This window comes from Triticum urartu, chromosome 7A, assembly GCF_056163025.1.
Source record: "Triticum urartu cultivar PI428250 chromosome 7A, HENAU_Tu73, whole genome shotgun sequence".
Classification (NCBI taxonomy): domain Eukaryota; kingdom Viridiplantae; phylum Streptophyta; class Magnoliopsida; order Poales; family Poaceae; genus Triticum; species Triticum urartu.
This window is the reverse complement of record NC_141879.1, coordinates 749,972,288-750,044,376: the sequence shown is the minus strand read 5'-3', so window position 1 is coordinate 750,044,376 and position 72,089 is coordinate 749,972,288. Positions and strand designations below refer to the sequence as shown.

Genomic DNA, 72,089 nt, shown 5'->3' with positions numbered 1-72,089 from the left:
GCTTCTTGCTCCAAAACGGATCATCACCTTGCGTCAACAGATATGGGTATCAAGTAACTAAGCAGATGTAATATTATCAGAGTTAATGAAAGGAAAAATTCAGACTTACAGCTGGCGGTTTGTTGGTGGCGCAGAAAGGAAGCAGGCCGGTTCGGGCGCAGACGTATTCCGGTTCATTCAAAATTTTCTTTACAGCTTCTGTGACTTCTTCGTCAGTAAGCTGGATGTTCATGTGCCGCAGTGGGTCGTTAACGCTGCCCGTATATTCACACATCAAACCGGAGCGTTGGCTGAGAGGCAGTACGCTCCAGGATATCCAGCAACGAGCGAGATCAACCCCTGTTAAACCGTTGGCCATAAAGGCTCTGAGCTTGGACAGTTGGGGAGCATATTTACTTCTCTCTTTGGCAGTCAACCTCTGTGGAAAAGGGTGCATGTTGCTAAGCCGCTCCGGACGAAAACCAGGCAAGGGATTTTCATTAGCAGGGGAGGTATCCTTGTAATAGAACCATGTGTGATTCCATTCTTGGGGATGGCTGTGCAGTTTTGCGTGAGGATAAGTGACCTCTTTCCGCTTCTGAATCGCCATGCCACCCAATTCCATATTGGAACCATCAGTAAATTCTGTGCGGCGGTTTAGATGGAAACAATCTCGGAATAACTCGACTGTAGGCTCCTCTTGAAAGAACACCTCACAGAGCACATGGAAATGGCATATGTTGGTGACAGAATTGGGGCCAGTATCTTGCGGACGAAGTTGGAAGTTGGCTAAGACGTCCCGGTAGAATTTTGAACCGGGTGGATTAAAACCTCGGGCTAAGTGATCCGCAAAAACTACAACCTCTCCTTCTCGAGGTGTGGGAGGACATTCTTTGCCTGGGACTCTCCAGTGGATGGTATTCTTACTGCTTAAGGTGCCAGTTAAGACTAAATTGTTCAGCTGCGTTTCTGTGACATGAGAAGGAGCCCAGTTGCACTCATATACTTGTTTGGCCATGGTGGAATCTACAAAATAAGCGATTCCGGTTCAAGATTGTGTTGGGTACAAAATATACATTGAGATGATCAATGCTAAACTGAGGATAACTATATTCAAGCTGAAGCTCTGTGAAGCGATGGATTATGGCTAAAGGATACTGGCGGTTCAATAAGGGGACTAATGGTATATACCGGTTTATTAACTTTTCCGGTTCATTAACTTTTCCTATGGTAAGTTAAACCGCCTGATCTAAATATTGAAAGCACGGGAGGTTGCAAGATGGCTAAGTATGCAGAAACAGGTTTCATAAAAGTTCTGTTACAACAATGGATCTGAGGCAGCTTCAGAAAAACAGGAAAAATATTCAAAAAGCTTAAAGCAGAGTGGAAGTGAATCAATGGGCAGATAAACAGATGAGATCCACGGACTTGAACGCAAGACTATAGGTGGATGCGAAAAGCTAAGTGGTATTCAGTACGAGGTTTTACAGATCTTTACAGAGGTTAACGCATGAACAGGAGCAATCGATGAACATCACAAGAACAGCGAACCCTAGAACATATCTAGGTTAAGAAAAACAGAGGGCTTACTAGAGCTGAGGAGGATGCGGAAGGTCACCGCAGTTCTCTGGTACGTTCAGGTCGATGCAGCGGCCAAGGTCGAGGCTGGAGGCGACGGCGGCGGCGGAGCTCCGAAGCTGACGACGCGAGGAAGACGAAGATGAGAAGGCACGAAGAAGAAAAAGGAAATGACCCTTCGGTCCTATTTATAAGACAAGGGACATGTGTCAGGCGCGACAAACCAGGGGCCACGGAACGGAGTTGTCGCCTCGATTCTCGCAACCTTATTAAAATGAAGAGGTATTATGGATACTTTCTTTATGACAGATGACGTCACCCCGGTTTAACAGCAATTAGAGAAGATGACGTCAAGCCGGTTCAGCAATTACAAGAAGATGTTGAAGATGAAGATTTCTACTAAGGATTGACATGAACTCATTCAAATCAATCTGGGGCCTAATGTTGGGGATATTACTACTGAACGTAAACCGGCCTACCTGGGCCGGGTTAACTTCATCAGTAGTTCAAGAGTGTTAAAGCCCAAGAAGCTAGATAAGGGCCCAAGGCCATAGTCGGTTCAACACTTGTAGCTGTAAACCGGCTTGTATGTAAACTTTTATTGTAAGTTAGGAATAAGGAGAGACCAACCCGGATACGAGTATGAACCGGAGATTGGGACTCTGTGAACCGATGGGCGTCACCCGTGTATATAAGGGGACAACCCGACAGCGGTTCAAAGACGGACAACCACAACTCGAGACTTAGGCGAAGCTTGTTTGCTCCCTAGTCATGGAAACCCCATCAATTCCATCACAACTAGACGTAGGCTTTTACCTTCATCGAAGGGGCCGAACTAGTATAAACCCTCTGTTTCCCTGTGTCCGCTTTAACCCCTTTGAGTTAACCCGTTGCGATGGCTCCATGACTAAGACCTTTTCCTAGGACATCTGCCGTGACAAAACCACGACACATATCGAGGTTCTTGAGTGTGTGCAGGCACCCATGGATTGCGACGAGCAACTTGATGTAGTGGATCTTACGGAGGACGCCGACGGACCCAAGCCTACGCAGCGGGTTGGGGGACGTTTCTGGATTCTTGCTGATGAAGATGAAGACGATGATGATCCACCGGAAACGACGGTTCGGCCACCAACTACGCTTGGTGTGGCTACATCTACCTCGGTGCCTAAACCTTTGGTGAGTAGTAATAAATCATTTTCGTTCGGTACTCCGGTTCCTTCGCAGAAGTCGAAAGTGAAACCATGGAGTGGACCTTTGCCGAAGGAGGGGCCGCCGGCTATCACTTTGTCTGATTTTTTTCGTCCCGAGTGCTGGACGAGAGTGACTCGGAGAAAGAAGAAAGGCAGTCGTATGGTGTCACAACGATCGCCGGCGGTGGCCGCTGCGTGTGACATTCGGGTGCCCAGATCTGAGCGTTTGAATGCTCCTTTGGGCACAGGTGGGCCGCCTGAGATTGCTCGCGATGCGGGCCTGGCTAGTACTGGGCTAGAGGCCCAGGGGGCTGGCCAGGTTTGCGTAGCAATGGGTGTGGGCGACGTGCATGAGGAGGCCTCGGACCGATCGCCCCTGCATGCACGATCTCCCTCCCCCTCTCTCTTCGTTGCCGCTAGGGTTCGCCGTCGCGGGAGGATTGGCTTCCTTGCGCCGTTCCTCCCCAGCAATCGCCGGCGTTGGCCGGCACCCGTCACCTAGTTCTCGTCCGGCGGAAATGCCGCCCAAGCCACCTCCGCCGCGGGCTGCGCCGGTGGTGAGGAACCCGACCGGGGCCGCGGGGGGGCTCCGCTCCTCCGGCTGCGACTGCTGCCGCGCCGGGCCCCGCTCGTGCGGCGCCTCCGCCACGGGTCGTTCCGCCGCTGCCTCAGGGAGCGCCTCCTCCGCCTCCGGCTAGGGTGGCCTAGCCGCCTAAGGCCACGCCTCCTCCGCCTTCCCAGCCTAGGGCTGCGCCACCGCCGCCGCCAAGGGCCGAGCCGTGGCCGAGGCAGATGGCGGGTGGACGCGGTGGCACTGGCCATGGCACGAACGGCCGTGGGGCGGGGGCGTCGGCGGGGGATGATCATAATCCTCCGCGTGGTCAGTGGGGCGATGATGGGTATGATGCTTATGGTTCTGGGCTGCATCGGGGCTCTTCGTCTACCGGAGGTGGCCGTGGTTATGCTTGGGTGGACGACGGCAATGCCAACCGGGGTTTCCAAGGACCGCCTGGCAACTTTGTGGAGGGTGCGGTCGGCCCTAATAACCGCTCTTTCCGGGGTCGTTTCCGTGGAGGGCAGGGCGGGAACAGGCGTTACTATCAGCCAAGGCATCCGAAGACTACGATTGAGACGGAGGTGGCTGACGGTTGATCGACTCTACCGCAGGTGGCGGTGGAGACGGTTCAAGCCCTGGCCGAAGTCACGTTGCCGGAGCCCATGCAGACTGGTGATTCTGCTTCTGAGCATGGTACAGACAAATCTGAGGCTGACAAGTTGTCCAAGTGGGCGGCAAAGAAGAAGAAGCTTACTTGTTTTCGCTGTGGTGACACGGGACACTTTATGGCTGAGTACACTGCGGAATTATGTGACCTGTGCCGGAAACCTAAGCATACCGCTGCCGAGTGTCCTCTTATGCTTGGTCCTAAGCCTACTGTTTAGATTTACGGGGTCTGCTGCTCGGAGTTGATGTTCTTCGAGTCTCCCAGTGTGGCACCTTTGGCACCAGCGGTAGAGACCACTTTCCCAGGGGTGGTGAAGGTAGTTCATGGACCGTTGACCGAGGCGCAAATTATTCAGCAGCTGCGGGAACTCGCTCCGGGTAATTTTTAGTGGTCGTTGCTCAAGCTAAATGATACGTCTTACAAAGTTGATTTTCCGTCTAAGGAGGATCAGTTGCGAATCCTCAAGTTCGGTATGAGCAGGGTCACAGGCACTAGTTTTGTGTTGCAGTTTGATGAGTGGAAAAAGAAGGAGCCGCAGGGCACGCCGTTGAGGCAGATTTGGGTTCGTTTCTCCGGGGCACCATCTGATCCCCTGGATAGCTTCTTGGTGACGTGGAGTTTGGGGTCTTTGATCGGCAAGACTGAACAGGTGGATATGCCACTCGGGCCAACGGGGTGGCACGTTTACTTGTCAGTGTTGCTAATATTGAGTTCTTGCCGAACGTGGTGCCTTGGACGCACGATGGTGTTATGTATCAGCTGGACATTCTGTATGAGGATCCTAATTTGTTCGATGAGTTTGAGGATGATAATCCTATGGACACGACTGAGGGAGGAGGTGCCCCGGGGAACCAGGATGATTCTGCTATGGGTGACGAAGACGGGGCCAAGGGTCCGGTCGGTCCATCTGATTCTACTGATATTGCTCCTGCTCGGTCATCTGGTGTGGCTCCGACGTCCACCTTGCAGCCTGGGTCCTTGGGACCGTTCTCTGCTCCGCCTCGGCTTCGCGGTGTCTATCCGGGTTCCGTGGTTCCCGTGGCTCCTCTTTGTGCGCCGGTGGTTCTTGAGTTGGAAGATACCGAGGGGCAGGTGGCCCTTCCCACGTCTCCTACCTCGCTGATGACTACCGTGGATGGTGTTGCGCTTGCGTCTATGGCTGGAGGTGACGGGCAGGAGGCCCGGTCCCCTGTGATGCCGACGCCGACGGCGCCCACGAAGGACTCGGCGCTCTTCCCCACGTCGCCGCGCGCGGGAGGAGGGGTGGCCGTGCAGGAGGCCGCCGTCACTCTTTGCCCCGTTGTGGTGGGCGGGTCAGGTGACGCGCCCGTCTCACCGGCTTCCTCTCCGGAGCACCGTGCAAGGGTCTCCCCGGCCCCTGCTGCCGGCGGGTCGCCCGTGGATAGGCCGCGGGAGTCGTCGTCGTGCTGCTCTCCTGCCCCGGTGGCTACGGCCCGGGGTGCCGCTGTTGGGGGATGGGTAGGAGGCCTTTCCCCTAGCAGAGCTTCATGCGAGGAGGTCATCGCCTTTGGCGGTATCCCGGACCCTGTGTCCCATGGGAGGCGGGTCAGCGGGAGGCTGCAGGAGCAGCCGGACGTTGATGACATGTAGTTGAGGTGTGCTTTGAGAGCTGCCAAGTTGCGCGGCGTCGAGACCTCCACTGGTATGTTAGTTAATAAGTCGAATTCCATTTTGCATTTTACTGATGTTGAAACTATTCATAATGCAAATCAAATAGGAGTTTCACTTGGTAATAATGATATTGAGGTATCTAGGTCGGTTAATGACATTCTTGATTTGGAAGCTGATCGTGCGGTAGATATAATCCGTCACATTGCTATTGTTAAACCTATGAACGACTCGGAGATAGATGCGCTTGGGGTTAGGGTTCTTGATGGCTTGTGTGCCGATCTTGACCCTGCATTACCCGAGAGGGAGGAGGACACCATTCCTGAGGTGTCTCTTCATGTAGATGAGCCCGAGGCGATAGAAGCAGAGAATGACTGTGCTGATCAGGCTGATGGTCACCTTAAGCCAAAACGGACATGGAAACGGAAGGTTTATCCCGTCTCGGCAATGTGTAGGAGTGCTAGGATCCGCACTGCAAAAAAATTTCATGATGAAATATGAGAGGCATTTTCTAGAATAGCAGAGGTCTTAGAGACTTGGCTAAAAGAAGATTTCTAGCGGAGGCTTCTCTTGAACATCATTTGGATTTTATTGCATTGTCTGAGACTGGAAGAAGCAACTTCACTTCACAATTTCTTGCCACTTTGTCCGGGGGGTAGATTTTGGTTGGCATTGCCTCCCCCCTCGAGGAAGATTCGGTGGGGTTTTACTTGGGGTTAAGTGCAAAACGTTGGAAGTTCGGAGTGTAGTTTTGGGGGATTTTGCCGTCAAGTTTCGAGTTCGAACTAAGGCAGATGGGTTTGATTGGCTTTGGTGGCGGTGTACGGAGCTGCGCAACCAGAGCTCAAGCCAGACTTTTTGGCGGATCTGGTTCGTATTTGTGGTAACGAACAGCTCCCCCTCTTAGTGGGGGGGGGGGGGGGATTTCAACATTATCCGTAGGAAGGAGGAGAAGAATAATGAAAATTTTGACGGCCGATGGTCGTTTATGTTCAACACTATTATCGAAAGTTTGGATCTCAGAGAGATAGAGCTTTCGGGTAGGAAATTCACTTGGGCTAATTCGTTACCGGTCCCGACGTTTGAGAAACTTGACCATGTCCTAGCAAGTGTCGAATGGGAACAGAAGTTTCCTTTGGTAACCGTGCAGGCATTGACAAGAGGTGTCTCTGATCATACACCGTTATTAGTTGATTCAGGAGTTCAAACTTTTGTGGGCAACAAGAACATTTTCTCGTTTGAACTTGCCTGGTTTGAAAGAGAAGGTTTCCTCGAATTTTTAGCTCGGGAGTGGGCTAAAGACTCAGGAGGAAGGACGCCTATCGAGCAATGGCAATGCAAGATTCGTCATCTCCGAAGGTTCCTTCGAGGATGGGCTAAGCACACGCATGGTATTTATAAGGCGGAGAAGGAGAGACTTCTTCTACTTATTCAAAACCTTGAAGTTAAAGCTGAAACTTCTATCTTGGATTCCAGTGAGTTGGAAACAAAGATAGAGGCGGAGATGCGACTTAAACAGCTTCTTCGCGAGGAGGAATTGAAGTGGGCGTTGCGAGCTAAGGTTCGCAAGATAGTACAAGGCGAGGACAATACTCAACTCTTTCATATGATTGCTAATGGGAAGCATCGTAAAAAGAGAATTTTCCAGCTAGAACAAGACGAAGGGACGATAGTTGGTCAAGACAATCTGAAAGTCTACATTACCAATTATTATAAGTAGTTGTTTGGTCCCCCGGAAGAGAATTTTGTGTCCTTAGATGAGTCTAGGGTTGAGGATGTTCCTCAACTTGAGACTGCCGAGAATGAGCTCCTGACTGCTCCTTTCTCTGAGAAAGAGGTGTTTGAAGCCATTGCACAAATGGAGAATAATAAGGCTCCAGGACCGGATGGGTTTCCTGCGGAGTTCTACAAAAAGTGCTGGCATTTTATTAAGGGAGATTTGATGCCCATGTTCCAGGAGTTTTTTGAGGGCCAGCTTCAGTTGTTTAAGCTGAATTTTGGAACGATAACTCTTCTTCTTAAGAAGATAGACGCTGTTCGCATTGAGCAGTTCAGACCTATATGTCTGCTTAATGTGAGTTTCAAAATTTTCACCAAGGTCAGGACGAACAGACTTACGCAGATTGCGCACTCTGTGGTTCATCCGTCCCAGACTGCTTTCATGCCTTATAGAAACATCCTTGAAGGGGTTGTTGTCTTGCATGAAATGCTCCATGAAATCCACTCAAAAAAACTTGATGGCGTAGTTTTTAAAGTGGATTTTGAAAAAGCATATGATAAAGTTAAATGGCCTTTCCTTCAACAAGCTTTGCGTATGAAAGGTTTTGATCCGGCCTGGAGAAACCAGATTGATTCCTTTACGCAAAAAGGGAGAGTAGGGATTAAAGTGAATGACGACATAGGTCACTATTTCCAAACGCACAAGGGGCTAAGGCAAGGAGACCCGATGTCACCGATCCTGTTTAACATAGTGGCTGATATGCTCACTATTTTAATAGGTCGGGCAAAGGATGCAGGGCAGGTAGGTGGCCTGGTCCCACATCTAGTTGACGGAGGGATTTTTATTCTTCAGTATGCTGATGATACTATCATCTTTATGGAGCACGACTTGGCGAAAGCAAGAAACATGAAGCTGTTGTTATGCTTATTTGAACAATTATCTGACCTCAAAATTAACTTCCACAAGAGCGAATTGTTTTTCTTCGGAAGAGCAAAGGATGACCAGGACACGTATAAACAATTGTTCGGATGTGAATTGGGCTCCTTACCGTTTACGTACTTAGGTATACCCATTCATCATCGTAAGCTGACTAACATTGAGTGGAAATGCATCGAGGATCACTTTGAAAAGAAACTGAGCTGTTGGAAAGGGAAGCTCATGTCATACGGAGGACGATTGATTCTGATTAACTCGGTCCTTACCAGTATGCCTATGTTTCTCTTATCCTTTTTCCAGGTTCCGGTGGGAGTCAGGAAAAGGTTAGATTTCTACCGATCTCGATTCTTTTGGCAGAATGATGAGCTCAAATGAAAGTATAGGCTCGCTAAGTGGGATATAATCTGTAGGCCGAAGGACCAAGGGGGTCTAGGTATTGAAAATTTGGAAGTCAAAAACATATGTCTCCTTAGCAAGTGGCTATTTAAACTGTCATCTGAGACGGAAGCTACTTGGGCACAGATTTTGCGTAATAAGTATCCTTATGCTAAAACCTTGGCCCAGGTAAATGTGAGGCCTTCCGACTCACCTTTTTGGAAGGGTTTGATGAGAGTCAAACAACTTTTTTTCAACAAGTCAAAATTTATTGTTGGGAATGGTGCCACTACGAGGTTTTGGGAGGATACGTGGCTTGGGGAGACTCCCCTTGCACTTCAATATCCTACTTTGTACAACATTGTGCGACGTAGAGAAGCCTACGTTGCAACTGTTTTACAATCCACTCCCCTCAATATTAGTTTTCGGAGGACGCTAATTGGAAATCGTTGGGAGGCCTGGCTCCACCTTGTTAGACGTTTAATGGAGGTCCGGCTGTTCCAGCAACCAGATCAGCTGTATTGGAAACTTACTAAGAACGGTGTGTTCTCGGTTAAATCTATGTATCTGGATGTCATTAACTCTAGCGTTGTCCCTTCCTCGATTCACGTTTGGAGAGTAAAGGTTCCCTTACGAATCAAAGTGTTTATGTGGTTTGTGCATAAACAAGTCATTTTGACTAAGGATAACCTGGCAAAACGCAACTGGATGGGCTCTTCTAGGTGTAGCTTTTGCGATCATAACAAAAACATCAAACACCTCTTTCTCGATTGTCCGTTGGCTAAGATTCTGTGGCGGTCGATTCATATTGCGTTTAATATTAATCAGCCCACCTCTATCAACATGTTATTTGGAACATGGCTTGATGGGGTTGATTCCGATACTGCAAGACACATTCGTATTGGCGTTTGTGCTTTACTTTGGGCAGTATGGAACTGCAGAAATGATTTAGTATTTAACAGATCAACAAACATTCACTTCTTGCAGGTTATCTTCAGGGCCACGGCGTTCATCCGTATGTGGTCGCTACTCACTCCGATGGAGGCCAGGGAGCGTTTGGTTATTGCGTCTACCCGATGGGAGATGGTAGCGCGGGATATTTTCAACCGGTTTGGATGGCGGTCATGTAATAGGATAGGCATGTAGTGCTCCTATTGTGTTTGTCAGCCGGTTGTGGCTTTGGGTTTTAGCTCTTTCGAGCTTTTTGTTTATTTTCGCACCTCGATACTTGGCGACTTTGTTACTGAATTTTATTTTTAATAATATGAGCCGTATGCATCTTTCTGATGCAGAGGCTGGGATAAACCCCCTTTTTGAAAAAAAACGAGGTGCTTGTCGATGTCAGCTGAACCTAAGGCGTCCATGTACATTGTATATTCAGAATGGAGCCTTCAAAAATATCCATGCATGCATGTACACGCCATTAAACTGTATCCCTGCCATAAAAATATACTTGCATCCGTGTACACTATATATTCATAAATAAAAACTAATTATTTGAAACCAATTACATGACTTACGGAATACAGAACTAATATTCAGTTACAAATGCATTTGTAGCATGCATGTCCTGCGTGCTTGGCTAGCTAGTCAGAAAAACAATTTCAGGGTTTGTAGGTGATATGATAGGTCGATCACAATCAACATGGAGCTCTCCTTATCCATATCCATCCCCTTCGTCTTTAAATCAATAACTACCAGCACACCACAGTGATTTTTCTTTTGTATCCGCAACGGCATCACTTGCCGCTCCTTTTTCCTGAGTCATCGAATGCAACGACTACATCAGTGCCAACGCCGAGAAGGATGTTTGGGCACACTAAACATATTTCGTTCTCAATGTCGATTACATTTTCGAGAGACCAACCGCTACCATCAGTATCTGGTTGGACCGTGGGGAGTTGTAGCCACGTGGATAACTTGAACCCCTTTATGGTGAGCAGTTTCGATAGGTTCCCATCCAGTGTCGTTATCAAGTGAACCGGACTTGCTTTGTGGTTGGTTGGCCGAAGCTTCATCTGCGCCGACATCCCAGTCCTCACGTCATAGATGACGATTTGGAAACCAAGATACGTTAGCCAGTGGAGGACGCCGCCATGGAGGATGGCAGGGTCACCGTACAATTTGACGGACCACCATGGGATGTCATGGTGTCTTGCCTGAGTAGTAACAAGCTCCCATGTACTAGAGGAGGATGTGGTGACGTGTACTTTGATGTTGCCTCCGTAGCTATTGACAAAGAGCAACATGAAGGTGTCGTCCATGCCATCCACGGTGGTGAGTAAGACATACTTCTGTGAGGTATGCCTCCTACTTTGGAAACTTGGCGGTTTTGATAGGAAGGTGCGGTGGTCGGTCATGGGATTGTACACACAAAGGTCAGAATTGTGCTTGGACTCGGGTTGCATAAAGATGTATTGGCGGCTGAACAGGTCCCACACTAGGAGGGGTCTACGGTGGAGGATTGCGGCGAGACGTCACTGGCCGGTACTCGAGAAGGAGGTTGGCGGCACGGCGTGACAGTAAGGGCGAGAGGTGGTCGCATAAGGATGCGGCAGCGGTAGTAGGTGGGTGCACGAGGGTGAGACGCTTCCTTAGGAGAGAATCCTAATTTGTTTTACTTAATGAAAATACTACAATAAGGTTTGTCCGGCTCCGGCGAGGGAGGGGCGATGACAGCGGCACATCTTCGACTCGATTCAGTGCTTGTAGTCGTCGCTAGGTGGTCTACGGATATACATATAATTTTCATTATTTTTAGTGTTCACTATACTATCATGATTTAAGGTGAATAGATCGGAAATTTTTCTTTTAATGTTCACCTAGCTATCTAGAACGTGCTTGCCAAACGCACTAAATTACTCCCAAACTAGGCCTAAACGGACACTGGTCGAGCACATAACTGGTCTACCCAAACTAAGCCAATCGTCTCTCTAAAAAAGTGAGCCATGACTTATAAATTAGAGTGAATTCCACTTTTTACCCCATATTTGTACATTTGTGACACTAATTACCCCGTCGAGTGAAAATTCGTCTAGAATACCCCTTTTGAAAGCTTTGGACCCTTGTTTTCTGATGCGTGTCCATCAGGTAAGGTGTGAGGTGATGCTCCGGATCCAAAAATATGTGGGCGGCCACAAGGAATGGAACAGATAGACAAGAGAAGCTTGGACAAGATCGCCAATGATGCCCTCCGATTCTTACAGATTTTTTTACGAATCAATGACGCAACATGCCGATCCTATCGACCATAAACAAAGAAAATGTAAAACTGGGGTAAAACCGTGTTAAAAGTCTCCAAAATCTGATATTTCGATAAAATTTCCGCTAAATGGGGTAATATGTGTCACAAATGTACAACTACAAGATAAAAAGTGGAATTCACTCTATAAATTACGCGCCTCGTCCATCGACTCGTCTACACTATTCACATCTTCAGCACCACACCCAAAGCTCTGTAGCTTTTCGCCAACACCACCACATCCAATGCTCTGAAGCTTTTCGCCACCATGGTGCGCGTGTTCGTGTGCGTGGAGGGCGATGCCATGGGGGCGATGAATCAGTTGATGTTCTTTTAGGGTCTCTAGGTTGACAGTTTTCACAGAAAATGATATTGTCAGGGATGACCTTAGGCCATGAAAAAAGTTGTGCCAGCATACTTAAATAAATTATAAAAAATGATTCGTAGACATAAAACCAACATGGACAGGGGGCAAACGCCCCCCCGCCCCCCACCCTCGGCCGTACTTTACATGGATATGGGATATGTTGATATTGTTGAATATATGGTTTGTACATGTCTATTGTATGGTCTGGTTCACCTCTTAGTTTTTGTATAGTTGAGGTAGAGGCCCACCTTGTACTCCATATATACGTGCGCTATGCACCGATCAATACATCGAGTAGCATTACCTAAATAATCGTTTCCAACATGGTATCATACCTAGGATCCTAAAACCCTAACTACAAGCCGCCGCCGCGATCCCATCGCCGCCGCCGCTACCCGCCGCCGCCGCCACTTCGGGCCGCCCCCGCGGCCGCGCCTCCCCGCCGCCGCGCCGCCGCCCCCCGTGTGCCGCCGCCGCCTCACGCTTCCGCCCGCAACCCCGTCGCGCCGCCACCTGCCGCGCCGCCTTCCGCTAGCCGCCGCGCCGCCACACACGCCGCCGCCTCCCCTCTGACCATGGCCTCCCCCGGTTCCTCCGGTACCACCCGCAGCCGCCGCACCAACCCCTTCGAAGGCCCCGATCCTGTCGTAATCCGCGATCTCAACATCCTTGCTCGGGTTCCGGTCGTTCTCGATCATCTCACCTCCACCTACTATGCCTGGAAGACGTACTTCTCCCTTGTGTTCCGTGAGTACAATCTCCGGGATCACATCGATGGCTCCGTGGACTCCCGCTTCATGGAGGACGACGAGGAGTGGACGTCCATCGACGCTACCCTCATCCGCTGGTTCTACACCACCATCTCGAAGGACCTCTTTCACACGGTGGTTTCCGCCGAGGATGACGCTCACGCCGTTTGGACTAAACTCAACGGCCTCTTCACCGACAACGCGCTCCAACGCAAGGTTTTTTTGCACGGTGAGTTTTTTGGGTGCCAGCAGCTTGACTCGTCGGTGGACGATTATTGCATGCGCCTCAAGAAGCTTGTCGACGAGCTCCGTGACCTCGGCGAGAAGGTCTCCGATGAGCTTCTCCTCAGCACTCTCATCGCCGGCCTGAACGAGGACTTTGGGAACGCCACCTCCAACATCCCCCTCATCACCAACCCGATCTTCCCCAAGATCGTCGCGTACCTAAAGCTGGAGGAGAGAAGGATGCGGATGTCGCGCACCTGGGCCACCCACACGGCTCTCACCGCCGGGACCCGTGGCGGTGCGCCGCCCACCGCTCCGGCTCCCCCGCCACGGCCCGCCCATGCGCCGCCGCCACCCGGGTTCCCCTACCCCGTGGCGCCCCAGGCCCCTCCGCCGCCCCCCGCCGAGCAGCAGCAGCGCCGGGGCGGGCGTCGCGGCCGAGGAGGCCGCAATCAGCACCAGCAGCCGGCTACACAGGGCGGGGCGCCGCGCCCGCCGCAGCACCAGCTCCCGCCGGCGCCCTGGCAGGCCGGCCAGAACCCCTGGACGGGGGTGGTACACGCATACTCCATGCCTATTCCGCGTGCCCCCGTCCCCGGTACGTGTCTTTGGCGCCCGTTCAGCCCCTCATCAGGCTATGTACGCGGCCCCTCAGGCATATCCGCCGGCGCCGCTCTACGGCCCCTCGGCGGCCTATGGCCTGCCCTCGGCCGGTGGGTTCACGGCGCCGCCACCGTAGCCTCTGCCGTCGGCCCCGGCCCTCCCGCCGGCGCCCTGGGACCCCGCGCTGTTAGCGGCCCTCCACACCGCCCCCATGCCACAGCAGTACACTGGCGGTGGCGACTGGTACATGGACACCGGAGCCATGGCTCACATGGCCGCCAACCCCGGTAACCTTCTTACCGCTCATCCCGTTCGCACTGCTGCTCGCATTACCGTGGGCGACGGCTCTTCCATGCCCATCACTCATGTCGGCCATGCTGCTTTTCCTTCTAACTCCCTTCCATTATATCTTTCTAATGTTCTTGTTTCCCCTAACATCATTAAAAATCTAGTTTATGTTCGTTCTCTAACACGTGAAAATCCTGTCACCGTTGAATTTGACATGTTTGGCTTTTCTGTTAAGGATGCCCGTACCCGGATGGTGCTCCACCGATGTGACAGCCCCGACGAGCTCTACCCGGTCCACTCATCCACATCCTCCGTCGCTGCACCCATGGCGCTCTCCGCCGGAGTGGACCTTTGGCACGCCCGTCTCGGTCATCCCAGCACCGCCACCCTTCGTCATATTCTTCGTAGTTTTTCATTCACGTGTAATAAGATCGACGATCACACTTGTCATGCTTGTCGTCTCGGCAAACATACTCGTTTACCCTTTAGCACTTCCTCGCATGTTGCTTCATACCCATTTGAGTTGATTCATAGTGATGTTTGGACATCTCCTGTTGCTAGTAACACGGGCTATCTTTATTATCTTGTTATTCTTGATGATTTTTCGCAATATGTGTGGACCTTCCCGTTGCGGCGAAAGTCGGATTCTGTTGCCACTCTCACCGCTTTCTACTCCTATGTCGCCACGCAGTTTAGTCGTCCCATTCATGCGTTGCAAACAGACAACGGGAAGGAGTTTGATAATCTTGCGATCCGCAACCTTCTCGCCACACACGGCACGATTTTTCGTCTCACTTGCCCGTACACTTCGCAACAAAATGGCCGCGCGGAGCGCGTGCTTCGCACTCTTAATGACTGCGTTCGCACCCTCCTCTTTCACGCCAACGTGCCACCACGTTTCTGGCCTGACGCGCTCGCCACAGCATCACTACTCCTCAACATCCGTCCCTGTCGCACTCGCGGGAACTTTGCTCCTCATCATCTCTTGTTCGGCACGCCACCCTCCTACACCGAGCTTCGCATCTTCGGTTGCTTATGCTACCCTAGCATCGCTTCCACTACTCCTCATAAGCTCGCACCACGGTCCGTGGCCTGCATTTTTCTCGGCTATCCCCCCAACGCCAAAGGCTACCGCTGCTATGGTCCTATCTCCCATCGGGTCATCACTTCCCGACACGTTTACTTTGATGAGATGGTTTTTCCGTTTCAGCAGGTACCTTCGGATGTTGCGGCCTTGCCCGCTCCTGGCGACGGCCGCTCGAGTGCTTCTCTCGGGCCACCTCCTGGCTTTGAGGGTGCCCCCCGTGCCCCGGGTCGAGTTCCTCCCCGGCTGGCTCCATTAGGGGCTGCACCCCTCCCGGCGCCCGCGACACCCCTCGCGCCGTCCTCGGCGCGGGACTCCTCGGCGCTCCCCGCGCCCTCGCCGGCCGCCTCGCCCGTGACGCCCTCGCCGGCGGCCTCGCCAGCGGCCTCGCCCGCGGCCTCGCCCGCGACTTCAGCGGCGGCGGGCTCTTCTTCGTCATCGCCCGTCGCCCCGGACTTGCTGCCTCGCCCGATGACTCGCTCTCGGGCCGGTACCTTCCGCCCGAGTACGCGGTACACCAGCGATGAGTATCTTCTCGCTGCTTCCGCCTCTGAGCCGTCCCCTCTCCCATCGTCAGCTCGAGCCGCCCTTCGGGACCCTCATTGGCTCGCTGCGATGCAGGAAGAGTTCGATGCGCTCCAACGGAACCGCACTTGGCAGCTTGTCCCTCGACCGCCTCGTGCCAACATCATCACGGGGAAGTGGGTCTTTTGGCATAAGACTCACCCAGACGGGACTCTCGAGCGCTACAAAGCTCGCTGGGTGGTTCGAGGCTTCCGGCAACGTGCGGGTGTGGACTTCACCGACACCTTTGCTCCGGTTGTTAAACCGGGCACGATCCGCACCGTGCTTCAGCTGGCCGTCTCTCGAGCTTGGCCTGTGCATCAGTTGGACGTCTCCAACGCCTTCTTGCACGGCCACCTCGCCGAGCAGGTGTTCTGTGAGCAGCCCACCGGCTTCGTCGACGCCACACAGCCGGATCATGTGTGCTTGCTCTCCCGTTCGCTTTACGGGTTGAAGCAGGCGCCTCGGGCCTGGTACCAGCGCATCACTGGCTTTCTGCAGACGCTCGGATTTACGTCGACCCGCTCCGATGCGTCCCTCTTCGTGTATCATCACGGGGTTGACACTGCCTACTTGTTGCTCTATGTCGACGACATCATCCTGACGGCATCCACTGTCGCACTTCTCCAGCGGCTTACTGCTCGTCTTCGCGATGAGTTTGCCCTGAAGGATTTGGGGCCCCTTCACTACTTCCTCGGCATTTAGGTGGTTCGACGGCCAGATGGGTTCTTTCTGCACCAGCAGCATTACGCCCATGAGCTTCTCGATCGTACCGGCATGCTTAATTGCAAGCCTGCTCCCACGCCTGTTGACACCAAGGCCAAGGTTTCAGCTCTGGAGGGCTCTCCCGCATCCGACGCGGCCTTCTATCGCTCCATTGTGGGTGCCTTGCAGTACCTCACTCTGACGCGCCCCGACTTGCAGTATGCTGTTCAGCAAGTCTGCCTTCACATGCATGCTCCGCGTGATTCTCACTGGACCTTGGTGAAGCGTATCCTCCGTTACATACGCGGCACCCTTTCCATGGGACTTACACTGACGGCCTCCGCCTCCACCGACTTCATCGCCTACTCTGATGCAGACTGGGCTGGCTGCCCGGACACACGGCGCTCCACTTCGGGGTACTGTGTCTACCTTGGGTCGTCCCTGATCTCTCGGTCTTCCAAGCGACAGCCCACAGTCTCTCGCTCGAGTGCCGAGGCAGAGTATCGGGCAGTGGCTAATGCCGTTGCTGAATGCTCTTGGCTTCATCAGCTGCTCCAGGAGTTGCTTTGTGATGTTCACAAGGCCACGCTCGTCTACTGTGACAACGTCTCCGCCGTGTACCTCTCCGCCAACCCGGTCCATCATCGACGAACGAAGCACATTGAGCTCGACATACACTTCGTTCGCGAGCAGGTGGCCCTTGGGCGCATCCGGGTCCTCCACGTCCCGACGGCGCAACAGTTTGCCGATGTTATGACAAAAGGACTGCCTACTTCTGTTTTCGAGGAGTTCAGGTCCAGTCTTTGCGTCTCCGGCGACGCTTCGACTGCGGGGGGTGTTGAATATATGGTTTGTACATGTCTATTGTATGGTCTGGCCCACCTCCTAGTCTTTGTATAGTTGAGGTAGAGGCCCACCTTGTACTCCATATATACGTGCGCTATGCACCGATCAATACATCGAGTAGCATTACCCAAATAATCGTTTCCAACAGATATCAATAATCTTCCTGATGAGGACTCGGAAGTACCGCCACTCCAAGGAGATAGTGTTCCAGCCAGACTTCACATCGTCGGCATGAACAAACCTGCTCATGAATGAACTATCATTCTTTTTTGCGATATGGGTAGAAGTGTAAGGGTTCAAAAGTACTAATGTAGTATTAATCAATGATGAAATAATTGGGTTCAATTGCTAGTGAATTCTATCGTAAGGTGTTTGCTATTTGTATTTGTGTGCTATGTATTTATCCTCATAAAAAATATGCTGCTCTCTCGCCGTGTCAAAATATCATGTTGATCACAAGATCCGTATAATTATTTAATTAGGTTTTACTAGGTTCTAGGGCTCTATAACATAAATTTTCCAAGTCCGGCAGGCAGCTTAGAACACATGAGGGTGCAGTTGGTCTCCTAAAAATAAAATTTTACCATAACCGCATACGTCACATAACCTGAACAGTCCAAACCAGAGACTCCTTCTCGAAACAACTAAAGCCACTCGAGACGATTCGGGGACGTCTAGGGGAGACAATTCCACCCGAATGCTCAGCCTCGACGTACAGTGCTTAAGGGACTTTTCTACATGGATAGACCTTGATCCATCCGCACGCTCCTTAGCCATCCCAAGCCTATGGACTCATACTTCTCAAAAGTACTTGTGCGGACAGCTTGGAAACTCCAAAGGAATTCGGGATCTTTTTGAACGAGGGTTTCAAAAAAATCAGTGGTTATGGTCTTTAACTTCAACATATATAGTTATAATCATTTATGTTCATGCATCTTCTTCTATAAAATGCCTTATGTTTCTATATAAAATAATAGAAGGCCAATTCGTGTTGTTGATGTATGATCCGGTTTGAAAGTCTGAACTCTGAACCTAGGTGTTTGATCACTGACTAGTCTGAACAAACTTTGTGTGTGTAGCTCAGCTTCTGTTCTCTGCATGCATTTCCTTCCTTCGTTGGATCCGGGTAGGTGAATGCCAAATCAGTCAGTCGATCGTCTCAATCCACAAAACACTATACTACACGTACCACTGTCATCTCTCCAACTCTGCTCTTCTACACGTACCACATACAAACCATCATCTACAACTGAATCTGAATCATGCCCAAACACCTACCGTAACAACAAACTCTGCTCTACGCATGGAGGCCAAAGAGTCTCTTCTCATGGAGGTTGCTGGAAGAGACTCAAGGATTTATAAACCACAGATAGTCTTCACACATCCTTCCAATTTTTTTCTTCAGATTCTTCATGTTACTGCAAGTGAACTAGGGTAGAAATCACAAATACTCTGTTTCATCCCCATGCAGCTACAGTATTGCTCGTTTTACCGACACAACACAATCTTACTGTCAATAATACAAGACATGACAACTAAAAATAAAGAAGAAAAACTTGTGGACTAAACATCGAATTCATGTTATGGCATCAGTTCGGGTTTTGGCTCCATTGCCATGAAGGTCTTGCACTGCACTCATGCATGCAATTCGATGTAAGGAAAGCAACATGTAAAGAAATTCAATCAGAATGAAGACAGAACCCCTTAATGCATCCAAGAAAAAACTGAATCTGCTATAGCCTACAGTATTATCGTGTTTCCATATGGTTTTTGGTCATCTGTCATATAGAAGAGAGGAGTGATGATGATTATCCATGTCTCAGGACCAAATTCATCAACAGAACAAGCCAAACATTGATTGTTCATCAAGGAAGGGAACCCTCTCTGACAGCAAGTCAAGTCTTTCCACGGGCAGCGAGTAAACTAGTCTACTACTACTAGTATTGCATACGGGCAGCAAACATCTACCAACACAGCCCACCTTTGCTGGAAGGAGAAGTCTCAGACCCATTTCTTTCTTACTCTGGAAACAGAGGATTAAGAGAGAGAAATACAAACTCTCCCCTTGCTGTTCCCCTTACAATGATAGTTCCTGATGATATGATAGCCGTCATTCTCCTCCTGCGCCTTTCGCCGCACTCCTCTTCCACCGCCACCCCCACCCCCACCTTTTGCAACTGTCAATCTCCGCCTCCCTCTGCACCCAGGATTTGGTGGTACTCGTCCACCTCTTCTCCATCTCCCATGCCCCTCCACCTTGTTTCAACAGGGCCCGTACCCAACAGTAAGCCGCAAGACTTCAGGCAAGCCGGACGAGCAGCATTCCATTGTTGTGAAGCAAACGCTGATCATTTCGCCACTGCCTTCCATCTTATATGTGCTGGCAAAGAGAAGCAACCCACAAAAAAAAAACGTAGTTAAGCACTTGTCACCGTTCTTGCAGGGGAATATGCAGAATGAACCAAACGCTGGAGAACGGTACAGTACAACCATACATGCAAAGGTAAAAATGATTGGCCTGGTTGAAGTTTTTTCATTGCACTGACTTTCGATCAAGGAGCCACCAGTGTCGTGGGCTGAAGAATGAAGATGTGTTTGGTTCACTACAACCAAGGAAAAAAAATAGGAGGAGGAATAAGTCAATAATAACTATATAACATGGCGTGGGACTTCATAGATACACCAAAATTTAATAAGGATACTCAAGAAGTCGGTAACGTACAACTTGAAAACCCTTTTTTTGTGTGGGAGTTACAGTAGCAGAAACCGGCTGGCTCACATTCGATCCGCTGCTTCAAATGAGATTGATCAACAAAACTGTAGTCACATCATAATTTGCAGTAATTAGCTCCACTGACAGTATGGATCTGACTGCAGTAGGGAAAATGGCAATAAGAGTTAGGCACTCACAAATCAGACACTAGTTAGGCAAGATTCACATGTAAGCAACTAGCAGCAACTAAATTCTTGTCACAGCAAGCATCCTGATCAAGTGTTGGCTGATCAGATCAAAATTGCACTAATTTTGTCACAGATACGAATGCAAACAAAATAATAATAATTACAGTCAGTCTACAGATTAACAAAACTAATGCTGACAAAATGGAGATCCTCTGAAAACCTTAAGAGAGACTGCCCTGGATTGTGGAACAGAAGTATTTTCCAACTCTGTTTACTAGACTGATGAAAGAACAATGGCAAGCTTAACAGAGGTAATTTGTGTGTAATATTTTCCCAAGATGCAGAGGTCAACAAATTTCTATGAAATATAAAGCCAAGATGCAGATGTCAACATAATAAGATTATTTTGATTATTCCTAATAGGTTCTGAAATATGCACACAGCTTATTACCTCCACTATAGCTTCAACCATTCAGTATTTCAACTACTGTGTGTAGTTCCAGAGTTATACCACATGCCACGGCCATCAAGCAAAGGAAGAATCTTTGTTCGGTCTGAAACTTTGAAAACACAAGTCCATTCACATTCTTACTTTTGTGCAGAAACGCGAACAATTACAGAACCACCTTCCATATAGATGCAAAGGGCGAACATACTAGACAAACCTTTCAGTGATAGCCCGACATCTGAATATATGAAGTTAGATCCAACAGGTAGTACCATTCTTGTCTGGCGGAACAGATGATATACCAACTAAAATAATATCGTAATTGAAGTAAGTTTCTGAGAGTACATGTTATTTGAAATAGGAATGCCTAAAAAGAGTGAACAGCTGAAAAATGTTATACCTTTCTTTTGATCCTCAAACCTGAACTTTCTAGGTACACCACCAAGTCTTTGTGAGTAACAACCATATGAAAACGCTAAGTACCAGGAACCATGGCAGAGCAAATATGAATGCTAGAACACCTGGCATCGAGAGTAATGTAGCAGTGGGTGAGAAATTGGCAAACCTTAATACCAGTAGCGAAGCACAGAAGTCTCGCTTATTATGTGGTGATATTCTGAACCTCACACCCAAAGTTGCCAGGTACACCCTCCAAGTCTTGACGAGTGATGCCGGCCAAAATTTAAATGCAAATTACAAACAAGCCTATGAGAACAAGGATAAGAACACCTGCACAACAAGTCAAGCAAAATGTTGAACGCCAGAAAACCTAGTAATGATAGCATGTAGCAGTGATGAAAAAATTGCAAACCTTGTATCAATAGCAGAACACTGAAGGCTCACTTATTCTCCAATTATTCCGTGGTAATATATTGATCCCGACAGTCAATTGAGTAGTGTACACGAAGTCCCGATGAGTGATGGCTACCGAAATTTAAATGCAAAGTATGTAGAAGCCTACGAGTACAAACATAAGAATACCTGCACAGAAATAGAAACAAATGGTGAATACATGAAAGGTTTTATGATTTTCGTCCAGGAAATAAAACAAAGAAACTCCCATAAGGCATTAACTGAAAAAGTATAGTGATTCTATCAACTTGGATGTACGAAGACAAGGCACATGGAGAATCAATTGTTTCATAGGAGAGCCATTTTCACTGCTCTGGGAAGAAAAATGGCAATCCGATATATAGTACAAGTGGAAGTTGTTATAACTGGTATATGGTAGATCAGGAGTTAAGATCCAGTTAGATGTACATACCAGATTTGTGTACAGGAAGGTAGAAGGTTTCTGTTAATATAAATAATGCAGCATCGAAGTCTAAGTCATTTCTGAATTATGCTGTGGTAATATTTTGATTCTCACACCGGAACCACTTAGTAGACCATCGAATCTTTGAAGAGTAATGAAAATCCAAATGTACATGCAAAGCACGTAGAACACCTGCACAGAAAACCAAAAGAATTGGTGAATACATGACCAATTTCACGATTTTTGTCCAGGAAGAAAAACAAAGAAACTTCATAAAGCACTAACTGATAATCAGACCAGTTTTCTGAACATGTGAGAGAGAAGACAAGGGGAGTGGAGAAAAACAGGAGCAATGTTTTAAGTTAGATGTACTTACCAGATTTATGTACAAGAAGCTGGCCACAAGACCTTCATCTATGTGACAAGTGTACAAGGCTAGAAGAATGTACACGGGAACTCCAAGGCAGAGACCTGCACAGCAGATGAAAACAAGCAGTAATTAGACTATGTTGCACGGAAAAAATATCAAGGGTAATTGTGGGATCTGGGAAGCAATGGGGACAAACAAGGATGTAGCTTTTGTTACCTTTTATAAGTCTTGCAGTTGCAGGATTATTTTTGGGAAGGTTCCCACTAACTCCTCACACTGCTGTTTTAGCTCCGCGCTGCCACAATTCCAGACATTTAATTTTTGAAGTGATTTAGGGAGGCCATCCTCTGGTAGCGACCGGATAACCGGGCATGAGTAGACCGATAATTCCTTGAGGTTGGTGAGCTTTTGCAGCCCTGCAGGGAGGCTCTGAAGCTTGCTCAAGTTGCAAAACTTTAGTTTCTGGAGGGAGACGAGCAGGTGAAGGGCACCCTCTTGTTCCTTAGTAAAGCACTCCATCTCTTGGTTGCCAGAGAAGCACAGGATGCTGAGGGAGGAAGACAGGAGGTTGCAGATGGGCACAGATAAGAGTCTCATGGCATCATCCGTATAGAGCTCCTGCAGTTTGCATCCATTCATGGGCGAAACAAGCTGCTGCAGTTCCTGCTCTTTTCCTCTATTCCGGAGCTGCTGCTGTTGCAACTCCTGTTCACATCCAGCAAAGAATCCAGGGCTGCCAACAATGTTTAAATCTATGAGCTGTCCCCCGGCAGTAAGGAGAGGCCCCATGGTCCCCGTGCCTTCCACACCCTGAACACCAAGGTGTCGCAGAGAGGATGGAAAAGGGCAGCAGGATGAAGAACTCTTTGCGGATAGTATCTTTGGGCAGACTGAAATTTGTAGATTGTGGAGGGACCGCAGGGCCTGGAGCCCTCCTCCTGCTCCTCCTCTGGCCGGAAGAAAACTTGAAGGGGAGTCCACCAGGACCAGCTCTGGACAACTGTGGATGCCCAACACCTGCAGTGAGTCAGAGAGATGGGCAGGCAAGAGTAGCAGCCCAGAATCATCTTCATCTTTCTCATCCACCTCCGTAGCTGCTGCTGCTGATGTTGTTTGTTGCACATCCAACCCCACTGCTAGTTGTGTTATCTTTTCACATTCTACGATTTCCAATTGGGAGAGGCTTGGCAGGTGGGTGAGGAGCTCTGTCAATTCCCTCCCATATGATTCCTCGCCCTGGACCTCAAGATGCTCAAGGGGGTGCTGCCATTCCATATCACCCTCTGAAGCCTCTACAATCACACCATCTGAACCCTCTACCGTCAACATCTTCAGTGAGGTCAACAGCAGAAGGTGCCCTGACTGCAGAGGTGGGCCATTGTGAAGTACCAGACTTTCAAGGCATGCCAGCTTGTTGAATGCTACCACCTCATCTAAGCTCTGCAAATCATCCTTTCCAGTAATATTCAACATGCATCCAACGGGGGGATTTGTTGAGTAGTAAAGATTTTCCAGTAGCTTTACATCACTTATGCTCACAATACGCAGAGTTTCAGTCCATGGGATATGAGCCACTAACAACAGTTGTGGACACTTCTCTATCTGAAGCACTTGCAGTTTGGGAAACCAATCACTATTCCTGTCTTGATCTGATGGGTAAACAATCTGGCTTGCAAATGGCAACTGCAACAGTTTAGGGCACTCCTTTATAATCAATACTTGCAAAAGAGGAAACATATATTTTTTTCCAACCGGGCTCTCACCCCTTTCCATTAATTTTTCAATTAACGGAAATACAGCAGTTTGTATCCAAATCTGTCTTAGCAGTACAACCACCACACCTAACATAATGAGATAAAACGCCCAGAGCGCAGATGAAAACCGAAAGGGGAGAGCGAGTTGGCGCATCATCAGGAAACCCACCGCAGGATGATTCTGGAACGAACCATCCGCCATGGGATGAAAACCTGACGACACAAACAGCCACAGCTCAAACTAAGAACCCAAAAAGTCCCAGGATAGTGCAAGCTGGAACATTACTGTAACTAAACGGAGTAAAACTAGGAGATAAAAGACCCAGCGGGCATCCAACCCCAGTGGGAGATGACTAAGCAAAAGACCGGACGCATAACTTCATCATCCAATCTGGATCCCCTCGTTGTCTCCTAAGAGGAGCCTGCCTCGAGGAAACGATCTGTCCGCCAGAACAGCAGCCGCATGCGCTAGCCTCTTCACTCCGGCCTGAAGCTTCTCCCTATCTTCTCCCTTAAGCAGACCTGCCCAGTACAACAAGAATGAACAGGAAGTGAAGACAGCCTCTAAAGGCGAACGAACAGTATGATTATCAAAGGTAACTTTATTGCGGAGTATCCAAATCCCCCAGCATATCGCAGCAATAATCATCATATAAAAATGATTTCCGCCTAGAAAGAACTTATAGAGCCAAGCGAAACTTTGCCAAAGCGAGCGGGGGCAACATGACGCCCCAGCCGTCATGCCCAGCACCCCCCCCAAACTGAACGGGCAAGCGAGCATGTGAAAAACAAATGATTCGCAGTTTCCATGTTAGTGCAAAAGGAGCACATGGGATTCCCAGGCCAGTTCCTCGCACGCATATTGTCACGAGTAAGAACTGCATTCTGGAACAACTGCCAAAGAAAGATCTTAATTTTCAGAGGAATAGGTGCTTTCCACACCATCTTATAATTAGGGCCTGATAGATCTTTTTCCAACCATTTGTATAATGATTTAGTAGTAAATTTCCCTTTGTTGCCCCAGGCCCACAGAACTTTATCAGAAGAGGTGTTCAACGAGAGTTTTCTAGCTTCCGTAACCATCCAGTCCCACTGTTCTCCCAACACCCCAACCAATCTACGCCTAAAGACAAGAACATAATTGTTTGCCACCCAGGATGCAACAGTGCAATCTTGCTCCTGACATATACCAAACAAATCAGGAAAGTGATTTTTTAACACAATATTCTCGATCCACTGGTCATGCCAGACCCTAGCAAGGTTTCCACTCTCGATCACAATTTTTCTACCCGCCATATATGAGTCCTTGACTTTCATAATCGCTTTCCAACAGGGGGAATCTGAAAAGCGACTCTGTACGTTAGCCACAGTTTTGTTCCTGAGGTAGCGAGCTTTGACTATACGTTGCCAAAGCCCATCTCTCGTATCTAATTTCCACCACCACTTAGCTAATAAGGCAACATTTTGCTTATGGAGATCTTTAATACCTAGCCCTCCTATTTTTTCGATCGGCAAACTCTTGACCACTTAACCATATGGTAACCACGTTTCTTATTTTTTTCTCCTCCAAAAGAAACGTCTACGATGTTTATCAAGCTTCTCAATGAAAGTCTTTTTGAGAAGGAGCATTGACATGAGGAAGGAGGGAATTCCATCCAAACTAGATCCTAACAGCGTCAATCTGGCTCCAGAAGATGCCGCATAAGCTACCCAGGCATCAAGCTTTTTGATAATTTTACCATCAAGGAAGTCCAGATCCGCATTCCTGAGAGCAGAATATGTAACGGGGACTCCCAGATATTTCATAGGCAGAGTGCCCACTTGACAACCAAACATATTAGCATAAACCAAGTCAGTATCATTATCTCCCCCGATACTGAAAATCTCACTCTTTTCAAAGTTAATCTTAAGCCCTGACATAAGTTCGAAAAGATATAGCAAGAGTTTGATATTAACAGCTTTGTCAATGTCGTGCTCAAAACAAAGAACCGTGTCATCTGCATACTGGAGGATACTAACACCATTTTCAATAAGATCAGCAGCTAATCCTTTAATGAGACCATTCTTTTGAGCAGCGAGAACCATTTTGGTCAAGCAATCAGCTGCAATATTGAACAAGAAAGGAGAGTGAGGATCCCCCTGCCTCACCCCCTTGGCACTTTGGATGTACGGTCCCACCTCGTCGTTAATCTTGACACTAATCGTGCCATCTTTTAGGATTTGGGAGACCCATCCACACCACTTAGAGTTAAATCCACGCTTCTTATGACAATCAAGCAAGAAATCCCAATTGACTTTATCGTAAGCTTTCTCGAAGTCAAGTTTAAGGACCACTCCCACTTGTTTTTTGACATGGGTATAGTGCAGAATTTCGTGGAGGGATAGGATTCCATCCACTATTTGTCTCCCCTTAATAAAAGCATTTTGCTGGATACTAAACAGTTTATGCGCATATTTGCTAGCTCTAATGTCCATAGCTTTGGTGAGCAGTTTGTAAGGGCAACGGAGAAGACAAATAGGTCTATACTGCCGAATACTTTTAGCATCTGACGACTTAGGCAACAAAGTAATGATGCCATAGTTAAGTCTTCGAACATCTAGCTTGCCTGCATGAAACCATTCGAACAAGCATAGGAGATCACTGGCCACCACCTCCCAGCAGTGTTGATAAAATTCAGCAGGAATATCGTCTGGACCAGGGGCACGGTTAGATTTCATGTCGAACAGAGCATTTTTTATTTCCTCCAACGAGAAAGGACGGGTCAAGTCCTCGTTGTCCGCTGGAGAAATCAACTCTTCCTGAGACCACAAAGTGGCATCAATCTGACACCTGTTGCCAGGAGCCGGACCAAATAGGGTTTTATAATACTCAGTGGCATGGGCAAGTAAATTTTTAGTACCTTCAATAAGAGTGGACCCACACTCCAGGGAAATCATGGAATTTTTTCTACAACAACCATTCGCCACTTTATGAAAAAAATCAGTGTTGTTGTCCCCTTTCAATAACCACCTCTCATTAGAAAGTTGATGCCAGTGGAGTTCTTCTTCCACATACATATTATTCAGCTCAACTAGAATATCCAGCTTCCTAGTATAAGCGTCCCCGCATAAACCATCAGTTTCTTCCAGTTTCTCAAGCTCCTGCAATTCAAGCTTAATAATGTTCTTCCTGATCTTGTTATGACCAAACAAATTGGAGCCCCAGCCCTTAAAGAATTTCTTAATTCTCTTAAGTTTAATATTCAAGGAATCGATGGGGTTTAACGTATACACTGGCTTAGTCCAAATCTCAGCAACCAGAGGGAGAAAGTCTGGATTACTGAGCCAGGTGTTATCAAACTTAAAGCATCTGCTCCCCGGCGATCTAGATGAGGCATTCCCACCATCAACCAACAAAGGATTGTGGTCTGATATTTCTTTTGTCAACTTATAAACAGAAGCGAGAGGATATAAATCTTCCCAGTCAGGAGACATGAGAACTCTATCAAGTTTTTCTAGAGTCGGGTTTTTTTGTTTATTGGACCAGGTGTAACAACCATTAGTCATATAAATCTCTCTCAACCCAAGCAGGTGTATAACGGAGTTGAACACATCCGAGAAATGGGACATAGATGTTTTTTTGTTTTTTTCCCCACAATGTCTAATGATATTAAAATCTCCCCCAACTAGATACGGAATGTTTGTACTGTGACACATAGATGACAGTTCCGCAATGAATTCAGGCTTCTGTTCATCATGTGCCGCACCATAAACAATCATCAAAGCCCAGCTACAGTTCTTGCTCTTATTGAACAGGGTCAACTGTAGGATGTATTTACCACACTTGGTCATAAGGATATCAAACTTATCCTTGCTAATACTACACAGGATGCCACCTGATTTCCCCCTAGAGGGATTCCACTCCCAACGAAATTTATGATTCGGATCAATCTGTCTGAAAAATGCAGGATTATAGACCTTCTTCATAGTCTCTTGAAGGCCAATGAAATCTAAAGCATTGACATTGATCATGTCAATCAGGCAGGTGGACATACCTTTTTTTCCCACTCCTCTACAATTCCAAAAAACCCCTTTCATTTGTATCTTTCAGGTTTTCCTCTCGCTCTGGTAGGTCTGCCAGGATCCATAGCAGCCCTACCCATCTCGTTATTATGTTGACTTCTAGTCACAGGTCTACTGGACTTGTTAGGGGATATTACTATCACCGATTTCCTGCGATGATTTTTCTTTCTTTTTTTTTTAGACTGAACCAGGATGAATGGTTCGTCCATATTCCCACTATCATCATCCCATGTTAAAGAGAGGGGCACATCATTACCCAATCCATCATTGATAGTTATTTTCTGTGAATTAGCATCAATTTTTTCATGCAACGAATTTTTAGAGATTTCTAATTCACGCAGGATATCAACAGTAACAAAGTCATCATCAGGGATTTGCACTCCCATCAGAGCAGCACGCAATATAATAGCAGAATCAGATAAGGCAGAGAATTGATTTTTTGACTCGGACATATCCATACCTTCCAAATTACGCTTCCTCATTCTGTTTGCCGCCACATTCTCCACCCTCTCCAGCTTCTGCTTCTGTCTGTGTGGAACTTCTTTTTCACAACTCATGCAGTCATGGATTGGTGATCCAGAAGGGGATTCAACTGTATAGACACTACAGTTGTCTCCCCCTTCCACAGTTCCCTCCTCAAGAGGCACAATATGTGGAAGAGAAGGCCAAACCACATAGTCTGACAAAGGAGGAAAAGCATTCCCATAAGTACATTCATCACGACACACAAACAAAGGTGAGGGAGGAATAGGAGTAATCATCCCCCAAGCACCTTTATGTATGCTGTTCACATTGCTGTGATATTCATTTCTTTCATCTCTATCCAGATCTTCAGTCATTTTGTCACAGGAACTTTTATCAGATTGAGAGCCACAATAAGATGTTTTTTCAGCTGCATGTTCCCTGGCCATAGTCTCAATCAGAAGCTCTGTGGTGTTCCCTTCCTCACTATCCTCCTCTTCTTCACTCTCAACTACTGCAGGAAGCCTCTGTCTTCCCTTATCATAGTTCTGGGGAGGGGGGAAATTACCAGTCATGGAAGCACTAGTCTCCCCCTGCCCCGTTGAAGAAGCAGGATATGAATCCATCCTTGCTTTCTTGGGGACAGAAGGTGATGCACTGCTGTCCACAGCAGTATAGGCTTGACTTTTTTCAGTACCCATAGTCACAACTTTTTCTACTTCATAAAAGAAATCATATATTTGCTCTCCCAGCACTCCTTCAGCCGAAGGAGGGATTTTCTCAACATCTATGCAGCCAAGAAGAATTCTAGCATACTCTGGTTTATGCACAGTCGATTCATCCACCTCTAATGTAATCCCCACTAGAGCCCCGGCATAAGCCACATGTTCAATGCACCTTTTCTCTATGGGAATGTTGCGAACCCTAACCCACGCTTTTTCTAGCATGCCTTTAGCTCCAATCGAAGCGGTCCAAGGAGTAATGCATACCACAATATTCCCCTCTTTCAGCGGCAAGCGTTTCCCATAACAGCATGCTCTCTCAACTTCACTGGCATTACTGGCATTAGGAAATCGCATCACATATTGAGCAGGGCCAATAGAGCGGGCAGTACAACGCCATTTCTTTTTCCCAGGTTTTTTGGCAAATATAGCATTAAATTCCTGCTCAATATCCTTAACAGTAGCATCCCCTTCAACTACAGTAATCACCACATTATTGGTTTTTTCCACACTATGCTTAGCTGCACACATATCAGGTATATAAAAGAAACCCTGACCAGGAGATTGAAAACCACACATGAAGGGGATACACTCCCAAGGCCTCAGAACTTGGCAAAGTTGGGCCATATGACCTAGTTTGTTGCACTTATCACAGCGAATGGTATGGCAACGAGGAGCGAAATGACCTGGGAGAGAGCAATTGATGCAGAGCTCGGTGTTGCCCTTGGTCGCCACATGCCCAGATGTTGGTGGTGGAGGCGGTTCCTTGGCGCCCGCCATCTTCTCCTTGCTCGAATCACTCATGGCCCGAGCGGCAGCTTCCCATCTGTCAGCAACTTCACCACCACCAGATCTCGAATCCCCCGACGTCGCCGGTGGCAGATCTGGCCGCTGCCATACCATATGACGAGACTGGTTTGACAGCGGAGCCTTGCGACCGCCACCGAATCCACCCCGTGCAGTGTTGTCGCGCCATCCGCCAGATCTCCCCCCACCACGATCACCCATCACGGTGCGCGGCACGCTCCCTGCCTACTCAGCCCCAGCAACTTGGGCGGAGGATCGAACGTCGCCGCCAGCCTTGCCCCTCCACCAGCCAAAGGAATCAGGAGGGGATGGATTGGGGATGCAAACCCTAGGACGCTCCCATAGGTGCTTGAAGAGGGGAGCGAGGTGTGCGTCTCGCGTAGTTGGGGTAGGTGGGGAAAGTGAAGCAGCTCCCCTCGTCTCCTCCGCACTAGAAGGCTCCACACCAGATCCGGTGCTGGGTCCCGCCTGGCGGTCAGGTGGCCATGGAGCTGTTCCCACGCGTCCTGCCGCCATTAGCGGATGGTTGGTGAGGGACGGGGCCACCCCGGGCCGGTCCACGCTCGCCTGTATCTTCGTACGCCCCTCGTGCACCTCGCCATGGACCGTGCACGTCTCCGTAGATCGCGCCCGAATTCTCGCAAAGTGACACGGTAGCGAGACAATGTCGCCGACGTCGATGAACTCCCCCGCCCGGAGAAAACGCGCATCCACCGTGACTCCGCGGTCATCGATCAGAATAATACGAAGAGCATCCCGCCGGAGCACCAGCTCGCCGTCATGGAACGTGAGCGAGCGCAGCTGCAGATCGGCAGCGTACAAAACGCGCCATCTCTCGTCAGATGTGTCGCCCTGTGAGTCGCGTGAGCACGACGCGCGGCACGACATGTCAAAAGAGGAAACATATGATCCGCATCCTGTGATGCTACCCATTTGCCAAAACTTTCCAAGCCAACAAGCTCAAGCCTTATTAGCCTGCAAAGGCTTTGCTCTATAACAAACTCCTCCATTGCGGGAATATGCTCCAATATTACTTTACCAAGGCCCCACATCTTCCCCAAAGGAGGGAGACATTGCCAAGAAACACCAGAAAGATGAAGAGATTCAACAGTGACCTTATCACCCAGCCATGTTGGAAAAGAAGAGCCTTTGTGCCCTCTGATGCACAACTCCTGAAGATATCTATGTGGTTGAAGGTTCTCAAGGACAACTGCTTCCACGCCAGGCTCCGTATTAGACCGCTCACTATCCCAATCTAATGTTAACTTCTCCAAGTGGATTTTCTCTCCCAGGTTTGTTTTGGCTGCTTCTTCTTTAGTGTGTATATTCTCAAGGTTATAGATGCCAAGCTCACTTAGTTCAGTCAAATGCTCTAGTTGACTTGGCTCAAATCCTTCACTTTTTTTATTTACTCTAAATACCCACAACCCTGCTAAGAGTCTGAGTTTTCCCACATTAAAAATATCAGAATGCAACTCATCCCTCGGAGTATAAAGATGACGCATGTTTACAAGGTTGCTCAACTCTTTGGGCAAATGACAATTCTGGCACCATAACCCTAGATGCAAAATCCTTAAATGATAAAATCTAGAAATGGTAAGTAGTAAATGCATCTCCCTCTCACACTTTGTCCCCAGATATAGGTACCGTAGATGAACAAGTGCTGAAAAGTTGTGTGATATGGACTCCACAGAAAATGAGATTTTGTCCAAACGGAGAACCCGAAGAGCATTTGCTTCCCTAAATAAATCACCCAGAATGCTGACAAAGCTTTCTTCCATTTCTCCAAATAACATCAAAGTATGCAACTGTTTAACCTTCAAACTTGTCTTCAGTTTTCTCAATTGCCTCTGAAGGTTTTCAAGAGAAATTTTATCAACACCATCCATGATTATAGACAAGTGATGGATGTTTGGATGAATTTCTTCTAATATGACACTAGAATGATGCACATTAAGACATTCATGAGATGCAACTTGCAATGCTAAATCATGTAGCAGGTCATGCATAACATAACATGGACGGCCATCATCACTCTCCTCTTTGAAAAATCCACATGCCACCAGATCTTTTAAATTGTTCGAACCTATATGTTCAAGTGTTTGGTTTGGAGCACCAGGTTGTAAGATACCTAGTCCTATCCACAACTTGATTAGCTGGGTGGCACTATACTTGTAATCTTCAGGAAACAATGCAGAAAAGGAGAAACATTGTTGCTGTTGGAAAGGAAGATGGTCATAACTAAGTTTCAATGCAGGCATAATGGCATTGGCATCAGTCTGTGTCTCCCATTCTTTACTTTCTAAGACCCTTCTCCAATGATGCAAACTAAGGTCTTTACTTAACAATGTACCAACTGTTTTTGCAGCAAGAGGGGAGCCCCTTAGTTTTTCCATTATCTTATTTCCAATCTCGAGCAAAAAATACTGATCACTTCTAACGGGCTCATTGCCAAAGACAAATGCAAGGAATAGCTTCCTAAATTCTTCAGATTCTAACCCTTGCAATTCTATATGGTTAGTTGTTCCAACCATCTTTGTTATTTTTGGAAACCTAGTTGTGACCAGAATCATGCTACCCATTGCTTGTGATGTTTTGAGTGGCAACAATAACCTTCTCCAATCATCCCCATGACTAAACTCCCATATATCATCCAGTACAAGCAAAAACCTTTTAGACTTTAATCTTTGTTCAATCAGTTCCTCAAGCCTACCATCCTTTTCCCCTTCAACCCGAGGGATGTATGTTTTAATCTCTTCTAACAGCTTGTTCAAATTGAAACTGAGTGACACACATACCCAAATAACAACTTGGAAATGATTTTGAACTTGCTGGTTTCTGTATATGTGTTGTATCAGAGTTGTTTTTCCAATTCCCCCTGGACCAACAATCGGAAGCACAGTTAGATCACTGCTAAGGTATTTACCCTTGGTCATATCATGTATGATGGTATCCATGATATGGTCCCTTCCATACAATTTTGGCTCTATACTTTGACCCGTAGTAATGGGACGACTCTGGGAAACATCTGGAATAGTTATACGGTCACAACTCGGCAGAATCTGAGTAACCTCTTTACGCACAGGCTGCAATTGCTCTACAATGTGCCTCATCCTTTCAGAGAAATCAACCCTATTAAAACCCAGCATTGGTGTTTCTCTCTGTGGAGCACCACAAAGAGTTGGCTGGACAGAACAATCATCATGAGCATGTGGGGAAGATGAGCAATGGACAAGTTTATCAAGCTTGGGCGTGCATACACTAACCTCTTGATTGGCATTTGGCGTTGAGGATGAATTGCCGCGTGGCCTCTGCCTAGCACGTGGCCAAGCACAACAGCTTGCCCGCTGTCCTGCATCTTCTCCAGAATCACCTGTAGGGTTAGCAGCAGACCAGTAGCATGAAGATACAAATGTCAGTTTGCCAACAGCTTTGGCGGTGTGACGAGCGTTGAGCGCGAGGTCGCGGACACCGCCCTTGGCATGCTGGTCCGCAGCATCGTAAGTGCCGTGGAGCTCATCGTGGATGCGGAAGTAGTCAAGCTCATCCAACAAGTCCTCGGCAGAGAGCGCCGAGTCACGCAGCTTCCCCAGGAGCTCCTGCATGCCCCGGCCATCGACCTTCTTGTGGCTGGCGGTTTCAAGGGTGGCCTTCACGAGCAGCAGCTCCATCCTCAAGGCCTCGATGTTGATACCCAAGTTCTTGGTGGCACCCCAAGCCTCCAGCAGGCCATCAGCAACAGGGGCCAGCGCCTTGCCCACCACCCATTGCGCCGCGCTGAGGAGCGCATCCATCCTGTGGCGATGTATTTAGGATTAGTGATGTAGCGATGAATCAACATAAATTCATTAGGGTTGATGCAACATATCAGTAAATGATAGTATGATATTCGCTAGTCAGTACAGAGGAAATTAATTATACTTGTAAGTCATTGCTAGCAAGTCTAAGGAGGGGCAGGAGAACAACGAATAAAAAGCACTTACGTAAACACACGGGAGGGGTAGCGCCTGCCGTCCAGCCGGCGCACGTCGTGGAGGCAGTCGCCGGCGAGGGATATCTGGATGAGAGTTGTGTTGCTCAGCTGAGGACAGAGGGTGGAAATATGGTGCATTAACTGCGAGAGGGAGGGAAGATATATAGAGAGACGAGCAGATGGTACTGATAGGCTGATAGCTCCAACGGCCGGGTCTGATGACTAATCGCAGCCAGCAAGGCACCAACACTCATGGATCAACTACCGATATATGCATATATGCATGGGACTGTATGCTGGACTTAGTTAATTAGGTCCGTCCAACGTGGCTGTCTGCTAGTGTAAAGCATCCCCAACCCATGGAGTAACACCGTCAAAACAATACGCGTTCTCGGCTTCAGATCTGGTGCCGGTCGCTAGACCGGTCCTCAAAACCTGAGTGGCAGACACGTGACATCGCTAAAGCATCCCATTGGGCAAAACAAAGCAAAGCCTCGGATCTCACCAGTTTGCCAGGGCAACATCTATCATATGTAAGTAATGTAGGGGCTTGATTTCTGTCAAGTTGTGTGTTAAAACTCCATATTCATCTCTGCTCGAAAGCTAGTAGAGGCATAGCATCCCATGGAGCCAAACTTATCACTGCCAATAAACCATCCCATGGAGCATAGCATCCTATGGAGCTACACTAAAAACGAACAAGAAAGTTTTGGACTACTTAGTTATTTAGCATGGTTCGGGCATGCGTGTGGATGGATCAACTACCGATGTATGCATACAATCAGCCAGAATTGGTTAATTGCACTCCATCCAATGCTACTCTCTGCTAGCGTAAAGAGCATTTCCATCGAGTAATACTACTCGGCTACAGTTCTCGGGCCACTGTCGTTAAGGCGCGTGCACGTGCATCAACCTGTGCGTGGCTGACAGCACGTGACATCGCTAAAGCATCCCATTGGGCGAAAGAAAACAAAAGCCTCATATCTTGCGCGCTAAACTAATCGCTGGCCCATGCCGCTCCACCATAAAAATTCGTACCAGCGGCTTCAGATCTCGCGCTGGCCGGTGGATGACCAGTGGTGTCGCGGTCTTCAAGGTTCAGCGTTCCTAGGCAACGCTGTCCTGATCAGCCGGTCCAAGACAAGCAGCATCAGTACTGCAGGTTTGGCAAGGTAGAGAGATTGTTATATAGTAATCTGTATTGGAATATTTACACGTATATCAGACTGATCCTACCAGCTAGGCACTCGACATACGCATAGACAGATAGCTTACTTGTATGCAGTAATGTAGGATCTTGATTTCTGTCAAGTTGTGTGTTAAAACTCTATATTCATCTCAGCTGGAAACTAGTAGAGCCAATGAAACAGAGAGAGGCGTACCTCTGGATTGTTAGTGGAGCAGTAGTTGGATCATACAGACTCTTAGTATTTGCTTAGCTAGCCATCGTTGTTAGTTTTATCTCTTGTGGGCATACCCTGTAGTGGTCAATTAGCTCTTGCGTCATCTGTTCAAAATTGCAGGTGGGGTGGGTCGACCACCAATAGGCGTGGAAGCTGAATTAAATAATTCAACCTGGCAGTGAGCTAATTAACTCTATCTAATGCAGCTCTCTGCTAGTCTTTATTACATTCTGTAGTTGGTTCACTAGCTCCATACAACGTTGTTGTCTGCTAACGTTCTGGTGCAGATTATGTATGACGAGATGCGATGGTGTAGCATCCTATAAAAACAATTCTCAGCTTTAGATCTCGTGCTGGTGGTCGGTCAGTGGTGTCGCAGTCTTCAAGTCACATGCGTTCAAACAGCATCAAGTAGCATGCCATTGGTGAGAGAAAACACAGCCTAATTAAGATTTCGCGCACTGTAAATTTAAAAGGACGCCCAGCTTTTCAAGTCCCCCTCGGCTGCTTATTTTACTGTTTCTCCCTCTCTTTTCTCCTGGTTGGTTTGTGTAGGCAAAAATAGTTGTCTCCGGATCAAGAAAAAAAAATGACAAATGGCCGGTGAAGATGGGGAAGACAACAGGAAGCTCAACAATGGAGAAAAGGAATGACCAGGGCCGTCTTTCATGGGATTGTGTCCGTTTTAATCTATTCTACAGTTTGTAACCATGAGTACTAGTTAACTGGAATAATACTAGCTAGCTGTTTTAAGCAGGCTGTCCAAGGTACCTAAATTGAAATAGTGAGCTGTGATATAGCTTATCTATTATGCTGATGAATCATTGTGTTTCAGTTGGTAATTCCACATGGCTCTAACCCTAGAATACCAAGGTGCTTTTAAAAAAAATCCATTGTCAGAAAAGTGTTGTTGAACCAATCACGGGAGACGACATGACTGCTACTGGAGTGAGTGTTAGGAGGAAGGATACCTGCATCGATGGCTAGGACGATTGCGAGGAAGTGAGATTTGCCGGCGGCCGGGGAATCCAACGGTGGCAGCACGGCTGAAATTTGTCCAAAATTTGCCAAATTTGACCAAAATATGTTTTTTTTTGGCCGAAAGGGACTACTCGCCCCAAGCCGAGATGGCTGAAATCTGATATTTTCGCCCGAAAATCAAATCTCTGCCAGCCCCTACATACAGATCCATCACTAGTTGGATAAGTTTTGCACATAACTAGTTGAGCAGCACGTAATCCTCGGCATAACTGATGTCCTGATTTAGTGATGCCTGGTCAGAACAAAAACACTACTTTGTGTTAGAAGTTAAAACTTGAACATAAAGGCGATAGTTGACAATGGAAGTTTGAGAGTAAGTTTTTGTATGTATTAGCGATCACAGTGAAGAAAGTTTGACCACTCACATTCTAAATATCATATGTTTCAGAATGGGGGTACTAGTGCCGAACGTATATTCATTAGAACCAAATTCCACACCTCGATGGCTTATTACATGGACATAATTGAACTGACATTCCATACAATTCAACTACAAAACTTGTTAATCTACTTAAAGATAGCATCCAGCATTGCCATGAGAAACAGCACGATTGTGTTCACATGCAAACCCTGCCAGCGGACAAAAAAAAAATGGTACCATTTACTGTAACTGAAAGTCAATTGCTTCTCTAACGCGATAACAAGTAGTTTAGTGTGAATATCCTGACCCTTGATAGCAATGAGCATAGTTAAAAAAAAAGCTGCAAAATTCTGGACCAGTTGCATAAGCATTGACAATTGTACAGCCAAACAAACATTAACCCAGAGATGAACCAATTGTACACATTTTGTTTACATTAGAAGTGAAGATAAGAGAGATGTGTATTGTTCAGAAACTAAGAGAACAAGAATTTCAATACTCTATAGTACAAGAGCATTGCAGCATACCAATTAGAAAAGACGATAAGAGATATGTGTATTGTTCTACTAGTATGGAGTTGCCACAGGCTGCACACATTAGTTTACTCCCCCTCTCTTAGTAAAGCATCCTATGGAGCAACACTATATAACAATACCCGGCTTCAGATCCCGCGCTGGTGGCCAGCCGGTGATGTCACGGTTTTCAAGGAGCACACATTTCAACTTGTACATGACAAACAACGCTAAAGCGTCCAGTATAATGATATTGGGCAAAACAAAACAAAGCCTCAGAGTTCGTGCTGGTGGCCTGTCCGTGGTGTCATGGTTTTCAAGGCGCACACATTTCAACCTGTACATGACAGACGACGCTAAAGCCTCCAGTATAATGACATTGGCCAAACAAGACAAAGGCTCAGAGTCCGCGCCGTGTGAATGAACGTGATAAGCAAATACTGGCAGTATTCAGTAGGATGCCAAGAGTATTGAATCTCCACCAGCTGCTTACTTTACGGTTTCACCCTCTCTTTCTCCGTTGATTATAGGGAAAAAAAATAGTTGTCTACAGGGAAGAAAAAAACAAGTGGTTGGTGAAAAATCGGGGAAGACAGTAGGAAGCTCGACGAGGAATAAGCAGGGGCTCCGATTAATGGGATTTCAGCCTTTTTAGTCTGTTCTGTAGTAAGTTGCAACTTGTAACCATGCACGCCTAGGAGATTACTACTACTAGTACTACTACTACTACTACTACTTAGTTAACTGTAATGATAGTATCTATGGTCAGGATATTCACATACCTAGATTGACACAGTGAGATGTGATGCTAACATTAGAATACCCCATATATGCAATCGTCTCAATTTATTCAAACAGCAAAAACTAATCCGTCGATTATTTATCCCATCAGGGTGGGTGATTGAGTAGGACAAACAGAACAAACATTTTACTAGTAGAGTAAATAAAGAAATCCGATCTACCTTTATATAAGTTGTTGCTTGCGGACAGAGGTGAGGAATATGTACTAAGGTGGTCGCTGGTGGTGAGTGAGGGAGAAGATGACGGGCTTTGGGTTTTCTTACCTCCATTCCAAGGCGGGACACGCCTGAATCTGAATGTATGCAAAAGTAGACCATCACTTTCTGATCTGACTGAAAGTAAAGCCTGAAAAAAAACACGATAGGAGGTCGAGGGATTAACTTTCTGTTTGTAATGAATTAACTATTATACGGACAAGCTTGGCACGGTAACTCTGAAGCAAGGAAAGCTCAACTGACTGTTGAAGTAGTATGAGAATATCAATGGCCTGCACTAATCGCGTACGTACTCAGTAAGTTTGCATCGCCAGGTTCAACCGAGGGGAAATATTTCTCTATAAATTGGCGAAACTGGTAATACCAAGTTCAATCAGCACTCATTAACTGCAGCGCAAGTCACACCGGAAAGGCGACGAGCGCACGGTAACAGCACCGATTGATTCGAACAGTAAAACTAATCCATCCGAAAAATTTCGCCACTAAAGAAGCGCGTGGGAATGGAGCGCGGCGCCGCGGCCACTCAATTCCCCAATAGCAGAGGAACAAAAATGGGAATCCTACGAGCTTCCGCGTTATCTTGAGTGCATCGGAGAAACTGGAGAGGGGTAGGGGAAAAGATACCTGCGGCGACGGCAAGGGGGGCCACAGGGAAGCGGCGGACGTCGCCGCTGGCCGCGTCCGCGGATGCCGTGCCGGTGCTGGGAGTAGCGGCGGGCAGGGGAGCCACCGCAGCGCAGCGCTGAGAGCGGCGGCGTCCACCTCCATCGACCACGGATAAACTCTAGCGCAAAACTGTATTTTTATTTATTTTTACAGTTAAAAAACAACCTTTACTACGGAAAATCGTTGTGGAGCCCGTTTCTTGTAAGAAAAATCGAAAAATAACTTGTTAAGTTTCAAAGAATTTATATGAACGCTTGTGTTTCAAAGAATTCACAGCCGAATAATACATGATAGTAAGTGACTCATTAACAAAGCAGCAAAGCCCAAAATAACCGGACAACATATACGCATACGACTACACAGCTGAGAGATAATATAGGCATACGAGACTGGAATGCCACGACACAACCTAGGACACCTAAACTCCACAACAACACCATCAGGAGGAGGAGTGGCGTAAAGCGTCGTCTGCTGCCAAGTCCGAAGCGGACTAAGGTCTTCACCATATACCTTGACACAGAGAGAAGAACCACAACTTATCCTCAAGACGCGCTGCACCAAAGTGCGGGGATTTCGCTTGGCAGCTCACTTGTGCCATGTGAGGCACCCAGGGCACCCGAAGCATGCAACAACCTCCACATCCGGATCCGGGATGCACTCCTTCCAAGGACAAGGAGCCAGCCCCAGTCACCCATCGCTACACCCTTATCGTCCACGCGGTCAAAGAGGCATATCCACCACCACCGACATGGTGCCCGCCACCCTGGCATCCAAGGTCAGAGACACCATAGCCTACGACATCACCACGCACCAGCCACGGTAGGAGGAGCAGAAGTGCTCCATCCAATCCTAGCCCGGTATTAGTGAAGGAAATATGCCCTAGAGGCAATAATAAAGTTATTATTTATTTCCTTATATTATGATAAATGTTTATTATTCATGCTAGAATTGTATTAACTGGAAACATAATACATGTGTGCATACATAGACAAACAGAGTGTCACTAGTATGCCTGTACTTTGACTAGCTCGTTAATTAAAGATGGTTATGTTTCCTAACCATAGACATGAGTTGTCATTTGATTAACGGGATCACATCATTAGGAGAATGATGTGATTGACATGACCCATTCCGTTAGCTTAGCACACGATCGTTTAGTATGTTGCTATTGCTTTCTTCATTACTTATACATGTTCCTATGACTATGAGATTATGCAACTCCCATTTACCGGAGGAACACTTTGTGTGCTACCAAACGTCACAACGTAACATGGTGATTATAAAGGTGCTTTACAGGTGTCTCCGAAGGTACATGTTGGGTTGGCGTATTTCGAGATTAGGATTTGTCACTCCGATTGTCGGAGAGGTATCTCTGGGCCCTCTCGGTAATGCACATCACTTAAGCCTTGCAAGCATTGCAACTAATGAGTTAGTTGCGGGATGATGTATTACGGAACGAGTAAAGAGACTTGCCGGTAACGAGATGGAACTAGGTATTGAGATACCAGCAATCGAATCTCAGGCAAGTAACATACCGATGACAAAGGGAACAACGTATGTTGTTATGCAGTCTGACCGATAAAGATCTTCGTAGAATATGTGGGAGCCAATATGAGCATCCAGGTTCCGCTATTGGTTATTGACCGGAGACGTGTCTCGGTCATGTCTACATAGTTCTCGAACCCGTAGGGTCCGCACGCTTAACGTTACGATGACAGTTTTATTATGAGTTTATGTGTTTTGATGTACCGAAGGTTGTTCGGAGTCCCGGATGTGATCACGGACATGACGAGGAGTCTTGAAATGGTCGAGACATGAAGATTGATATATTGGACGACTATATTCGGACACCGGAAGTGTTCCGGAGAAGTTTCGGATAAAACCGGAGTGCCGGAGGGTTATCGGAACCCCGGGGGAACTAATGGGTGACGATGGGCCTTAGTGCAGAGAGAGGGGGCGGCCAGGGAGGGCCGCGCGCCCCCTCCCCCTCTAGTCCGAATTGGACTAGGAGAGGGGGGACGGCGCCCCCCTTTCCTTCTCCCTCTCCCTCTCCTTCCTTCCCCCTCTCTCCCTTTAGGTGGAAACCTACTAGGACTTGGAGTCCTAGTAGGATTCCCGTCTTGGTGGCGTGCCATAGAGGGCCGGCCGGCCTCCCCCTTGCTCCTTTATATACGGGGGCAGGGGCACCCCTAAAGACACAACAATTGATCTGTTTGATCTCTTAGCCGTGTGCGGTGCCCCCCTCCACCATAGTCCACCTCGATAATACTATAGCGGTGCTTAGGCGAAGCCCTGCGTCGGTAGAACATCAACATCGTCACCACGCCGTCGTGCTGACGAAACTCTCCCTCAACACTCGGATGGATCGGAGTTCGAGGGACGTCATTGGGCTGAACGTGTGCTGAACTCGGAGGTGCCGTACGTTCGGTACTTGATCGGTCGGATCGTGAAGACGTGCGACTACATCAACCGTGTTGGGCTAACGCTTCCGCTTTCGGTCTACGAGGGTACGTGGACAACACTCTCCCCTCTCGTTGCTATGCATCACCATGATCTTGCGTGTGCGTAGGAATTTTTTGAAATTACTACGTTCCCCAACAGTGGCATCCGAGCTTGGTTTTATGCATTGATGTTATATGCACGAGTAGAACACAAATGAGTTGTGGGCGATATAAGTCATATTGCTTACCAGCATGTCATACTTTGGTTCGGCGGTATTATTGGATGAAGCGGCTCGGACCGACATTACGCGTACGCTTACGCGAGACTGGTTCTACCGACGTGCTTTGCACACAGGTGGCTGACGGGTGTCAGTTTCTCCAACTTTAGTTGAACCGAGTGTGGCTACGCCCGGTCCTTGCGAAGGTTAAAACAGCACCAACTTGACAAACTATCGTTGTGGTTTTGATGCGTAGGTAAGAACGATTCTTGCTAAGCCCGTAGCAGCCACATAAAACTTGCAACAACAAAGTAGAGGACGTCTAACTTGTTTTTGCAGGGCATGTTGTGATGTGATATGGTCAAAACGTGATTCTATATTTTATTGTATGAGATGATCACGTTTTGTAATTGAGTTATCAGCAACTGGCAGGAGCCATATGGTTGTCGCTTTATTGTATGCAATGCAGTCGCCCTGTAATGCTTTACTTTATCACTAAGCGGTAGCGATAGTCGTAGAAGCATAAGATTGGCGAGATGACAACGATGCTATGATGGAGATCAAGGTGTCGCGCCGGTGACGATGGCGATCATGACGGTGCTTCGGAGATGAAGATCACAAGCACAAGATGATGATGGCCATATCATGTCACTTATATTGATTGCATGTGATGTTTATCTTTTATGCATCTGATCTTGCTTTGATTGACGGTAGCATTATAAGATGATCTCTCACTAAATTTCAAGATAAAAGTGTTCTCCCTGAGTATGCACCGTTGCCAAAGTTCGTCGTGCCCAGACACCACGTGATGATCGGGTGTGATAAGCTCTACGTCCATCTACAACGGGTGCAAGCCAGTTTTGCACACGCCGAATACTCGGGTTAAACTTGACGAGCCTAGCAAATGCAGATATGACCTCGGAACACTGAGACCAGAAGGTCGAGCGTGAATCATATAGTAGATATGATCAACATAGTGATGTTCACCATTGAAAGCTACTCCATTTCACGTGATGATCGGTTATGGTTTAGTTGATTTGGATCACGTGATCACTTAGAGGATTAGAGGGATTTCTTTCTAAGTGGGAGTTCTTAAGTAATATGATTAATTGAACTTAAATTTATCATGAACTTAGTACCTGATAGTATTTTGCTGGTCTATGTTTGATTGTAGATAGATGGCCCGTGCTGTTGTTCCGTTAAATTTTAATGCGTTCCTTGAGAAAGCTAAGTTAAAAGATGATGGTAGCAATTACACGGACTGGGTCCGTAACTTGAGGATTATCCTCATTGCTGCACAGAAGAGTTACGTCCTGGAAGCACCGCTGGGTGTACCACCTGCGCCAGCAACTGTAGACATTGTGAATGCCTGGCAGTCGCGTGTTGATGACTACTCGATAGTTCAGTGTGCCATGCTTTACGGCTTAGAACCAGGACTTCAACGACGTTTTGAATGTCATGGGGCATATGAGATGTTCTAGGAGTTGAAGTTAATATTCCAGAAGAATGCCCGGATTGAGAGATATGAAGTCTCCAATAAGTTCTATAGCTGCAAGATGGAGGAGAATAGTTCTGTCAGTGAGCATATACTCAAGATGTCTGGGTATTGTAATCACTTGATTCAACTCAGAGTTAATCTTCCGGATGATAGCGTCATTGACAGAATTCTCCAATCACTTCCACCTAGCTACAAGAGCTTCGTGGTGAACTATAATATGCAAGGGATGGACAAGACAATTCCCGAGTTCTTCGCAATGCTAAAAGCTGCGGAGGTAGAAATCAAGAAGGAGCATCAAGTGTTGATGGTCAACAAGACCACTAGTTTCATGAAAAAGGGCAAAGGGAAGAAGAAGGGGAACTTCAAGAAGAAAAGCAAGCAAGTTGCTGCTCAGGAGAAGAAACCCAAGTCTGGACCTAAGCCTGAGACTGAGTGCTTCTACTGCAAGCAGACTGGTCACTGGAAGCGGAACTGCCTCAAGTATTTGGCGGATAAGAAGGATGGCAAGGCGAACAAAGGTATATGTGATATACATGTTATTGATGTGTACCTTACTAATGCTCGCAGTAGCACCTGGGTATTTGATACTGGTTCTGTTGCTAATATTTGCAACTCGAAACAGGGACTACGGATTAAGCGAAGATTGGCTAAGGACGAGGTGACGATGCGAGTGGGAAATGGTTCCAAAGTCGATGTGATCGCGGTCGGCACGCTACCTCTACATCTACCTTCGGGATTAGTTTTAGACCTGAATAATTGTTATTTAGTGCTAGCGTTGAGCATGAACATTATATCTGGATCTTGTTTGATGCGAGACGGTTATTCATTTAAATCAAAGAATAATGGTTGTTCTATTTATATGAGTAATATCTTTTATGGTCATGCACCCTTGAAGAGTGGTCTATTTTTTATGAATCTCGATAGTAGTGATACACATATTCATAATGTTGAAGCCAAAAGATGCAGAGTTGATAATGATAGTGCAACTTATTTGTGGCACTGCCGTTTAGGTCATATCGGTGTAAAGCGCATGAAGAAACTCCATACTGATGGACTTTTGGAACCACTTGATTATGAATCACTTGGTACTTGCGAACCGTGCCTCATGGGCAAGATGACTAAAATGCCGTTCTCCGGAACTATGGAGAGAGCAACAGATTTGTTGGAAATCATACATATAGATGTATGTGGTCCGATGAATGTTGAGGCTCGTGGCGGATATCGTTATTTTCTCACCTTCACAGATGATTTAAGCAGATATGGGTATATCTACTTAATGAAGCATAAGTTTGAAACATTTGAAAAGTTCAAAGAATTTCAGAGTGAAGTTGAAAATCATCGTAACAATAAAATAAAGTTTCTACGATCTGATCGTGGAGGAGAATATTTGAGTTACGAGTTTGGTCTACATTTGAAACAATGCGGAATAGTTTCGCAACTCACGCCATCCGGAACACCACATCGTAATGGTGTGTCCGAACGTCGTAATGGTACTTTACTTGATATAGTGCGATCTATGATGTCTCTTACAGATTTACCGCTATCATTTTGGGGTTATGCTTTAGAAACGGCCGCATTCACGTTAAATAGGGCACCATCAAAATCCGTTGAGACGATGCCTTATGAACTGTGGTTTGGCAAGAAACCAAAGTTGTCGTTTCTTAAAGTTTGTGGCTGCGATGCTTATGTGAAAAAGCTTCAACCTGATAAGCTCGAACCCAAATCGGAGAAATGTGTCTTCATAGGATATCCAAAGGAGACTGTTGGGTACACCTTCTATCACAGATCCGAAGGCAAGACATTCGTTGCTAAGAATGGATCCTTTCTAGAGAAGGAGTTTCTCTCGAAAGAAGTGAGTGGGAGGAAAGTAGAACTTGATGAGGTAACTGTACCTGCTCCCTTATTGGAAAGTAATTCATCACAGAAACCGGTTTCTGTGACACCTACACCAATTAGTGAGGAAGTTAATGATGATGATCATGGAACTTCAGATCAAGTTGCTACTGAACCTCGTAGATCAACCAGAGTAAGATCCGCACCAGAGTGGTACGGTAATCCTGTTCTGGAAGTCATGCTACTAGATCATGATGAACCTACGAACTATGAAGAAGCGATGGTGAGCCCAGATTCCGCAAGATGGTTTGAAGCCATGAAATCTGAGATGGGATCCATGTATGAGAACAAAGTGTGGACTTTGGTTTGACTTTCCCGATGATCGGCAAGAAATTGAGAATAAATGGATCTTCAAGAAGAAGACTGACGCTGACGGTAATGTTACTGTCTACAAAGCTCGACTTGTTGTGAAAGGTTTTCGACAAGTTCAAGGGATTGACTACGATGAGACCTTCTCACCCGAAGCGATGCTTAAGTCTGTCTGAATCATGTTAGCAATTGCCGCTTTTTATGATTATGAAATTTGGTAGATGGATGTCAAAACTGCATTCCTAAATGGATTTCTGGAAGAAGAGTTGTATATGATGCAACCGGAAGGTTTTGTCGATCCAAAGGGAGCTAACAAAGTGTGCAAGCTCTAGCGATCCATTTATGGACTGGTGCAAACCTCTCGGAGTTGGAATAAACGCTTTGATAGTGTGATCAAAGCATTTGGTTTTGTACAGACTTTTGGAGAAGCCTGTATTTACAAGAAAATGAGTGGGAGCTCTGTAGCATTTCTGATATTATATGTGGATGACATATTACTGATTGGAAATGATATATAATTTCTGGATAGCATAAAGGGATACTTGAATAAGAGTTTTTTAATGAAAGACCTTGGTGAAGCTGCTTACATATTGGACATTAAGATCTATAGAGATAGATCAAGACGCTTAATTGGACTTTCACAAAGCACATACCTTGACAAAGTTTTGAAGAAGTTCAAAATGGATCAAGCAAAGAAAGGGTTCTTGCCTATGTTACAAGGTGTGAAGTTGAGTAAGACTCAATGCCCGACCACTATAGAAGATAGAGAGAAAATGAAAGATGATCCCTATGCTTTAGCCATAGGCTCTATCATGTATGCAATGCTATGTACCAGACCTGATGTGTGTCTTGCTATAAGTCTAGCAGGGAGGTACCAAAGTAATCCAGGAGTGGATCACTGGACAGCGGTCAAGAACATCCTGAAGTACCTGAAAAGACTAAGGATATGTTTCTCGTTTATGGAGGTGACAAAGAGCTCATCGTAAATGGTTACGTTGATGCAATCTTTGACACTGATCCAGATGATTCTAAATCGCAAACCAGATACGTGTTTACATTGAACGGTGGAGCTGTCAGTTGGTGCAGTTCTAAACAAAGCGTCGTGGCGGGATCTACATGTGAAGCGGAGTACATAGCTGCTTTGGAAGCAGCAAATGAAGGAGTCTGGATGAAGGAGTTCATATCTGATCTAGGTGTCATACCTAGTGCATCGGGTCCAATGAAAATCTTTTATGACAATACTGGAGCAATAGCCTTGGCGAAGGAATCCAGATTTCATAAGAGAACCAATCACATCAAGAGATGCTTCAATTCCATCCGGGATCTAGTCTAGGTGGGAGACATAGAAATTTGCAAGATATATACGGATCTGAATGTTGCAGACCCGTTGACTAAGCCTCTTCCACAAGCAAAACATGATCAGCCCCAAGGCTCCATGAGTGTTAGAATCATTACTGTGTAATCTAGATTATTGACTCTAGTGCAAGTGGGAGACTGAAGGAAATATGCCCTAGAGGCAATAATAAAGTTATTATTTATTTCCTTATATCATGATATTATTCATGCTAGAATTGTATTAAGTGGAAACATAATACATGTGTGAATACATAGACAAACAGAGTGTCACTAGTATGCCTCTACTTGACTAGCTCGTTAATCAAAGATGGTTATGTTTCCTAACCATATACATGAGTTGTCATTTGATTAACGGGATCACATCATTAGGAGAATGATGTGATTGACATGACCCATTCTGTTAGCTTAGCACAGATTGTTTAGTATGTTGCTATTGCTTTCTTCATGACTTATACATGTTCCTACGACTATGAGATTATGCAACTCCCGTTTACCGGAGGAACACTTTGTGTGCTACCAAACGTCACAACGTAACTGCGTGACTATAAAGGTGCTCTACAGGTGTCTCCGAAGGTACATGTTGGGTTGGCGTATTTCGAGATTAGGATTTGTCACTCCGATTGTCGGAGAGGTATCTCTGGGCCCTCTCGGTAATGCACATCACTTAAGCCTTGCAAGCATTGCAACTAATGAGTTAGTTGCGGGATGATATATTACGGAACGAGTAAAGAGACTTGCCGGTAACGAGATTGAATTAGGTATTGAGATACCGGCGATCGAATCTCGGGCAAGTAACATACCGATGACAAAGAGAACAACGTATGTTGTTATGCGGTCTGACCGATAAAGATCTTCGTAGAATATGTGGGAGCCAATTTGAGCATCCAGGTTCCGCTATTGGTTATTGACCGGAGACGTGTCTCGGTCATGTCTACATAGTTCTCGAACCCGTGGTCCGCACGCTTAACATTACGATGACAGTTTTATTATGAGTTTATGTGTTTTGATGTACCGAAGGTTGTTCGGAGTCTCGGATGTGATCACAGACATGACGAGGAGTCTCGAAATGGTCGAGACATGAAGATTGATATATTGGACGACTATATTCGGACACCGGAAGTGTTCCGGAGAAGTTTCGGATAAAACCGGAGTGCCGGAGGGTTATCGGAACCCCGGGGGAACTAATGGGCCACAATGGGCCTTAGTGGAGAGTGAGAGGGGCGGCCAGGGAGGGCCGCGCGCCCCGTCCCCCTCTGGTCCGAATTGGACTAGGAGAGGGGGGGCGCCCCCTTTCCTTCTCCCTCTCCCTCTCCTTCCTTCCCCCTCTCTCCCTTTAGGTGGAAACCTACTAGGACTTGGAGTCCTAGTAGGATTCCCCTCTTGGGGGCGTGCCATAGAGGGCCGGCCGGCCTCCCCCTTGCTCCTTTATATACCGGGGCAGGAGCCCCCAAAGACACAACAATTGATCTGTTTGATTTCTTAGCCGTGTGCGGTGCTCCCCTCCACCATAGTCCACCTCGATAATACTGTAGCGGTGCTTAGGCGAAGCCCTGCGTCGGTAGAACATCAACATCGTCACCACGCCGTCGTGCTGACGAAACTCTCCCTCAACAGTCGGATGGATCGGAGTTCGAGGGACGTCATCGGGCTGAACGTGTGCTGAACTCGGAGGTGCCGTACGTTCGGTACTTGATCGGTCGGATCATGAAGATGTATGACTACATCAACCGCGTTGTGCTAACGCTTCCGCTTTCGGTCTATGAGGGTACGTGGACAACACTCTCCCTTCTCGTTGCTATGCATCATCATGATCTTGCGTGTGCGTAGGAAATTTTTTAAAATTACTACGTTCCCCAACAATTAGCAACTGATGGCCCACAACTATAGGACATCAATCGTAGTCCTTTCGATAAGTAAGATTGTCGAACCTAATAAGAAGCAGAAAGAAATGATAAGGGGTTTTCAGTAAGATATTCTCTACTAGTATTGAAAGTAGTGGTGGTAGATAGTTTCGTTACAAGGTAATTTGTAGCAAGTAATAAGTAGCAATAGTAACAAGAGTGCAACAAGGTGACCCAATTTTTTCTATAGCAAAGAACAAGACGGAATGTTCTCTTACATGAAGCAAAACGTTCTTGAGGACAAATGAGAATTATTGTCTAGTTAAGTTCATCATGTTTGGTTGATTCATATTCGCTACTTTGATAATTTAATATGTGTGTAGACTGTTGCTAGGTTGTTATTCTTACTTGAACAACCCTTTTATGATTACGCCCTCTCGCAAGCTATGCAACTAGGGAAGAAGAATTAAGATAAATCTAACCATAACATGAAACATATGGATCCAAATATGTCCCTTACGAAATAACACATAAACTAGGGTTTAAGCATATGTCACTCTCGCAACCAATCATCTACTTATTATTTCCCAATGCCTTCCTCTAGGCTCAAATATGATGATGTGTCATGTAGTCGACGTTCACACGACACCGCTAGAGAAAAGACAACATACATATCATCAAAATATCAAATGATTACCATCTTCATATTATTACTTATAACAAGACTTCTCTCATGTTCTCAAAAACAAAATTAACTACTCAAAAATCACATTCATTTTTAAGATTAGAGGTGTATTGAATATCTTCAAGGATATGAACATTTAATTTTTCACCAAATAAACCAACTAGCATCAACTACAAGATGTAATCAATAGTACTAGCAACCCATAGGTACCAATCTGAGGTTTTGGGACAAAGATTAAATACAAAAGATGAACTAGGATTTGAGAGGAGCTGGTGCTGGTGAAGATGTTGATGAATATTGGTCCTCCCACGATGAGAGGATCGTTGGTGATGCCGATGGCTTCGATTTACCCAAAAGTGCTTATGCTCAGATTCCGCCTCGAGACGGTGGCGCTTCGTCCCGAAAGTCCTCTATTTTTTTGCTAGGGCAAATAGCCTCTTATAGCAGAAGATGGGCACCGGGGGCTAGCTGGAGGCGCCCACGAGTTCATGGGGCGCACCCTGGGGGGGGGGGGGGGGTGGGCGCGCCCATTTAGCTCGTTGCTCTTCGGTGGCATCCCCTTCTGGTAATTCTTCCTCCAGTATTTTTATATATTTCAAAATAATTATTCATAAATTTTCAGGTCATTGGAGCTGTGAAGAATATCTGTATCTGCTATAGCCTTTTCAAGTCCAGAATTTCATCTGTTGGCAATCTTCCTCTTTAAGTGAAACTTGCAAAAAAAAAAGAAAAATGCATTAGAATAGTATCATGAAGTGAAATAATGAACCAAAACATAATAAATAACAGTAGGAAAACATGGTGCAAAATGGACGTACCAGCCACCAAGTCTGGGTTAGCACCGCCACCATAGGAAGCGTCGATGCCTTCCTACCTAGCCAGTCTCGGTGGACGCGCGAGGGGCGGGGGAGCTTGCAAGATACCATGTATGTAGTCATCGGCGTGGATTCGTCCGCCGGCGCATCTATTTCACGACCACCACCGATGCCCACATTGCATGCAAGGAGAGGGACCTCATCGCTTGGAGACTACATTTGGACTGCGCCCAACCCCGATCCACACTTCCATTGACCCGTAGCCCGTGCCCGCCGCTGCTACCATCCACCAGATCTGGCTGACGCCCGATCTGCCACCATGACCGCCATAGGCGCGCTTAGCAGCCGCCACCAAGATGTCGAGCACCAACCGTTGTAGCTAGGACCATCGCGATAAGGCTGGCGTCCCGAGCAGCCAGAATGAGGCCTCCAAAGACGACCACAAGGACAACACTAGGCGGAGCCAAACCGACCGTTGCCGCCCCATGCGGAAGACCCGCCACGACTAGCTTTCTAGCCCTCTCGTGCCATGGGCAAGGCTCCACGCCTTCGTCAAGCCTGCCCCAGCAGCGCACCACCATGTAGGTTCGCCGACCTGCGCTAAGTCCTGCTGCACAGAGGAGAGAGAGGAGCCAGCCGCCACGTAAACGTCAATGACATGCGCTGGCGAAAAATAGTCCTTTGGATCGAAATACAAGGTTGAGTGCCATGTGACTGATGACCAGAGGCTCGTGAAGCGATTTCCTTGGCGCGTCGAGCAAATTCCTTGATTGTGTATATGATGCTCATATATATGGCAGAAATTTATCTTGCTTTGCAGGGAAATGATCTGGCCCTAATGCTAGGATGTGAAAAGTTCTATTTGGATGAGATAGCGTGGAGGCGATCGAAACATTGAATTTTAAATGAAGAATATTCTTTTGAGAATAATGAGTGTAAACAAACTTGTCAAGTGAGAGAGACGTTTTGGAGATCGGACTCCATGGAACCCCTTCTGAGGTTCAAAAATTAAATTTCACAGTTCCAACTTTTGAAACAAAATTCAAATGTGCACATGGATGTATTTTCTCTACTGTGCTGAAAGGAAAAGAAAATCTGTGATTTTAATAATACTGTGCGTGGTAAAAACAACAATTTTTTTATATTTTGTGTTGAAGTTATATTGTCTCAAAAAAAGTTTGTACAAATGTAGAATGCATCCATATGTGGATTTATAATTTTCAAAATTCTTAGAACCTTGACAAAGTAATTTTCAATTTTTTGCACGTGCTCCAAAATGTAAAGGTTGCATTTATTTATAACTGTAAAAAAATAGGAGAAAATAACTGGATAAGCCGCCGCTCTCAGCGCCGAGCTGGGGCGGCTCCCTGCTCGCCGCCGCGCCAAAGGGGCCTCCGTGGACTCCGCCACCGCCGGCGGCACTCGCTTCCCCGCTGCTCCCCCTCGCCGTGGCCGCAGGTATCTTCCCCCCTACCCCTCTCCAGTTGCTCCGGCGCACTCGAGATTTCGCGGAATCTTGTGGGATTTCCAAATTTTCTTTCTTATTATCCCGGTGTGGAATTTCCCGGCCGCGCCGCCGCGCTCCATTTGCAGGCGCTTCATCTCTAGTTACTGGCAGTTTCGCCGGGTTGTAGAGAAATATCTTGCCTCCGTTGAAGCTGGCGATGCACAGCAGGAACAGGGACAGAATGCAGAGCAGGGACGAGATTACTGCAGGCTTGTATGCCTGGCTTCTGTAATCAGCTGAGTTTTTCCTTCCTTCTGAATTACTATGCCCACCTTGTATGTATAACAATTCATCAGAAGTAAAAAGTTAATCCTCCTCCTCTGTTGATCTTTTCTTCTTTCTTTGAGACAATACTTTCAGTCAGATTAGAGACGACGGTCGTGCATACCTACAGATTCAGATTAGAAACGATGGTCTTAAAATTATGTATCTGGAAGCAAGCAACAGGAAGTCGACCTGATTTCTTTCAGTGTAACTAGTACCACTATTTACTCTAGTAGTACTAGGAAAATGTTTGTTTTGTTTGTCCTGCTCAATCACTCATGCTGATGGAGTTAATAATCGATGGACTGTTTCATTCCTCAATAAATCGACAAATTAGCATTTACTGTTTGAATAATTCAAAACAACTACATCTATTGGCGTCATCTATTTCTTGTTATCCTAGAGAGAACTATTTCTGCTTACGCCAACCATAGTGCTTATATCTTTCATTCACACTGCGCGAGGTCCTTGTAGCGCGCGGAATCTGAGACATTGTTTTGTTTCATCCAGCGGCATGCAGCTGGAGGTTTTAGCGCTGTCTGCCACGCACTGGTTGAAATGTGTGCGCCTTGAAGATCGAGACGCCACTGGCCAGCCACCAGCACGAGATCTGAAGCTGAGTATTATTGTTTTTATAGTGTTGCTACATAGAATGCTTTACCGACAGAGGTAGGGGAGAGTAAACTAATGCAAGTAGCCTGTGGAGACTCCATACTAGTAGAACAATACACATCTCTCTTATCTTCACTTCTAATTTGTATGCTGCAATGCCCTGGTAGTACAGAGTATTCAAATGTTTGTTCTCTTAGTTTCTGAACAGTACACATCTCTCTTATCTTCAATTCTAACGTAAACAATCTTTGTACCATTGTTCCAGCTCTGGGTTATTGTTTGCTTAGCTGCACAATTGTCAGTGCTATCTGTGGTCAGAATTTTGAAGCTTTTTTGACTATGTTCAATGCTATCTGTGGTCAGGATATTTACATATACACTAATATTTATCACATTGGAGAAGCAATTGACTTTCGGCTACAGTCAATGGTACCATTTTATTTTCTACTGACGGTGCTCGCGTATGGAACACGATCGTGCTGTTTCTCATGGCAATGTTTGATGTTGTTTTCCTTTAAATATATACAAAGTTTGTAGGAGAATCGTATGGAATGTCACTTACAATTATGTCCATGTAATAAGCTATCTTGGTATTGAATTTGCTTCTATTGTACATATGTTCAGTACTATTGTTACCCCCAATCTGAAACATACGATATTTAGAATGTGGGTGGTCAAACTTACTTCACTCTGATCACTACTACATACAAAGACTTACTCAAATATGTGAAAAGTTCATCCTCAACTATCGCCTCTCTGTCTTTATGTTCTGCTTCTAACACAAAGTAGTGTGATTTTGATTTGATCAGGCAACACACCAGATCAACATGCATGTTGAATGGTGCTCGACTGGTTATGTGCAGAACTCGTCCAACTAGTGATGGATCTGTATGTGGGCGCTGCCACCACTGGGTCCTCCGACCGCCGGCAAATCTCACTTCTCCGCTGCCATCCTCGCTGTCGATGCAGGTACCCTTCCTCCTACAACTCATTCCAGTAACAGTGATGTCCCACGATTGGTCCAGCAACACTGTTTGGATAGTCGAATTTCGTCCAAAAAAACACCATGGTATTCTAGGAGTAGACCCATTTGGAATTATCAACTGAAACACAATGATTCAACAGCATAATATGTAAGCTACACCACAGCTCACTCTTTTAATCTAGGTACCTTGAACAGCCTGTTTAAAAACAGCTAGTGTTATTTCAGTTAAGTAGTACTCATGGTTACAAGCTGTTGAAAAGAGTAAAAAGGCCACAATCCCATTTAAACAGTTGAGCTTCACCAACCATTTGTCTTTTTTTCCCTCACCTGGAGACAACTATTTCTGCTTACACCAACTAACCACGAGGGAAACAGTTAAATAAGCAGCCGAGGGAGACTTGAAAAGCTGGGCGTCCTTTTCAAATTCGCTGCTACTAGCAGTGCTAATAACGTTCATTCACACAGTGTGTAAAAACCATAGGCTTTGTTTTGTCTCACCCAACGGCAAGCTGCTGGATGCTTTAGTGCTGTCTGTCACAGGTTGAAACGCAAGAGCCTTGAAGACTGCGACGCCACCAGCCGGCTACCAGCGCGAGACCTAAAGCCGAGTGTTGTTTTTATAGTGTTGCTCCATAGGATGCTACACCATCGAATCTCGCCATTTATAACCTACACTTAACGTTAGCAGCAGATAACTATGTAGGATGGAGCTAATTAGCTAGCTGGCAGGTTTAGTTACTTAGTTCAGTTTGCATGCCTATAGGTAATCTCGATCCATACACACGCATGCCAGGAGCACATGCAAGTTTGAACAAACGACCCAGGAGCTAATTAATCACCTCAGAGTATGCACAAAGGAAATAAAACAAAGAAACACTAATACTCAGAGGTACTTCTCTCTGTTTCACGGCCTCTATTAGCTTCCAGCAGAGATGAATGTGGGGTTTTTAACACACAACTCGACAGATATCAAGATTATACATTACGGCATACAAATAAGCTATGTGCACTACTGGAATCTTTGAACCTTGACAAACTAATTTTCAATTTTTTGCACAAAACGTGCTCCATGGAGCCCTTGCTGCAAAACGATTTTCCCTTGTAAAGGTTGATTTTATTTATAACTGTAAAAAAGAAGAGAAAATAACTCGATAAGCCGCTGCTCTCAGCGCCGAGCTGCGGCGGCTCCCTGCTTGCTGCCGCCCCTAGCGCCAATGGCGCTTCCGTGGACTCCACCACAGCCGTCGCCCCGCTCGTCGTCGCCGCACGTATCTTGCCCCCTACCCATCTCCTCAAGATTTTCCTTCGGCTGTTGGGTGATTTAGTGGCCGCGGAGGCGCCCCCCATTGCCAGGCGCTTTGTGTGGCGGAACTTGTTTCGTTCCAGAGGCTTTTGTGAGGAAAACAATTCGATGGATTAGGCTTACTTTTCGAAAAATTCAGTGCTGTTACTGTGCGCTCGTCGTCTTTCAATACTTTGAGTCAGATTGGAAAGTGATGGTCTTGCATACATTCAGATTCTGGCGTGTCCTGCCTTGCAATTGTTGTAGGAAAAAAGGAAAAGGATGTGTCCCAAACCAAAACAGCGCCATCTTCTCCATCATTCACCATCAGCGACCACCTCCTTACCTATTCCTCCTCTCGCAGCAAGCAACAACTTGTATAAAAGTAGATCTGATTTCTTTCAGTGTAATAAGTAGTATTTACTCTACTGGCAAATATTTGTTTTGTTTGTCCTACTCAATCACTCATCCTGATCAGGGTTAATAATCGGTGGACTGTTTCATTCCTCAATGAAATCGATGGATTGGCCTTACTGTTAACGTCACAGCTCACTGTTTCAATCTAGGTATGTAGCCCCCCATCCTCACCAACCACTCGTTTATCTTTTCCTTCCCCTAGAGACAACTATTTTTTTGCCCGGTGACGGCCTCAGGCGGCGGCGAGGAGGTGAGGTGAGGTGGGGAGGGGGCCGCGGCAGCGCGGCTAGGGTTCCCCCGCCGCCATGGGTGGAGGCCAAGCGGGGCGAGAGGGGTTGGGGCGGGGTCCAAATAATGGTATTGTTCCCCACCGACATGCTGAATAAACAATTCCTATTTTCTAATCTTTATCTTTACCTAATCTTTCCCTAATAGTAAAGTGCTTATTGACTTTGGTCGTACGTCGTCGGCAATTTTACAAAACAACCCCTGAAGTTTATAGGAATCAACCCGCAATCCCTTTTAAGTGAATCTAGGAAAACGTTCTATTTTTAGAAAATAACCCCTACACTTGTAAGAATTCAATCCGCGCTCCTTTGTTCCGTCCCTCGACCCCGGCTGCATCTGGCGACGCCGCTACCCCGTCGCCTGACCTGCTGTCGGTCGCGGTGGATCTCCCTCCCTATTGTCTTGTCCCGTCTTCAGGTGGCACCTTGGTCTTGGGGTGGGGGAAGTACCACAAGCAATAAGGCGGCTTTGGGAGGAGCCATTGGTAATGGGAGAAGCGGCGAGCAAATCGACCAGCAAGTTAGGGGGTGGCACCGATGTAGCTTATGTGGCGTGGGAGAAACATAAAGGAGATAAGATGGGGTGAGGCGGGGTGGAGAAAGATATAAGATGGGCCGAAATTTGGAATTTCGGTATCTCTCGCGCGCAACCAGTCCCTCATGGCTCGAGATAAGTGGGCCAGGTCCAAACTTAGAATGATACTTTTTCTATCGCGAAGCAACAACCACAAATGATCTAACAATAAGGAAAGCTATACCGACACATAGTACGTTTGCAAACCGATTATTCGTGTGTTCGGCATTTTTGTGGACAGATAATGTGTCAGTAACATACACTTGTACCGACAGATGCATGTAGCCATTGCGGTGTCAGGGTGTAGTGGTGTAAGAGTACAAACAACTATAACTATTTACTATGATAGTACTAGCCCTGGCATTTGTGAGGGCCACTTTGCTAGTTCTCAACTAATTATGGGATGGGGTAGATTTACATTGAGGGAACTACCCAGGGCTTTTGGCCAAGAATCACATCATGCATCACGACTCGTTGGCATCCTCCAAACTCTAGAGTACACGTACGATTTAATTAATAAATTGCAGTAAACATCACTTAAAAATTGCTTTGAAACAAGCAATTACACCAGAAAAGATCAAACGGACCTTCGCGATCAAACGGACGTTCGAGAGGCCTCACTGGTGACCAAGGTTGCAATTATGTTTCATGTATATGCGTGTTGGCGGCAGTAGATGCAATGGGATCTGCAGAAGTAGGCAGCCATGGCCATCATGGTCGTTCGAGCGTGGAGACTGCAGCGTGTGCTCGAGCGGGACCCCGGGGGGGACCCGATATAAAGGTAAATAAATAAAAATATACTTACATTATAAAGACACAAAAAGTCTAGAGTAGCATTTTGAACGAAGGGTTAGATACTTAGAATTAACTGTTACCTCTTCCTATGAAGTACTAGCGTACGGTAAAAAAGCTCATCGCATAGGCACAAAAAAATATTGCATTAGTTGCGTGGACATTGGTTTATTTGCATATTTTACATTGTTTATTACTTGGCTATCTGTCTTGGAAAATACTTTCATTGTTTCTAGGCGGGATGATAGGTTGATTTCCAATAATGAGAAGCCCCACTTATGCGTATGCATCTCCTTCGTCTGCAGATCTACAACTACAAACACAATGCAACCGTATTTATTGTGTACCTCCAGCAACACCACTGCACGTCGCCTCACCTTTTTGCGGAGGCCCCGAAACGAAGTACTTCATCACCACTCTTGCCTGGGATGCCTGGGCACAATGCCCGTAGTTTGTCCTCAATGTCGATCACATTTTCCAGCAATCAACAATCACCTACTTAGATAGTGGGGAGTTGTAACCACACATATATCTCGAAGCCCTCTATGGCGAGCAGTTTCAATAGGTTCCCATCCAGTGAAGTTGTCAAGTGGAGCTTGCCTGGATCGTGAGTGGTGGGTGGGAGCTTCTTTTTCGTCCGACCTCGTGCACCCGTGACCACATTGTATGTGAGAATTTGGTCACTATAGTACACTGGCTAGTGGATGATGCCACCACGAAGGACGGCGGGGATGTTGTACCCAATTGCGCACATCCATGGAAAGTCATTGTTGCTAGCAAGAGAAGTAACATGTCCCCAGGTACCAGAGGAGGATATGGCGGCCTGTACTTTGATACTCGATTCGTAGACATCGAAGAAGAGCAGCATGAAGGAGCTGTCGATGCCATCTGGAGCTGTGAGTAGTTCGCATTCCTGCAAGTTGTCCGGGGTCCTCTGTACACCCGTCGGTTTGGAGAGGAAGGTGTGTTGGCCGGTCATGGGATCATACACGCACAGGCTAGAATAGCACTCGGATTCGGGTTGCGCGTAGACGCCAAGGACAACAAGGCCGCCGTGGGATATCAACGGATAGTACCGGCCAATTTGGTTGGAGGAGTGGCGTGACATGAAGGGCGAGAGGTAATGGTGGCAGAAGTGAACGTGGGTGGGAGCTTCTTTTTCGTATCACCTGGCGCACCCGTGACCACATCGTATGTGAGAATTTGGTCATTATAGTACACTGGCCAGTGGATGATGCCGCCACGAAGGACGGCGGGGATGTTGTACCAAATTGCGCACATCCATGGAAAGTCATTCTGGCTAGCAAGAGAAGTAACATGTCCCCAAGTACCAGAGGAGGATGTGGCGGCCTGTACTTTGATACTCGATTCGCAGACATCGAAGAAGAGTAGCATGAAGGAGTTGTCGATGCCATCGTGAGTAGTACGCATGCCTGCAAGTTGTCCAGGGTCCTCTGTACACCCGTCGGTTTTGAGAGGAAGGTGTGTTGGCCGGTCATGGGATCATACACGCACATGCCAGAATAGCACTCGGATTCGGGTTGCGTGTAGACGCCAAGGACAGCAAGACCGCCATGGGATATCAACGGATAGTACCGGCCAATTTGGTTGGAGGAGTGGCGTGACATGTAGGGCGAGAGGTAGTGGTGGCAGAAATGAACGGCTGCGGATGTGACCGGGTGGACTGGATTCACGAGCTCCTCGTCGTAGGTGCAGTGGATGAGCATGGTGGAAGCCGCTTGTCTGCTGAAACGGCGGATGAGCTTACAGACGGTGGCACAGCGGACGAGCGTGAAAAAGTCATTGATGCGTGCCATGATCTCAAGCAGGAGATCAGCCCGGAGCGTCGGCGCCGCCGTTGCCAGCGGGTGTAGCACGTCGTTCCGTGGGCGCCATGAATCGTGTGTGTTGAGTTGGAGGGCTTAGCTAGCTAGCAGGAACGCTCGCACATATGAAAGTCGTCTCCGGCACCGGCACGAAACCGCATCAATGTTTGACACGCAGCAAACAGAATTTGGCACGGCAACGTGCAAAGGAGGAAAGGCGAGTTCAAGTTTGAGTCTGAGGCGCATCAAAAAGGGAAACGAAACGCAATCAATTCGGTTTGGTGCACGTCCGGTTTAATTAACTTGACGGTCGACTAAGCAAAGATACATGTCAGGGTGGACACGGTCCGAGCCGGCGTTTGGACCGGCCACTGGTGGTCCGGTCCGGACCGGTCCCAGCAGCGTGGCGGGCCTGTTTTCAGGGACCGGACCGGCGGCTGTGAAGCCCGGGCTGGACCGAGAGGACTGGCGGTCTTGTTTCCATGGTGGTCATGGCGAGGCGGTGGTGACCAGATTGTCGGCAAGAGGATGGGTGTTGTGACAGAAACAGTGGACAAAGGCAGTAGCGACGTGATAGACGTGCGTAGGTGCTGTGGCGAGGTGGGCAATGTGCCATGGGAAGTGCGCTCTGCGTCGCGGCGGTTAGCCATGCATGAACATTCCTTAGAAGTTTTTTTCGTTGCATGCAACTAATGTGGGACGTGCATGAGCCCATGATATTCTGTCTGCGGGCCTTGCCATAATTAGAGGATCAAAACTGACGTGAAGTTAAATGTCAAATGGCGCCGCGATTTGCGGATCAAGCCTTGTTTCTCTCGTACTTTTGTATTTTTGTTCGACTGAATAAAAGTGCAGAAAGTTAACACACGAACAGGACTGAATACAGTCATATTCAGTTATGGAGGTGCACATAACTAGGCAAGGTTTACAGAGAGAGCAACGGGTAGACCTGAACATACGCTTCACCAAAAAGAAAACGGCAGCGTAGGATCAAGGCACGTAATTATAGGCAAAGCGTTTCTCCCACGATTTGCGCCTTCCAAAAAATACTTGCCTGATTTGTTGGACGCGAAAATCACGGCCGATCGAGCTTTTTCCCCCAGTTGATGGCCTGCGTGCGTGCTGCGCTGAAACGGCTGCCATGGCAAGGGTCGAGAACGCGAGATCGTCCGGGGTGCACGCACGACAGTGACGGCGACCGGCGGCGAGAGGCTATGTCACTTAGCGAGGAGAGGGAGGAAGGAGTGGGGGAGCTTGGGGCATGGTGGTTCATCCGGGGTCTGCCGCTGGCCGCGATGACGACGAACAGCAACGGTGCTGCCATTTTTTTCCTCGGTCGGACCGGTTAAAGACCGGACCGGACCGACAATTTTTCGGGCCGTATCTGGCAGACCGGACTGACCCTTTTCTCTGGCTGGCCAGGACCGAGAGAGCCACAAGCGGGCCGAAAAGCCCGCTCGTTACGTCCAGCTACATGTAACTACTGATCCGCATCATGTCTCAATTATGCGTAATAATAATGACTCTGTAAAACAGAAATCTATCAAGACGTACGGCACCAGAACATCGATCGAGAGCCGGCATTGTCAGAAGAAAGAAAGATGACCAAGCAGCACTTACGCCGACGTACGGCTCCAGCTGCTTGGAGAAAGATGTTTGCTTTCCGTCGATCGCGTTTCGTTTCCCAGTCCAACTCAAATACCTCCCCATGCCTTTCTTTCTTTCTTCCTCTATAATTCCTTCAAAAGTGCTAGACATACAAAGACTTACACGTTTTTATATGCTCCTTCCATCTAACAACCAATCAAGGTTAACCATCCTGTAAAAGCCTGTAAATCGTTTGTACGTGTAGCATTGCCGTAATTCCTTCTATACAGTCGTTGGGCCGGTGGGTTGCAATGTCGCGTTTCCTTCGTATGTCATGGCTAGCTCGATCGTGCAGGAGCGCCATGGCGGCTTGCAAACGCCGGCGACGTGGGCCTGCCGCCCTGGAGATCGCGATGCTCCCAGCCGATGTCCTGCTCGAGATTGTGGCCCGTACTGACTTTTTTACCCTGGTCTGCTGTGCTGCTGTCTGCAAGCATCTCCGCAGAGACATTCTAAGCCCGTCGTTCATCTGCCGCATCAGCCTCAAAGTTGCTCCCTGTATCATCGCCGATATCCGCACCTATAACAATATTCCCCTCACTCTCGTGCACCCGCGTACGCTTGCTGCCGCGTCCTTTTGCGACGACCGCCTCTCTCCCTTCATGACACGCCGTGCTGCTATTATCCTTCGCGAGTATAATCCGGTGACCTCTCGCCGTGGCCTGGTGGTCCTCGACCGCAGGCCCCTCATAGTGCAAGGAAAATCCAACTACCTACACGAGATAATGCGACCCGAGTCCGAGCGCAATTTTGAGCTGTGTGTGTATGATCCCATGACCAGCCAACACACCTTCCTCTCGAAACCGCCAGGTTTCCAAAGTGGCAGGAATACCTCACAAAAGTATGTTCTACTCACTCCAATGGATGGCATCGACAACTCCTTCATGCTACTCTTTGCCAATAAGTGTGGATGGAGCATTAGTGTACATGTCGCCACATCATCCTCTACTACCTGGGAGCCCATCAGTACACAGGCGAGGCACCATGACATCCAATGGTGTTCAGCCAACATGCGTAGCGACCCCGCCGTGCTCCATGGTGCCCGCCTCCACTGGCTAACGCACCTCGGTGACCGAATCATCTCCTACGATGTGAGCACGGGGAAGTCGGGACTGATCAAGCTCCCGCCCACCAACCACAAAGCAACCCAGATCCACTTGGCAACATCACCAGAGGGGAACCTATTGAAACTGCTCACCATAGAGGGCTTCAAGATATCTGTGTGGCTACAACTCCCCATGACCTCAAAACATGCTGGCGGTACTGGTTGGTCGCTGGAAAATGTGATCGACATTAAGGAGAAAATATGGTTTGTGTGCCCAAGCATACCTCTCGGTAATCTTACCGATGTATTCATTGATTTCCAGGGCTTTGGGAAGAGGAGCGGGGACGTGGTGCTGATGCGAGTAAATGAAAATCATTGTAGTACACTCCTAGTTTTTAATTTGGAGACGAAGGAAGTGCATATCCATAACGGGGGCTCCATGCTGTTGGAGATCGACCTATCATATTGTCTACAAACCATGAAAGTTTTTCCCTAACTGTAGGGCAAGTATGTGGGACATTGTACAAATGCATCTGGAACGGAATATTATTTCTGTATTCCATCAATCATATAATTTCTATTAAATATTTAGTTGTTATATTTATCAATATATATACTAGTATACACGGATGCAAGACCGCTTTTTAAGGCGGAGAACAAGTTTAATGGCATGCGCATGCAAGCAGGAATATTTTTAAGGCAGAAAATGAGTAATGTTAGTTTAATATTTAGTTATTATTATTTGTTTAGCAATATACACAGTATATGGACGTCGGAGGTTCAGGTGACATCGACAAGCACCTGGTGCCCTTTGTGTGGTACAACGCAGCTGACAACCTGCTTAATTAGCCGGTACAACCCCGCTACGTCATGTGTTGGTGACATCAATGGACCATCGAAGTCAAAACCTTTAACTCAAGAGAGGCACCTGGTGACCCGTCTCGAACCATGGTGGCTACTTTTTTAGTCCTGGCGTGAAACACGTCGTGAGACATGTACAGCCGAGTGTTGTCAGTTGTCACTAACCGCATCCTCATGGTGAACCACGAAGGGTCCGTCCCCCATACTTACAGGGACTGCACACGTGGTTTCATCACCGATGATGCCGCTGCAACGCGATCCTACTTCCGTATGCCAGGCGAAGGTAAAGAAAATATCATCCTGGTTCTCAGATTCACCAGCGCCATATAGAAGCGACCACACACAAATTCATTGCGACCGGGGTGAACATATCGTTCCTCGGAAGCAGAACATTCATGATGTTGGAAATGCCTCCACATATGCACCACCTGAGAGCGAGACGTCCCTACGCACGACAGGCAGCACTACAGACGGTTTGGCCTGCATTTTTCTTACCACTGTGTGGATCACATCCAGATGGTGCCTCGCATCGTACCTATGGGCGACGACGCAACCTTCAAGCTATTTGACCGAGACCAATGAAGATTACTTATGTAAAGTGGCAGTAATAATCCCAAAACACATACTCCCTCGATCCATATATATAGGGCCTAATGCATTTTTAAGATTGCCTTTGACTATTGATAAGATTAATAGTACATGAGATGTATAACGTGAAAGTTATATCATTGGAAGCGAATTTAACAATATGATTTGTGTAACTTGCCTGTCATATATTATTGCTCTAACATATGGTGAAAGTTTGCCTTATAAAAACATTAGACCCTACATATTTGGATAGAGGGAGTAGATAGATTCTTATGCCATTGTGGTTGTCAATGGTAGAAGGACAACACAATTCTGATATTGCTTGCCTAGTTAATACCTCCTGATTGTTGTTTGTCCAATTCCATGGCTTTAGTCTCGTGGTTGTTCTCCTTGTGTTATCGCCCATCAGCTTTTTTGAAAGTATAGAGATGGCCCCTCAACTGCAATGCCAGCAAATCTTAGTCCCTTTAGGGCATGTACAATGATTAATAAGATAGTCTTATCTTAAACCCGCAACATAACTAGATATCCGCAAATAAGCGGTGAGAAATATTTTTGCCAGCAGATCATCTCTAAATCAAGAGAATGCAAGTCTTTTCTTATAGTTTCATTTTTGTCCACCTCAGTGCTTATCCTACGTGGCACTGTAAGATACCAGCATTGTTCATACTCTAATTGTTAGAAACGGATATTTTTCATCCCTCGAATAGATTTGGGTGTTTTTGTGCTATCATGGTGCAATTTTGACCATTGACCTTGCCACATCATTGTCCATCGCATCTTCTTTTCTTCCTCACGCCATCCCGGTGTAACCGAGTTGGCACTGGACTGAGTGCCCATGTACTCCACGCCACCGCACCAGGGACGAGGTTCTTTGGCCAGCGATTCATCGCTAATGTTATTTCGGTTTCCTACAATGGACTCTGCAGCGGTACAGTCCACTATCATGTTTTTTTGTTAAGAAGTGATTCCAGAATTTGCGTTCTGATTCACCTTGTTTATCTACAATATGAGCCAAGTCATCAGCATCCGGCGGTTTCACATAAGTGCCTTGAAAATTGGCCATGAAATTGTCCTCGAGGTCATCCTATTCGTTGATCAAATCTGGCACAAGACTAACGATAAAGGGTTTCCCGCCGCTTTATATGATAACAGTGTCAGGCTAAGCCCTTCAGTTTCAATCTGGTAGGAGACCGTTGAGCCAATGCCGGGCTAGGCACTTTACTTTCAATGCAAGTATGTTAAAGTGTGGATATTGTCTCCACCTGCTATGTGGACTGCAAGAAGGGAATCCTCGATCCATACCAAGGGATTTGTAGTCCCATCATACTGGGGACTTGATGTTGACTGCTCGCGGGCAACTCATTCAGGAATTGATGTTGCATGACCTCATCCGTAAAGCAGGCAAGGAGAGAGAGCATCTCCTCGAAAATTTGCAGTGGCATGGTGTACATCTGACATGGATACACCGTGACTCTGGTGTAGTCACGCAAATCACCGTCTTTGGCCAACCAAGCTAATTAACCCGCCTATCCATCAGGTGGGCATTGCCTGGATTGGTAAATCGGTCGAGGAGGATTCTCGGGCCGTATTGGCCTTTTGTCCTCGGGGGTCCGATTTCGAGCCGTAAAGCAGTAGGTGTTGCCCACTTTTGTGCTCCGGAAACTCGAGAGTGCATTTTTCTGCACCGACTTCATGTTTGGTAATATGGGGTGGTCGACTTTTAGTGGGTCTATCGAGGATTCGAGGTCTTTGGCCCACCAGTGCATCAATATGGCTCTGTCCTCGGCCATTGTGTCCATCTCATCGAGCAGATTCCTTTGGAGCTATGGCGGCTCGTTGTTGTCCTCTATCTGCCACAACTTGCCTTGAGTGTCTCCTCGGCTTTAAGAAGCTCAGTCCATCAAAAATTCTGACATCTCCTTGTTTTGATCGTACATTGAGTTTTCATCGTCCAAGATCGTGAGTTTCGGAATTCAATCTAACATCCCGTTTAGAATGGGTTTTCACTTTCATCCATGGTCCGATCGAGGATCGGGTCCAAAGGATGTTTGCCTAAGATCCGATCGGACATGGATTTTGCTATCGTCGGGCGCTCCGGGTCGGTCAGGTGCAACATCATGCTCCTTAATATGGTTTGACACCCAGTTCAAGAAGACAAGCCCACCGAGGGAATCTGCGTCATACTCTAGGTTACCGAATCTAACAATCCATCCTGGGGCAAAGTTCTCGATCTGGCCGTGGTGCACTTGAATCAATAAAATGGATAATGCCGCCAAAGAGAAAGTTCTATCCTGGCTAGAAGATCATGCCACCGTTGACTTAGACCATCGATCTAGATTCGCACCATCGTACCGCTTCAACTACTCAGATGGATCTATATGGGCACCAATGATGGTGTCAAATCCAGTAGATCTCGGGTAGGGTGTTCTGAACTGGGTAACCTTTGTCCGACGGTAACAGAGACACATGAATTTACCCAGGTCCGGTATCTCTCGAAGAGATAATACTTCATTGTATTAAATTCGAGGGAGTAGGTATCGACTATGAGGGCTTCGCCGACTCGCCTGGACCTGCGAGGGTCTGCTGAGTCACCATGCTTGCATGTAGCTAGAGATCGAAGTCTACGTACGTGCGGGTCACCAATTCACCATGCCCACGACGTCATGTTGACGCCACGAACGCCCGCATGTGCACCACTGGATGGGTGTTTAGCTAGCTAGCTGTATCTGCTGGCCTCGGTCCAGATCATACTCCGGCGGCTGGCTCTGCTCTGCTCGGCTCGGTCGCACTCGGCTTTGTCCGGTTGGGGTTCTGGACCGAGTCCGATCCGATCTGGCAGCGATCTCCGTTCCCCACACGAATTCGTCTTGACGCAATATTAACGGGGCCTTGCAGCTGGAATCGACGTACATAGTATAGTACGTATATCAGATCGAACGTTCCTGGCTAGCTTGTTATAACATGCCAAGACCTCCCGACTCAAAGTCAAAGTCTCAAACACACAGGACCGATGGCGCCACGGAAAAGGCGACGAAGCAACATATGTGCGGCAACACCTACGCCGGATATAGCTGCACCATTATCGCTCCCAGCTGATCTCATACTCGAGATCATGGCCCGCACCGACCTTTTCACGCTTGTTCGTTGTGCCGCCGCTTGCAAGCATCTCCGCCGTGGCATCCTAAGCCCATCATTCATCCGCCACGTCACTCAACACGTGGCTACCTCGATCCTCGCCGACATCTCTAGCTATGACGACTGGGCCCTCGCTCTGGTCCATCCGATCACGGCCGCCGCAGAGTCCTTCTATCATTACGACCTCTCGCCCTTCATATCACGCCGCTTGGCTAGCCTCCTTGGCCAATATAGCATGGTGACATCCGGTGGCGGACTCATCGTCCTTCGCCACCAACATGTAGAAACAAGACAAGAGTACAAGAACCACTTTGACTTGTGTGTGTACAACCCCATGACAGGCCACACCGCTATCCTCCCAAAATTGCCACATGTCCAGGTTAGCATTACCACTGTCCTGGAATACATCCTTCTCACCGCTGCGGATGGCATCGGTTGCTCCTTTATGCTGCTTTTCATTGATATCAACATGTGGAGCATCGAAGTACACACTGCCAGATCCTCCTCTCATACCTGGGAGACTGTCACTTATGCAAACCATCATGACTCCCCATGACGGTCGTTTCATGGCTACGACGACCCTACCATCCTCCGTGGCGGGGTCGTCCACTGGCTGGCAGAGCAGGGCAAACAAATCCTTACCTATAACGTGAGGACAAGGATGCCAGGACTACTTAAGCTCCCACCTATCAAACGCAAGACAAGCCTGCTCCAGTTGGCAACATCACCAGATAAGAGCCTACTAAAACTGTGCGCCATAGATGGGTTCATGATATCCATGTGGCTACAGCTCCCTACTACCCCAACAGGTGGTGGTGGTGACGGAGATGGTTGGGCACTAGAAACTGTGATTAACATAGAGGAGAAGTTACGGTCGTTCTACCCAGACCTCCCTGTCGTTGGAGATGGCCCTGATGTACTAGCCGAGTTTAAGAAATTCAGGAAGTGGACCAACGACATGGTTCTGCTACAGATATGTATTGGATTTTGTGTTGTTCTTGATTTGGAGACAAAGGAGATACATAGGCGAGAGTGGGGATCCATGTTCTTGGAGATCGACCTAGCATCTCACCTACAAAGCATGAAAGTTTTTTCCTAACTAGCTACCAAGTAAGGAGGGTGAGGATAGGTTACAAATGGATTTATCACCTTTATCCATTGGTTCTTTACAACTTGATATTTTATCTTATTTTGACCTATCACATGAACAGACTATCACAAAGGTATATTGAAAAATAAAATCCATGCAGCACTAGATACCTTCTCCTAGGATTATTCTTCAAGCAGTTGCTGTGCATGTACAAGTCCCAAATCAGTTAATCAACTATCACAAACACTCTACACTGTCATATTCCCAAATCAGTAAGGATAGCCAACACTAAAATCTGCTACAACTGAATGAAGTATGACTGGACACCATATCTTGTATAAATCTAAATACAGGACTAACTTACTACAACCAAATGAATGTCTGGGAATTCTTCACGTTATACACCAAGCAACTGAAGGATAAATAGAAATCACAAATAGACTAAAGTCTCCATTCAGCTATATCATTAATTATTCTCTCAACAGCATCAAAGTTTGGTGGCAGTGATATAATCATATAAAATGCACACCACTTATCCTTACCAAAGATATGGAGATAAAAGACCTAAGAAACAAATTTGCCGATCCAGCATCGCTTCAGCCTCCAACAGCTGCAGCAGCTCACCAAGTACTTTTGGGACACTAGTCAATCAGTATGAATGAATCTGCCATATACAAAATGCAGCATAAATCCACTATGGTGTGAACTATTGTCACAAGACGTAATATCATCTCTCGATCTAGTTCTTCTCCCAACACAAAATTTTACTACCGCCGATAATTTTCGATACACACAGTACTTGTCTTTGCAAGATTGCAACAACACAAATTATTGCTTTTGGTTGGCTCCATTGCCATCAAGGGCCTGCACTGCATTCACGCATCCAATCTGATGTAACCAAGTTGTGCAGCAGGATGAGAGAGATCCTTCTTTTAAAACTACACGGCCTACCGGCTAGTTTAATTCCCTTCCACCTGCTCACATCAAGAATTAAAGCGCATAAGATACCATACACGATTATGCATACATAAAATAGAGCTGTACAATATACAGCTGTCATCAAGTATACAGGAGTGCAGAGCTGCTAAATTATTTGTCCAAATCATTCATGCTAATAATTATATGACAGCCAGTCAAACAATAGGTAATGTCAACACATTGCCAATAGTTGTATTGATCAGCTCACTTTCTTTCCAAGTATTTATCACATATTACAGAGAGATTAAACGATTCTGAACAGCGACATTACAAAACAACATGCTTTTGCCTGGGCGCTTATGCAGCAGTCACACTCTGCCGCTGTGGCTAAGTTGACAGCAAGGCTCAAGATGAGCATGCACATGATCAACATCAAAGTGGTAGTGCTAGTGAGCATCCTCTTGCCCTCCATTGCCTCCTACTGATGTTGCTACCTGCCTTGTTACCAAGCTAAGTTCCTTGTTTTTGTTTTGAGAGGTGCTTGTTGAATGGATGTTGCTCGCTGCAATTTATAGGTAGCTGCGTTACATTATGATATGGATAACGTGCCAATAAGTGGAAAATCAAGTAGTATTCGATGTGACACTGGCGACAATTGATGACTTTGGTTGGTAATCAGGACAAATGTATTCACACGTATTTTGAAAATCAAATGTTGCTTCACCCACCATATTCAACATTAGGGAGAAAGCCCGGACCATGCCAATAGTGTGCAATGAGGCACCAAAAGCTAGCCGCAGCAGTGGAGGACCTTTGATATTAGCATGCTAGAATGGGCAACCGTGGAGGCAAGTAACACTAGCCCGTGAAAGATGGTTCTTAGCTAGCAACTTATGGTGTTGAATGCAACATTGTGGAAATATGTATGGACTTTGGTTAATACAATTTCAACAGGAGCTTCATATATATTTTGCGATACAAAATTGATAGGAAGCAATATAGTCGTCTGGTTCACTAAGATAGACCTTTAGCCAGGTTTATCTTCTCCATGGTGTTGGAGATAAGATGATAAGTATGACGTATGTACAGCTTCATCCCAAGTCTTCATATTTCAATCCCCACATTTACAAGTTGCACGTAGTATGCACACCCAATTTTTAACCTTTTTTTGTTAGACACCTTTTTTCTAATTTATTTGTTTGTGAATATACCAATGTCATTTTAGTGAACAATCTATTTTCATTCAGCTAGCGAAGGTCGGGCACAATCAATTTTTCTCCAAGACTAAAAAACCATATATATTTTTGGGGCATACATCTTGTTTTTTTAAGAGACAACACCAAAATATTATGCACTGTGCCAGTAGTATCAAAATTGTTCTTATATGACATAAAAATGTTAGAGATAAACGTTACAGATAGTGATATGATGCAATGCACCGGGATGAGCCTAAAGATGACGATGGAAGGACCTTTAGTTTTCAGTGCGCTGCTGCTTTACCTTTGGGAAGCATATTTGAATCTTTTTTCCTTCCCTTTTCTTTATTTTTCATTCCAAACAAGGAGCTAGGACTACATACACTACAGAGAAAGGATTACAATGCCAAACCGTCTTGGAATGTGGTCGAGGCAATACATCTACTTGCCAGGCAGTGAAGATGATATGTTCTTCACCATGTTATGAATAAATAGTATCGAGATTACCAGACACTACTTCCTTCCTTCTCTCCTATAAGTGCAGGGAAGTGCAGATACAGTTTCACTGCAGCCAAGCCACCACCAGACAGTAGCAGTTAAGATAATATGATCTTCAGCATGTGCATATGGGGGCAAGTTGGCCACTGGAGCATCCCATTCCCACCAGTGGAGAGAAGCGAAGAGAAGCAAAGCAAAGCATACCATTCACATTCCCACCAGTGAAGACAAGCAAAGCAAAGCATCCCTTTCCCATCGATGAAGAGAAGCAAGCAAAGGAGATGAGCTAGGGAACCCAATTGGATCGAGAGGTGGAGCAGTGTCTCAGTCGGAGCGTTCACTGTCACACAGTAGCGTATGGAGCACCACTTCTTGGGATGAGGTTATGGTCGGGTCAGGGAAATTGAGAATGTAATGGTCCAAGGGAACGTGATGTGGGATTTGTGCCACTCTTTGCCTAGCTAGCATATCGGAAGGATGGGCCGAAGCAATTGGGTTTACGACTTGATATGGCTTCACAGTCCAACAGCTTCTGCTTGCCCTCGGGCGGTTCCCATCCCCGGGCCAGTGTCCCTTTATGAACTAATGGAGTAGCACGACGTAGCTCCTGATGCTTCCCCGTGTGGTGCTGCAAACCCCAGGGTTTCTGAATACATGTCCTTCATTTCCCACTTTACAATACTAACATGTATCTCAATTTCTGAATGCACCGCATCCCTATGATGGATGCCAAGACTTGAAGTTTACTGTAGTGTCAAAAATTCTCTTATATTATGGGAGGGAGGGAGTGCAAACAAAACAGCAGTAATGATCGCAATTCAGTAAATACTCTGTTTCCTTCAGAAAATATAGTTTTCTTACCACAAGATAGTATAAAGTTGGCTCATTCTAGTTCTATATTGCATCTAGCCAAAATAAGACCGAAATGAACAATTGGTGGACGGCAACACCACTGCAAAAAAAAAAGAGATGGACATTGTCAGATATAGCTTTAACTCATCATGGAAATTCAGTAACTACTCTGTTTCCTTCAGATAGAATGTCCATTCTAAATTTGTACTGTATCTAACCAAAATAAGAAGGAACTGAACAATTGATGGACCGCAACAAAAACATACTAAACAACCCACACATTCAGCACCCTAGCCCGTTTGTTGTGTTTAAAGCCTGCCTAGAGCTTACATGCAGTGCAGTCTTCAGATATTCCACTGCTGGATGTCCCATACTATTCACCTTGAAAAACAGTCCTCAAATTGCTTCGGCCCAATTGTCTTGTACATCTACTATATGACTTAGCTCCCTAAGGTTAAAAGGTCTCACAATCAGTAGAGGTGTCCAAATGGAATTGGGTCACCAAATTTTGACCAAGTCAACAATTTCTCAAAGCTCTCTTTTAATTCTTTTATATCATACACTATGCTTCCTAATTTTCAAGTCCTCGCAACTAATTGAGGGCTTCAGTTTAAAACTTGATCACCTGATTTTGACCGGCTCAATAATTTCTCAAGGAGCTCTTCCATTTAATTATTTTAATCCAACATATTCCCTAATTTTGAAGCTCTTTTATTCGATTGAGATATTCAATTTTGAATTTGCTTTACGATTTTGATGAGGCCATGATTTTTCAAGTCAATCAACCCCGTGCACCTTTTTACCACCTATAAAAAGGAAGCGCCACCGTGTGATGATACTATAGCACCCATATAGTATATGTAGGCACTGACGCAAAAAATTACCAACAAAAGTATGAGTTAATTAGCGCATAACATCGAATCACACCATGAAAGGCCCGCCAAATAACCACATTATAAATAAGCATAAAACACACTCCATCGTCTCCCCCATCCGCCGAACTAAATAATCCACCAGTTCCAAAATACAAGAGGTATTAGTTCTTTGGAAAGTCTAATTTATTTAATTTTCACCAAGTTTAGAGCAAAAAATATATATATCCACAATATTAAGCCAAAAAATTATGGAAATTCATTTCATGATTCTAATAACAACAATTTGATATTACGAATTTTGATATATTTCTTAATAAATTTGATCAAACTTAAAGAGTTAGGATTTTCAAAAAAGTAATACATATTATATTTTAAAATACAATGAGTAAATTTTTTAAGAATCTCAACTGCACCAACTGCACAGCAAAGCGCGCCCAACCCATCTAGTGTAGAAAGAAACATAGAGCAAATTAGATGGCTCTGACACGACACGACGTACGTCGTCTGAACCTCTTCCCTTATCTCCTCCCATCGCTCCCATGTCACTCGAGGGTGACAACGGGGCGCCCCCAACCCTAGCCGCTAGGATCCCACAATTCACCACTCCGTCGCTGCCACCGGCAGTGGCGAAGGCTGGCTCCGGCTATCGGACGGGCACAACTCCCATCTCCCTCTTCCTCTCCAACATCAATGGATCTGATGAGTCCATCGTGGTGGTTCT

At 46.7% G+C, this 72,089-nt stretch overlaps 2 protein-coding genes, 1 long non-coding RNA gene and 1 pseudogene across 19 annotated transcripts; 2 read left to right on the top strand and 2 right to left on the bottom strand.

The window, feature by feature from the left end:
- Positions 1-19,019: 19,019 nt before the first annotated feature.
- On the bottom strand, positions 19,020-24,235 carry LOC125520814 (uncharacterized). Its single transcript, XM_087536906.1, has 10 exons — positions 22,496-24,235; positions 22,286-22,380; positions 21,919-22,101; positions 21,466-21,635; positions 21,055-21,383; positions 20,872-20,959; positions 20,658-20,766; positions 20,028-20,176; positions 19,801-19,908; positions 19,020-19,685 (listed from the first exon to the last, which is right to left on the bottom strand). Exon 1 carries the CDS (start codon positions 24,233-24,235, stop codon positions 22,499-22,501), a length of 1,737 nt encoding a protein of 578 aa, XP_087393032.1. The 3' UTR covers positions 19,020-19,685; positions 19,801-19,908; positions 20,028-20,176; positions 20,658-20,766; positions 20,872-20,959; positions 21,055-21,383; positions 21,466-21,635; positions 21,919-22,101; positions 22,286-22,380; positions 22,496-22,498.
- On the bottom strand, positions 24,235-39,194 carry LOC125520810 (uncharacterized). Of its 9 annotated transcripts, none has more exons than XM_087536905.1 (6): positions 39,017-39,194; positions 38,441-38,522; positions 34,070-34,143; positions 33,353-33,881; positions 33,013-33,271; positions 24,416-24,555 (listed from the first exon to the last, which is right to left on the bottom strand). In XM_087536905.1, the coding sequence occupies exons 2-6, from the start codon at positions 38,492-38,494 to the stop codon at positions 24,416-24,418; spliced, it is 1,056 nt and encodes a 351-aa protein (XP_087393031.1). In that variant the 5' UTR covers positions 38,495-38,522; positions 39,017-39,194. The 9 variants fall into 9 exon arrangements, 8 of the variants coding, with proteins under 8 accessions (XP_048541800.1, XP_087393031.1, XP_087393025.1 ...); XM_087536902.1 differs by lacking the exons at positions 24,416-24,555; positions 33,013-33,271 and adding exons at positions 30,289-31,936; positions 36,434-36,735; XM_048685843.2 differs by lacking the exon at positions 33,013-33,271 and having other exon boundaries at positions 24,235-24,555.
- A 12,243-nt stretch (positions 39,195-51,437) lies between these two features.
- LOC125522428 (uncharacterized) lies at positions 51,438-57,410 on the top strand. 9 transcript variants are annotated; one of them, XR_015610942.1, is made up of 7 exons: positions 51,438-51,572; positions 51,708-51,856; positions 52,396-53,466; positions 54,999-55,149; positions 55,243-55,330; positions 56,717-56,823; positions 57,140-57,410. It is a non-coding gene; the product is annotated as an uncharacterized LOC125522428 (long non-coding RNA). The 9 variants fall into 9 exon arrangements; XR_015610936.1 differs by lacking the exon at positions 54,999-55,149; XR_015610937.1 differs by lacking the exon at positions 54,999-55,149 and having other exon boundaries at positions 56,714-56,823.
- Positions 57,411-65,814: 8,404 nt separating this feature from the next.
- LOC147962784 (uncharacterized) lies at positions 65,815-67,038 on the top strand (annotated as a pseudogene).
- The last annotated feature ends 5,051 nt before the right edge of the window (positions 67,039-72,089 follow it).

What these genes read in the sequence shown, in the direction of transcription:
- LOC125520814 (XM_087536906.1), bottom strand. Translation starts at nt 24,235, where the DNA reads ATGGCGGATGGTTCGTTCCAGAATCATCCTGCGGTGGGTTTCCTGATG.
- LOC125520810 (XM_048685842.2), bottom strand. Translation starts at nt 30,287, where the DNA reads ATGGGTGATCGTGGTGGGGGGAGATCTGGCGGATGGCGCGACAACACT. An exon ending in GAGGAAGCGTAATTTGGAAG is followed by an intron (nt 24,556 to 28,555) that starts GTATGGATATGT and finishes TGTACTGGGCAG; the next exon opens with GTCTGCTTAAGGGAGAAGAT.